At 37.9% G+C, this 60,948-nt stretch overlaps 1 protein-coding gene and 1 long non-coding RNA gene across 2 annotated transcripts in view; both read left to right on the plus strand.

Moving 5' to 3' along the window:
• LOC127968706 (uncharacterized) overlaps positions 1-654 on the plus strand; it is a 2,164-nt gene extending 1,510 nt beyond the window's left edge. Inside the window, exon 3 of the long non-coding RNA XR_008156058.1 lies at positions 217-654. This is a non-coding gene — a long non-coding RNA (uncharacterized LOC127968706). The remainder of the gene's footprint in view (positions 1-216) is intronic.
• A 34,458-nt stretch (positions 655-35,112) lies between these two features.
• LOC127967875 (tripartite motif-containing protein 16-like) lies at positions 35,113-59,758 on the plus strand. The gene is made up of 6 exons (XM_052568636.1): positions 35,113-35,700; positions 37,893-37,979; positions 38,082-38,315; positions 58,724-58,874; positions 59,000-59,047; positions 59,134-59,758. The coding sequence occupies exons 1-6, from the start codon at positions 35,113-35,115 to the stop codon at positions 59,655-59,657; spliced, it is 1,632 nt and encodes a 543-aa protein (XP_052424596.1). The 3' UTR covers positions 59,658-59,758.
• Positions 59,759-60,948: the final 1,190 nt, after the last annotated feature.

Genomic DNA, 60,948 nt, shown 5'->3' on the forward strand with positions numbered 1-60,948 from the left:
TCATTGGCTGTGTGCGAATGTGTAATTTGACCTACTCTCAAACAAAGGTAGCACCAACAACAGACTGGGACATCTGACCAATCAGAACAGAGTCGAGCCTCGATAAAGGAGGGTTTAGAGAGAGTTCGAATCCTTGAATGAATTCAGGATTCAGAACTTCAGATTTGAATTCCAGCATACACTCTTAATCATTTCTTATTTTCTGATCACTTTAAGGTAAAAGTAGCCAGAAGAAAGCTCCCTGGCAGCAGGCAGAGGTGCAGGCGGTGGAAAGGCACCTGAAGTCATTCATCATATCTGGCACTGTACCAGCAAAGAGTGACTGTGAGAAATGCTTGAAAGCTGAACCACAAGCTCTGAGGAACCGCGATTGGAAGACAGTAAAATTTTATGTTTATAATCGCATTACAGCTTACAAAAAGAAATCGCAGTGCAGATAATACTGTAAAGATGCAACTATCTGGCATGGCAAGTTTTGTTCAAGTTAAAGCCACAGCAGCACTTAAAGAAATAGAATAACTTAAACCGTTAAACCAGTGCAAGGCCACACGCTGAAAGCATTGGTCTAACAAAAGTTGAAATCCATGTTTGTGAAAGGAAGCATGTGAGAAAGTTTATATATATATATATTTTTTTACATTTAGTATAACAGGACTTTTGAGGGGTTTTTTTGAGGTTTGACTTAGAGTTATGTGAAATTTAACTCAATAAAAGTTGAATTCAGTCATTTTAATCTGAATTATTGTCTTGAAGTTCAAGTAGTAGTAGGTTTATTGTATTGATAAGTATCCAGTGAGTAGTAGCTGATGTGGGGTGGTTGGCTGGGGCTAAACACTACTTTAAAATAATTTAAAGAAAGAATAGTTCGAAGTGGAAAGGGTTAAATGTTTGACTTGTGGGTATGATATGAGTTGGAACATATACAGGCAATCATTCACTACGTAAAATCCTTTGTATTCACATGTGCAAAATGCAACTTAGAGTCGTCCTAACTGAAGATAACTTGCACTGAAGGATTTGTAAAACATGTCAGTGCCATTGTTTTGTCTCAAAATGCAAACCAGTAATGTTTTTTTTCTACGGCATTTTAATAGAAGCTGTTTCTATACCCAGAGGTGGGTAGTAACAAGTTACATTTATTTTGTTACATTTACTTGTGTAATTTTTTGGGGTAACTAATACTTTTCGGAGTATATTTAAAGACTTTATACTCTTGCTTGAGTAAATTTTTTTGGGAAAAATCTGTGCTTTTACTTCATTACTGTGGGTGACGCTCCTCTCGTTACTTTATCTTAATGCAATAAATGTTATAAATGCTTCAGTTTATTCCAAACGCGCCGTCTACTTTTCTCTGGGCAATGAGCGATGCCCATTCGCGAATGATTCATTCTTTTGAGTCAATTCTGTTCAAAGGCTTGATCAAACCAGTTGGCAAATGAGTGAATTGGTTCATGAATCATTTTGAATGAGTCGTTCAGTTCGCTGCCGCACGCGCTGAGCGTCTGAAGCAGTTCACTCAGAGTTGTAACGTTTGTGGCTTATAACAGAGGGGAGTCCAGTTGAATGCAGCTTCAAAAAGACAAAAAATAGCCGATTAAGATTTTATTAATTTTAATACAATCACACCAGTGCGAGTACATTCAGCGAGACATATCATCATCAGCTGCTAAATTCAGATCTGTGATCGCTTGCTGGCGCTGAGCCAGAGACAGACTCGTTTTTACAGCGCTGCGCATTATAACCAATCAGACACGATTCTGTTGAGCTTTTGAATGCAATGGCCAATCAGAGGTGTTCCAATGAGTCATCGCTGAAATACAGGTGCTTCCTTCACTTGCTCACTGACTGAATACCTCTTTCTGGCGAATTCTCTCGTCAGAAACAACAAAGTGCAGATGTGTGTACGAATCTATAATTAAGATAATGATTTCACAGTGTTAACAGTTTAAGTGATTTTAATGTGTGATTGAACTCTAGACTGTCAGTGAAAATGATCTTTAATAATGTAAATGTTATTTGCTCTCTTTCTGAACAAAGAAAGATTAGTAGCAATATTTATATCACATTAACTTTCAATATTAAATTCAAATTTAATATAAAGTCAATCGTATTAAAAATATGTTATGGCATGACACCTATATTTGTTACTTAAGTAAACAGAGTTTTATAATAAATTACATAAATTGGAGTAAAGGCTGATGAAATATATACATTTATACACATACATTTTATCTATATATCTTAATAAAAATAGGCTCCGTATATGACCCAAAGTAAATAGTAACTAACTACTTGAGTAGATTTTTTATCCGATACTCTTACTCAAGTAACTATTCAAGACTAGTACTTTGACTTTTACTTGAATACAGTTTTTGGGTACTCTACCCACCTCTGTCTATACCCTAATGGGCTTTTGTGCGAGAATGAAGCTTTGCATCACTAGAACCGTTTGCAGGACTCACTACAGTATAGATCCACATAAAATAAAGTGAAATTTCAAAATTTTAACTTTTGTACTAATAATAAACATTTAAATTTTATTTAAATTTTACATTTCTACAACACATCTATACATTTGCTTGTATAAAATATTGTTTACGCCAATAAAAATAGACATACAGTACTCAAATACAGGTCTATCACAAAAATGACTGTACACAAAAATAGACAAAATATAGAAAATACAAAATCACTTTTAGCATTGCTATAAAACAAACTTCACATTAATAGGCTAGTGACAAATGGACAAAAAGTGCTTTAGTTTTCGAGATACCCCTACCGGAGGTAGAACTAAACCCAACAATGTTTTTCCTCATCTCTAAGGTCTCCCATATATGAAATGGATTCTTGGCTAAAAATATTTTACTGCTAAGATTGTTAAATTAACAGATATTGTTGTACACCACAAAACCAATAAAGGACTAAAATATAGCCTGTCCGTATGGGAGTTAAGGCATATAAACTAATGCAGATCAATCACACAAGCTCTGAGAGCTTTGAAACTTGACATGTTTGTAGTCAGGAAGTTGATTTAACTACTAGAAAAGACTGGATGTGAATATCTTGATGTATGGAATAAATAGACACATGTAAACGCATATCTAAAATAAGCGGACATGCACAAATTTAATATATATGCAGAATGTTTTCATTTACTTTGTGCTTGCTTTGCCTGGCATTATCATAGAAACATATATGATGGCTTGTTGGAAAGGTGGGGTTGTACTGAATCCAGCAATACCAGATTTGTAAATATATGATAAAAGAAAAGTGTTCTGTCACTCAATGTATGAGGTGTCCAAAATGAAAGAACGCTGGACAAAATAGCCTCAAGTCCAAATCACATTATCAGTGGTGAGAAGAATGTTGACAAAAACATTGTTACTGCAAAGTAACTTACATTAGGTAAGTGCTGATCTATATTTATGATATACATTTAATAATGATTCATTTCATAAGGCACAGTATACTATACAATTCATATGAACCACAGATCCAATTGAATCAGGTTAACATTGGAATGGAACACCTTTATTAAAATATCGTCACTGTCGGGCAGAATCCTCGAATGTCCAAATGTTGTCTGTTTCATATTTTTTCACAATTCAATGCTATTGGTCAAACCCCACGTGGTAAACAATCTAAAGTGTTGAAAATAGATTGAGAGCAAATCTCTTAACTCCATTGGGCACTTCAACTGTCTGAGAATCCTCGTAACTCCACCTCTTCTTCACTCCGCGGCAGGAACTTCCATGGCATTTTGTGTCCTCAGGATTTAAAGTCGCAACGATTGAGAAATTCTCATCGAGCAACACATAAAGCAAGCCTTAACTCAGATTTTATCTATTTTAAACTATGATATCAGTTGTTGATGTATTTTAAATGTCTACTTATTACTAGGCAAGGCAAGGCAAGTTTATTTATATAGCACATTTCATACACAATGGTAATTCAAAGTGCTTTACATAAAATAAAGTAAAATAATCATGAAGAAAAATAATAAAAATAAAGACAAGCAATTTTTAAACTTTTAAAATTATGAAAAAATCTACTTAACTAAAATGAATTTAAAAACAGTTAGAAAATGATTTTACATAAAAAACAGTGAAAATATAGTGCAATCAGTTCGGACATAGCACAGTGCTCATTCAATAAATGCACAGCTAAACAGACGGGTTTTGAGTCTAGATTTAAATGTGACTAGTGTTTTAGCACATCTGATCTCTTCTGGAAGCTGATTCCAACTGCGGGCAGCATAGTAACTAAAGACGGACTCCCCTTGTTTTGTGTGAACCCTTGGTATTTCTAACTGACTCGATCCTAGTGATCTGAGTGCTCTGTTCGGTTTATATTCAGTGAACATATCTGCAATATATTTCGGTCCTAGGTCATTTAGTGACTTATATACGAGTAAAAGTACTTTAAAATCAATCCTATATTTAACTGGAAGCCAGTGTAAGGACCTGAGGACTGGTGTGATATGCTCAGATTTTCTGGTTCTAGTCAGAATCCTGGCAGCAGTGTTCTGGATGAGCTGCAGCTGTCTAATGGTCTTTTTGGGAAGGCCGGTGAGGAGCCCATTACAATAGTCCACCCTGCTGGTGATAAAGGCATGAACAAGTTTCTCCAAGTCTTGACTGGAAACAAAACATCTAATTCTTTCGATGTTTTTTAAATGATAGTATGCTGATTTAGTTACTGCTTTGACATGACTACTGAAACTAAGGTCTGTCTCCAAAATCACACCAAGATTCCTGACTTGATTTTTAGTTGTTTGACCCCTAGAGTCAAGGTATGCATTCACCTTGAACACTTCATCTTTGTTTCCAAATGCAATGACTTCAGTTTTTTCCTTGTTTAGCTGAAGAAAGCTCTGGCACATCCAACTATTAATTTTATTAATGCATTGGCAGAGGGAGTCAATAGGCGGATCTTTTGTGACGTCATTGTTTATGTTTGTCGCGTTGCATCATGGGAATCGTGTGGCAGGAAACACCGCTAGATACCTGTAATTTGATTGTTTTGCACGTTTGGAGGAGGATTTAGAGAAGAGGATGGTTCACTCTTGCTGTGTGGTCGATTGTATGGTTAGTAGGGGGCCTGATAAAAAGTTTTTTCGAATTCCCTCCGAAAAGGATAGCGAAAAATGAAAGAAATGGTTGCGTGCAATTAGGCGATTGAACCTGGACGTTCCGAAGAAAGCCTGCAGCTTTTGATTGAGTTTGTGAGGCACATTTTGTTCATGGTAAGTCTTAGTGACTATGTATTTATAGAAGATTGAATAAAAATAAATAAAACTGAGTCAAATCAACCGAGTCATATGTTTTCGCTTTCTGATTCAGGTGTCCCAAACCGCAATCCACAGCACCCAGACTTTGTTCCTCACATCATTCTGTAGCTGTGCTTTGCTGCAAGCCTCACTAGTACATGCAGCATTTGTAAGTCCTATCCTGACAGCTGCTTCTACTTTAAACATTAAAGCTGCTACACGACTGCATGTTTCTCCAAGACTGGATTTGAAAGAAGGAGAAATGTGTAAGCTGTGATATACAATTTTTCACCATTAGTACAGACGCCATTGAAAGTCTCACACTGAAAACAATTGAATTGGTACAACAGTCACTACATTTTCAGTAAATAAATAAGTAAATAAGAACACTGATCAATGAAGACTTACCCGGCTTTGCAGTCGCAGTGAGCACTGATTATTTCGCCTTCTCTTTGGCGATCACCCACGGGAGATGCGAATCATGCTGTGACTCTGCTTGGCCAGGTCTAACCTCTGCTTTTAGCACGATCACTGCTTTCTGCTTGGCAGAAAAGATTGGCCCAACTTTTCGAGAAACAAAATAATCATAGGCCTTCAGACTTTTGAAAGCCTTTAATCTTTCATGAGTGAAGGGTCCAGGGGTTTCTATTAAATAAGAATAAATGTCTCCCCAGCAGATTGGTGGCCAAGACACGGGCGAGTCGGACCAACGTTTTTTGTCATTCCAGATCTCATAAGGGCTTTGAATAGCTTCGATTTTGTCACCAATACAAATTTTGAGCTTCTCTCCAAACCTCCTCCGGTCTTCAGATGTTAAAGTGCTTATATATTGAGGATTTTGCCCGCTAAAGGCCCGTTCACACAAATCAGAATCAGAATCAGAATGAGCTTTATTGCCAGGTATGTTTACACATACGAGGAATTTGTTTTCGTGACAGAAGCTCCGCAGTACAACAGAATGACAGCGACAGAACATAAAACACATAATAAAAGAATAAAAAATACAAATAAGTAGATAGTGAATGACAATATACAAATGACAATTGTAGGCAGGTATATTACAAAGTGAAGTTATGTATGTACATATATATTGTGTGCAAAATTTAAGTGTATACTAAGTATGTGTGTTAGATAAATAAAGTGTGTGTATATAAATATAAAGTGTAGTGTGTTCGCCATTGTTGTCAGCTGTTCATAAGATGGATTGCCTGAGGGAAGAAACTGGTCCTGTGTCTGGTTGTTCTGGTGCTCAGTGCTCTGTAGCGTCGACCAGATGGCAACAGTTCAAAGAGGGAGTGTGCTGGATGTGAGGGGTCCAGAGTGATTTTGACAGCCCTTTTTCTCACTCTGGATAAGTACAGTTCTTGAATAGAAGGGAGGGTTGTACTGATGATTCGCTCAGCAGTCCGGACTACTCTCTGTAGTCTTCTGAGGTCAGATTTAGAAGCTGAGCTGAACCAGACAGTTACTGAAGTGCAGAGGATGGATTCAATGATGGTGGAGTAGAACTGTTTCAGCAGCTCCTGTGGCAGGTTAAACTTCCTCAGCTGGAGAAGGAAGTACAATCTCTGCTGGGCCTTTTTTACGATGGAGTCAATGTGAATGTCCCACTTCAGGTCCTGAGAGATGGTGGTGCCCAGGAACCTGAATGACTCCACTGCAGTCACAGTGCTGTTTATGATGGTGAGTGGGGGGAGTGCAGGGGGGTTTCTCCTGAAGTCCACGATCATCTCCACTGTTTTGAGGGTGTTAAGCTCCAGGTTGTTGAGACTGCACTAGACAGCCAGCTCTTTTACCTCCTGTCTGTAAGCAGACTCGTCACCGTCCTGAATGAGGCCGATGAGTGTGGTGTCGTCTGCAAACTTCAGGAGCTTGACAGAGGGGTCCTTAGACGTGCAATCATTAGTGTACAGGGAGAAGAGCAGTGGGGAGAGAACGCAGCCCTGGGAAGCTCCGGTGCTGATTGTACGGGTGCTGGATGTGTATTTTCCCAGCCTCACTAGCTGCTGCCTGTCTGTCAGGAAGCTGTTGATCCACTGACAGACGGAGGTGGGCACGGAGAGCTGATTTAGTTTGGGCAGGAGGAGGTTTGGGATGATCGTGTTGAAGGCCGAGCTGAAGTCCACAAACAGGATCCTCACATAAGTCCCCGGTCTGTCTAGGTGTTGCAGAACATAATGCAGTCCAATGTTAACTGCATCGTCCACAGACCTGTTTGCTCTGTAGGCAAACTGAAGAGGATCCAGCAAGGGCCCAGTGATGTCCTTCAGGTGGGCCAGCACCAGTTTTTCAAATGACTTCATGACTACAGACGTTAGAGCCACAGGCCTGTAGTCATTTAGTCCTGTAATTTTGGGTTTCTTAGGGATGGGGATGATGGTGGAACGTTTGAGGCATGAAGGGACTTCGCACAGCTCCAGCGATCTGTTGAAGATCTGTGTGAAGATGGGGGCCAGCTGGTCAGCACAGGATTTCAGACAGGCTGGTGTAACACAATCTGGGCCTGGTGCTTTTTTCCTTTTCTGCTTCCGGAAGACCTGGCGCACCGCATCCTCGCTGATCTGAATTGCAGGTGTGGGGGAGAGGGGGGATGCAGGAGGTGTGAATGGTGAGAGTGCTTGATTGGAGAGGTGTTCAGGATGGGTTGCAGGAGCTGTTAATGGTGTGAACGGTTGTTTGGGGAGGCATTTGGGTCTGGTTGCAGGAGTTGTGATGGGTGTGAATGGTTGTGTGGGGAGGCATTCAGGCCAGGTGATGGGTGTTCTTTCAAACCTGCAGTAAAACTCGTTCAGATCGTCTGCCAGTCGTTGATTCTCTACGGTGCTGGGGGGTGGTGTCTTGTAATTGGTGAACTTCTTTCAGAGATGTATAGTAACGAAGTAGAACTACTTCACTACTCTACTTAAGTACTAAAAGGCGGTATCTGTACTTTACTAGAGTATTATTTTTTTCTCCTACTTCCACTTTTACTTTGGTACATATTTTCGCTGAGTTTAATACTTTTACTCCCATATTTTTTTATGTGCTGCATCGTTACTCGTTAGAATTATAATAATGTTACGAATCATTCCATTACAAACCACTGCCAGAACTGTAGATGGCAGGTTTGATGAAGCTGGCACATCATTGAGCGAATCAAGCGAGACTGCGCGTGCTGACTGAACTGCTGTGAAGAGAAAAATGAACACCGAGCCGAGCCAGATAATGACTCGTTCACGAGTCAAGAACCGGTTGCATCGGTTTTCGGATGACCAGTAACGTTAGTTCTTTCTGACAGTTCGATTCAATAAACCAGTTGAAGAAAACAGTTCACCGATTCTTTTGCGCTCGATGCAATGGCGTCATTGGCGTTGACTGCACATGGGCTCATAACATTAACACATAATCAGTTCAGAATCAATCACCAAAAGAATCAGTTCGGTTCCAGACGCTCTGTGTGTCGGTTTGCTTCACGCTAAATCACACTTGTGCAGTATCATCAGCTCCTCGGTTCACGAATCGGACGCGTCTGACAGAAACGGTTCTTGACTCGTGAATGAGTCATTATCTGGCTCGGCTCGGTGTTCATCTTCAGTTCTCTCTTCACAGCAGTTCAGTCAATGTACTGTTTGAGTCAATGAATTACTCCGGGATATTGGTTTGTTTTAACTCAGAGGGAGTGTCAGACACATTAAACAAGTTAACAGCTTAATTCATCTGTGGATTAATGCGTATTGGAGATGCGAACTGTTTAAAACGATTCAGTTCGATTTGGTGGACTGTTTCAAAAAGATCCGGTTACATCGAATGATTCGTTCGCGAACCAGATATCACAAACTGCTTTGTTTTACAACAGACACGGAAGAGAAGACAATGCTGAATAAAGTCGTAGTTTTTGCTATTTTTGGACCAAAATGTATTTTCGATGCTTCAAAAAATTCTAAATGACCCTCTGAGGTCTTACAACATGAGGGTAAGTTATCAATGACATCATTTTGCAAATTGGGCTAACTAACCCTAGTAACAGTTTTTTGTTTACAAGAAGTTACAGTCAAAGGAATTGTGATTGTCCTTTAGGTTAATCATTTGAAATAGTAAAAACAATGTTCAAACTTTTGACTACTTTCTTTAATAGCTACATAACACAATACTTCTACTTTTACTTTCAGTACTTGAGTAGTAAATTTTAAAATAGACTACTTGCAATACTTAAGTACAAAAAATGTTGAATACTTTAGTACTTCTACTTAAGTGTGGTGCTTAAAGAGCACTTCTACTTCTACTCAAGTCACTTTTTTGATAGAGCACTTTTACTTTTACTCAAGTATGGTTCTCTAGTACTTTATACATCTCTGTCTTCTTTAGACTTTTCCACACTGATGCGGAGTCGTTGGAAGTGAACTGAGTCCTTATTTTTTCAGAATAATTCCTCTTTGCCACTTTGATCTCCTTTTCCAATGTGTATTTAGCCTGTTTATACAAGACATTGTCCCCCTTCATGTAAGCATCTTCTTTGGCCTGACGGAGCTGTCTGAGTTTTGCAGTGAACCACGGTTTGTCATTATTGTAAATTAGTTGAGTCTTTGTAGGAATACACATATCCTCACAGAAACTGATATATGATGTTACGGTCTCTGTGAGTTCATCCAGATCGGTGGCAGCAGCTTCAAAAACACTCCAATCAGTGAGGTCAAAACAAGATTGTAAATCCTGCTCTGCTTCATTAGTCCATCTTTTTACAGTCCTTGATACAGGTTTAGCTGATTTTAGTTTCTGCCTGTAGGACGGTATAAGATGAACCAGAAGGTGATCAGAACGTCCCAAAGCTGCTCGTGGAACAGAGTGAAATGCATCCTTTATTGTGGTGTAACAGTGATCCAATATATTACTGTCTCTTGTGGGACATGTAACATGCTGTCTGTATTTTGGCAGTTCACGGGACAGATTGGCTTTATTAAAGTCCCCGAGAATGATTAAAACAGAGTCAGGGTGTTGTTGTTCTGTCTCTGTGATCTGATCAGCGAGTTTCTGTAAAGCTGAGCTCACATGCGCTTGAGGATGGATGTAAACACTGACCAGAATGAACGAGTGAAACTCCCGCGGCGAATAGAACGGCTTGCAGTTAATGAAGAGTGTTTCGAGATTTGAGCAGCACGTCTTCTTTAACACAGTTACATCTGTACACCACCGTTCATTGATGTAAAAGCATGTCCCGCCGCCGCGCGATTTCCCAGTGGATTCTGATTCGCGATCCGCTCTAAACAGCTGAAAGCCCGGCAGATGGAGCGCGCTGTCCGGTATGGTGTCATTCAGCCAGGTTTCCGTGAAACACAGAGCAGCAGAGTGTGTGAAATCCTTATTAGTCCGAGAAAGCAGAAGGAGTTCGTCCGTTTTGTTGGGTAGAGAGCGGAGATTTGCCAGATGGATGCTAGGCAACGGCGTTCGAAATCCGCGCTTCCTGAGTCTGACGAGCGCTCCTGCTCGCTAACCCCCTTTCTGCGCGTCCTGAAGCGCTTGATCAGCGCCGCCGCTCCTCCGATAACAACGTTTACTAAAACATCTGAATAATTGAAATCCGGAAAAACATCTTGTGGTGCGTTCTGCCGAATGTTCAGCAGTTCTTCCCTGGTGAAACTGATGGCAGGAATATAACTAAAGACAGGACAAACTAACAAAAACACAAAAACATATGCGGAGCTCGTCACGGAGGCAGCCATCCTGTATCGGCGCCAGCGTCAGACGAAGCACGATAACTATAAAGATAACGATAAAGATATAGTTCTAAAAATCATTCTTAATATTAAAGAATAGCAGAGTCCACACCATAACTATAACGATAAAGGAACAGAGAAACGATATCGTTGGAATCACTTTCAGAACGATTTTTTCCCCCCTGATTAACGATAAAACATTGCCAACCAATCAGAATCAATCCTGCTGTAATGAGCTCGAGAATTTAAAGCAGCAGACGTGCCGCGTCCACTTAAAATACACAGACAATATCGTTCGCTGGTGTGGATGCTAATATCGTTATCTTTATAGTTATCTTTATAGTTATCGTGCTGATAACTAGTTTTTGGTGTGAACGGGCCTTAACTCACTTGAAAGTGCTCGTTGCGTCTTTACAGCCCGCCATACTGTTTGTTTTGTTGCCACACAACCACTCGCTTATGCGTACAAAGATGTCATCAAAGATCCTCCTATTGGGCTGTAGTAAATTGGAGATAAGGCTAGGTAAATCTGGGTGTCATCAGCATAGCTGTGATTGGCAATTTGGTTCTTTCTGATTATTTGTCTTAGTGGAAGCATATACAGGCTAAACAAGAGCGGTGCAAGAATTGACCCTTGTGGCACTCCGCATGTCATGGACGTCCACTTAGACTTATGCTCTCCTATACTCACATAATAGCCTCTCCCTTCTAAGTATGACCTGAACCATTTGAGTACCATCCCAGAAAGCCCAACCCAGTTTTCCAGTCTCTGTAGAAGTATGTTATGATCGATAGTACTAGGGTTATTATTACTAGGCTTATTATACATGTGCATTGAAGTTTTAAAATGTATCTAATTTCTAATTCTACTTGTATTGAATTAAATGTTTTGGATACCAGCATTAAATTATTGTTTTTATTATTATTTTACTGACTCAAAGTTGGCACTGTGCATGTAAAATGCCCCAAGTAGGGTAACAGGTTTTATTTATGGGAGAAAAAAGGTCTGTCTACTGGCGCCAAGTAAGCCTATCTTTGCATAACTCTGTTTTTTTTTTTTTTTTTTTTTCTTACAATAACGAATGAAAATCGTTAGGTTAGATACATTTGAGTAGGCTTGTTTTGTTAAAAATCCATAGCTGTAATGCTTCGGTAATGCTCCACACAGCTGTAATGCTCCACACAGCTCATGCTGAAAAGCGACGCAGTGCATTACTCGGAGACTGGCCCCATTCTCTCTTGCACGGCTGCTTCGCTATCATCATCGGATGCCTATCAGAATCCGGGAGTTAAGACCGCAGTTTGAGCCAGTGGCTTGAATTGATATGGCTCAGGCCCTGGCCCTGTGTCCTCAGACACCTCGACATCCTCCACTTCAGGTGAAGGTGGGGGAGAAAAGTCCTCTTCTTCAAATGAACGCTCTGTTGCAAAACTACTTGTGTCACTAGAGTCACTCTCCATTTTAGCGACTCTAACAGCAGCTGTCAATTAATCTGTCACTAAGGGTCTCAGGTTCACGGCCCACCGGCTCAGCCCTGCCCTTGGTTTGTCCCCTCTATCTCCGCTGTGCTCTGCTCACTTTTCATCATTTTTCAAATATTGCCAGTGGGTGAAGTCAGGGTCTGACCAGGGGTTTAGTTACCCCTTAAAGCCTTATCTCTTGTCAAAAGGCTCGACACGACCGCAGACTTTGATGAACTCTGCTGGCAGCAGCGACGTCTGTGTCTGTATCATTCTTATCAATGAGTGCATAACCTCGTATCTCCCCGCTTCCAAGTCATAAAAATCTTGTATCTCAGATTTAACATGATTTTGTCCCACCCTCTTTGTTTTTTGATGATGGAAGCATAAAGAAGACAACTGCAGCTGCCAAGTGTAAAAGAACCATCAGCATATATCATTGATGGCATGGATCTTCTTCAAATGCTCAATGATTCAGCCTTTCAAACATACAATGACCTGGGTGAGTGTGTCTGGAAAAAGATCGCAACTTTAATGGGAAAGGAAGGTAACAGCTGTGTCGTTATAGTTTTTGATAGATATGACCACCAACACTCAATCAAAGATCTTGAAAGACAAAGAAGAGGCACCAAGATGGGCATCCTAGCACCAACCTGGATGAGCTGAGGTGTCAGCAGCAAATCTACCCCCAACAGAAGATGGCTTCCAGCAACATGTGCTGAGAGCAGTGTACCAAACAGCAGTGTGGTATCACAGCCACCTGGCCAAACCTCTTCTGTGGAACCCAGTTGGTAGAGGATGGAGGCTCAGAGAAGGTGGCTGCATTTAATCTGTGATGTTCCAGAAGGCACCAGCACCTAAAGGAGTTAGAGACCTCACCCACCTCTACTGTAAAGACGAAAACTGTGCCGATGCCACCAAATGCCAGTGTCTTTCTGTGGGCTTGACCTGCACAGGGTTTTGCTCTTGCCCTGACTGTCCAAATATGACCCACTTTGTCACTGATGACAATGTGGATGAGTGGTGTGTTGCAGTTGTAACATCATGGGGGGTTGACCCCAAAATGTTTCAAGAGAGTCTGGCAGCAGGCTTGTACTTGCACTCTCAGACTTGCACACTCAGACATTTGCACTTCCGCTAGTGACATCACTTGCAGTCTTTATTTTTTATTTTGTTGAATTGTTTTATTACTTTTCGTTTTAATTTCCCAACATTTAGGTGGTGAAGACAAGAAAAAATAAACTAAATTACAATGTCACTTGCAATTGCTACTTGAACTCTCCGCTACCTGTGACGTCACTTGCAATCAACACAAATCGTACATGTTGCCAATAGAGACAAGACGCTGTGGTGGTGATTAAATTATTAAAACTAATTTAGTACTATAACGTACAGGGTCCTGCAAGAAAAAGACAAGATCGGCAAATCCATGGCCAGAACACCAGAATATGAACATTTGCACAAAGTCTCTAGCTAAGCGTAGAAAAAAAAACACTTAACATGGCTTAATATATTAAGATGCTATTAAAATATCAAATTAAATGTACAGTTCATTAATATAAGGAATATGTATATAGTATTTTCCTCACATACCGCAAAATGTGGCATAATGCACATAGATGAGAAAGGCCAAACTCATGCTTCTCTACTTTATTAAAATACATAACTAATATGTACAGGCAAGCAGGTGAGCCCAGAATAAACGCAACACACAAAGTTTCACATTAAGCATTTTTCCATATAGAATAAACTGTCTACAACTTGTTTATATCACTGTCTTTGTCCATTAACCTACATTATGTGTTTTATTTATAATGATTTTCTATAGGAGGAAAATTTTAATGTACAATTTAACGCACTGCGTTCTTTACTCGTCTGCTTGCCTGTATGGAGTTGATCCTTTTAAAATCACTTAATGCATAATGCCCGTTCATATTTGCTGGTCTGTAGATACTTAGTCAACAAAAGACATATAGCCTAGGCCTACAAAATTGTCTTTATCATCTTAGTCTGTTATTAGGCCACATTAAGCGTTTTGTTGTATGGGAGGACAAAGTTTGCACATTGTGTTCATAGCCATCTGCTTGCCTTGTAGTACACTGAATAATAACTATATATCGAATTTGATCTTTTAATTGAACATAATGTGTCTGAATACATTATGCCACATTAAGTGTTTGTTTTTTTCTACAGGAGGAAAACGCTTAGCGAAAGACTTTGTGCATTGCGTTCATATTCTGCTGTTCTGTGGCCAAGGTCTGTGCTTGTCTTTTTCTTGCAGGACCCTATACGTTATAGTACTAAATTAGTTTTAATCGTTTAATCACCACCACAGCGTCTTGTCTCCAGTGGCAACATGCACGATTTGTGTTGATTGCAAGTGATGTCACAGGTAGCGGAGAGTGCAAGTAGCGATTGCAATTGACATTGTAATTTAGTTTATTTTTTCTTGTCTTCGCCACATGGCAACTGTTATAAAATGTTGGGAAATTCAAACAAAAAGTTATAAATAAATAGAACAAAATAAAAAATAAAGACTGCAAGTGACGTCGCTAGCAGAAGCAGTGTCTGAGAGTGCAAGTGCAAGTCTGCAGCCAGACCCTTCTCCAATGGTGACCAAAAGCAGTTGATGTTCCAAATGGTTGCTGCTAGAAATAATCTAAAGAGCCTGAGAAGACAGGGCTCATTTTCCCGAAGAGTGTTTGTTTCTTTAGTTAGATTGCCATTTGTTTTAAGACAGTAATTAAAGTTGTATTGTGTGAAGTTAAGTTATAGTTTTATTAAAAAGCTCATTAAGTTAAAACTCATGGTCTCCTGTTTGTGCCATGGTAAGGTGTTAACTTTCGATTTCAATCTTTGTTTCCATCACCTTTATTTATATAGTGCTTTAAACAAAATACATTGCGTCAAAGCACTGAACAACATTCATTTGGAAAACAGTGTCTCAATAATGCAAAATGATAGTTAAAGGCAGTTCATCATTGAATTCAGTTATGTCATCTCTGTTCAGTTGAAATAGTGTCTGTTTTTATTTGCAATCAAGTCAATGATATCGCTGTAGATGAAGTGACCCCAACTAAGCAAGCCAGAGGCGACAGCGGCAAGGAACCGAAACTCCATCGCCGACAGAATGGAGAAAAAAACCTTGGGAGAAACCAGGCTCAGTTGGGGGGTCAGTTCTCCTCTGACCAGACGAAAACCAGTAGTTCAATTCCAGGCTGCAGCAAAGTCAGATTGTGCAGAAGAATCATCTGTTTCCTGTGGTCTTGTCCTGGTGCTCCTCTGAGACAAGGTCTTTACAGGGGATCTGTATCTGGGGCTCTAGTTGTCCTGGTCTCTGCTGTCTTTCAGGGCAGTTCTGGTCCTTTCTAGGTGCTGGTCCACCATCTGGTCTGGACACGTACTGGATCTGGGTAACTGCAGTGACCCTCTGATCTGGACACAGACTGGATCTCGTGGCCACGGTGACCTCGGAACAAGAGAGAAACAGACAAATATTAGTGTTATGTGAAGTCCGCAGTTGATTTTGATATTCTAGGTATTATCAAATTGCCTGAGTTTTGAGAACGTAGCGGACGTAGAGGAGTATAATGTAAAAGGAGCTCATTCAAATACTGAGGTGCTAAACCATTCAGGGCTTTCTAAGTAATAAGCAATATTTTAAAATCTATACGATGTTTGATAGGGAGCCAGTGCAGTGTGGACAGGACCGGGCTAATATGGTCATACTTCCTGGTTCTAGTAAGAACTCTTGCTGCTGCATTTTGGACTAGCTGTAGTTTGTTTACCAAGCGTGCAGAACAACCACCCAATAAAGCATTACAATAATCTAACCTTGAAGTCATAAATGCATGGATTAACATTTCTGCATTTGACATTGAGAGCATAGGCCGTAATTTAGATATATTTTTGAGATGGAAAAATGCAGTTTTACAAATGCTAGAAACGTGGCTTTCTAAGGAAAGATTGCGATCAAGTAGCACACCTAGGTTCCTAACTGATGACGAAGAATTGACAGAGCAACCATCAAGTCTTAGACAGTGTTCTAGTTTATTATAAGCAGAGTTTTTAGGCCCTATGATTAACACCTCTGTTTTTTCTGAATTTAGCAGTAAGAAATTACTCGTCATCCAATTTTTTATATCGACTATGCATTCCATTAGTTTTTCAAATTGGTGTGTTTCACCAGGCTGCGAGGAAATATAGAGCTGCGTATTATCAGCATAACAGTGAAAACTAACACCATGTTTCCTGATGATATCTCCCAAGGGTAACATATAAAGCGTGAAGAGTAGCGGCCCTAGTACTGAGCCTTGAGGTACTCCATACTGCACTTGTGATCGATATGATACATCTTCATTCACTGCTACGAACTGATGGCGGTCATATAAGTACGATTTAAACCATGCTAACGCACTTCCACTGATGCCAACAAAGTGTTCAAGTCTATGCAAAAGAATGTTGTGGTCAATTGTGTCAAACGCAGCACTAAGATCCAATAAAACTAATAGAGAGATACACCCACGATCAGATGATAAGAGCAGATCATTTGTAACTCTAAGGAGAGCAGTCTCAGTACTATGATACGAAAGGAATATAATTGTGAGGATACCACCTTTTCTAGTATCTTGGACAGAAAAGGGAGATTCGAGATTGGTCTATAATTAACAAGTTCTCTGGGGTCAAGTTCTGGCTTTTTTATGAGAGGCTTAATAACAGCCAGTTTGAAGGTTTTGGGGACATATCCTAATGACAATGAGGAATTAATAATAGTCAGAAGAGGACCTATGACTTCTGGAAGCACCTCTTTTAGGAGCTTAGATGGTATAGGGTCTAACATACATGTTGTTGGTTTAGATGATTTAACAAGTTTATACAATTCTTCCTCTCCTATAGTAGAGAATGAGTGGAACTGTTCCTCAGGGGGTCTATAGTGCACTGTCTGATATGATACAGTAGCTGACGGCTGAATGGTTGCAATTTTATCTCTAATAGTATCGATTTTAGAAGTAAAGTAGTTCATAAAGTCATTACTGTTGTGGTGTTGGGAAATGTCAACACTTGTTGAGGCTTTATTTTTCGTTAATTTAGCCACTGTATTGAATAAATACCTGGGGTTATGTTTGTTTTATTCTAAAAGAGAAGAAAAGTAATCAGATCTAGCAGTTTTTAATGCTTTTCTATAGGATATGCTACTTTCCCGCCAAGCAATACGAAATACCTCTAGTTTTGTTTTCCTCCAGCTGCGCTCCATTTTTCGGGCTGCTCTCTTTAGGGTGCGAGTATGCTCATTATACCATGGTGTCAAACAGTTTTCCTTAACCTTCCTTAAGCGTAAAGGAGCAACTGTATTTAAAGTGCTAGAAAAGAGAGAGTCCATAGTTTCTGTTACATCATCAAGTTGTTCTGAGGTTTTGGATATGCTAAGGAATTCGGATACATCAGGAAGATAACTTAAAAAGCAGTCTTTTGTGGTAGAAGTGATGGTTCTTCGATACTTGTAACAAGAAGTAGAATTTACAATTTTGGCTATATGAAGTTTACACAGAACTAAATAATGATCTGAGATATCATCACTTGGCTGAATAATTTCAACACTATCAACATCAATTCCATGTGACAGTATTAAATCTAGAGTATGATTTCGACAATGAGTAGGTCCTGAAACATGTTGTCTAACACCAATAGAGTTCAGAATGTCTATAAATGCTGATCCCAATACATCTTTTTCATTATCGACATGGATATTAAAATCACCAACTATTAAGACTTTATCTCCAGCCAGAACTAACTCGGATGTAAAATCACCAAACTCTTTAATAAAGTCTGTATGGTGCCCTGGTGGCCTGTATACAGTAGCCAGTACAAACATAACAGAGGATTTATCATTAACATTGGTTTCTCTGGATAATGTTATATGAAGCACCATTACTTCAAACGAGTTATACTTGAAGCCTGCCCTCTGAGAAATCCTGAAAACGTTGTTATAAATTGAAGCAACTCCTCCCCCTTTGCCTTTTAGACGCGGCTCGTGTTTATAACAATAATCTTGGGGGGTGGACTCATTTAAAATAATGTAATCATCAGGTTTTAGCCAAGTTTCTGTCAAACAGAGCACATCTATATTATGATCAGTTATCATATTATTTACTAAAAGTGTTTTCGTAGAAATGGATCTGATATTCAATAAGCCAATCGTTATCATTTGTTTATCCATATTGCATTTGTTTTTTATTTGTTGAACCTCAATTAAATTGTTAACCTTAACTTGGTTTGGACGTTTTTTGTATTTTCTAGTTCGGGGAACAGACACAGTCTCTATAGTGTGATATCTAGGTGAAAGAGTCTCTATGTGCTGAGAATTAACTGACCTCTGTGACGGGAGGCAGCTAGCAGACGGTCGGTTTAGCCAGTCTGTCTGCTTCCTGACCTGGGCCCCAGTTAGTCAAGTATAAACACTAAGACTATGTGCCATATTTCTAGACAGAAGAGCAGCACCACCCCAGGAGGGATGAAGACCATCTCTTTTAAACAGGTCAGGTCTGCCCCAAAAGCTCGTCCAATTGTCTATGAAACCCATGTTATTCTGTGGGCACCACTTAGACATCCAGCCATTGAGTGATGACAATCTGCTATGCATCTCGTCACCACGGTAAGCAGGCAGGGGACCAGAGCATATTACAGTTTCCATATAGTACAAGGTGTCATATTAAATATTTTTTGGTGTCTCTTATATTTGAATTTCTCAACATTCTTCTCACCACTGAAAATGAATGGGTTTGGACTCAATTATGTCAGTGTTCCATTTTCATTCATTTTGGACACCTCATACATTGAGTGACAGAACACTTCTCTTTTATTATATATTTACATATTTGGTATAGCTGAATTCAGCACAACCCCACCTTTCCAACAAGCCATCATATGTGTTTCTATGATAATGCCAGGCAAAGCAAGCACAAAGTAAATGAAAACATTCTGCATATATATTAAATTTGTGCATGTCCGCTTATTTTAGATATGCGTTTACATGTGTCTATTTATTCCATACATCAAGATATTCACATCCAGTCTTTTCTAGTAGTTAAATCAACTTCCTGACTACAAACATGTCAAGTTTCAAAGCTCTCAGAGCTTGTGTGATTGATCTGCATTAGTTTATATGCCTTAACTCCCATACGGACAGGCTATATTTTAGTCCTTTATTGGTTTTGTGGTGTATAACAATATCTGTTAATTTAACAATCTTAGCAGTAAAATATTTTTAGCCAAGAATCCATTTCATATATGGGAGACCTTAGAGATGAGGAAAAACATTGTTGGGTTTAGTTCTACCTCAGGTAGGGGTATCTCAGAAATTCAGGGGCATTGTCACTAGCCTATAAGACCTATGTGGTATATAGATTATACATGATTTAGAAAAAGTATTTTTTTTAGTAAACTGTAAACTTATGTCCCAGTGCCCTTAAAGCTATTCCCCCATCCACATATTATGTAAGAGGCGAGGGAGGACTCAGCTCACACGACCAAGGTAGGTAATTGCAAAACTCTTTTGTACTCTTGTCTAATAAATCTAGTAGGCTAATTTTGTGTTTATCTTTCCTTTGCTAGCTTGTATCTTGCCAATGGTGACAGTGACTCAAAAAGTCCCTGTGAAGTCCCCAGCATTACAATCACCTGGAAAAGCATTCATTTTCATTTCCATCAATGATAATATTTCTAAACTCTGATCTTTTTTCAATATTCAGCTTTTAACCACCTTTTTTTGGCTTTGCAGTGAAAATAACAGTACTCAAAAATTACAGAATATATATATATTATCATCATGATTAACCAACATATATATAATTATTTGAACTATGCTGGTGTGATTGTACTAAGATGTAACCCAAGTGTCTTAACGTGTGCCAGCTGATTGTTTCTAAAAGCTCAGGTATCCATGGGTTTGTTTTCTTATAACCCAAGGGCGTTATGACATGCACCAGCCATTGGTTGCATGCTAAACATGCCAGCAGCTGTGAACTCCAGAGGTCATGAACCTCATAAACAGTGGATACTGGCCAACTTCCACCTGCTCTTCTACCTTGTATTCCCTCAATCTTTTCAGCAGTATAAAAGAACTGAAAATAATCACACCTGCACTGTCCAGACAAGCCTTTGCAAAGCTTCTGGAGCTACTGGAGTACTTGTGGGCAGGTAAGTGTTCACCATATTATAGAATGGTTTACCATATGTAGACATCTCCAAAGTAACATTTAATATAATGCATCTTTCATAGTGTGGGGACACACTGCAGCGCAGCTTCCTGGAGTTTTTCTATTGTGCTTTTGAGGAAGATAACTTGATAACCTTCCTGATCTCCAGGGGCTAACATCAATCAGGCCTTTCCTAAGTGTCATGCACGCTAAAGCACATTCCACTTAGTGTGAGGTATGTTCAGTGTTTAGTATGTTTAACTGTATCATCGGAAAATAAGTCCCTGTGCTGCCCGTTAAGCCGCCTTTCCACTGTCTCCGACGAACGACAAGCGACAGACCGGAAGTCATTCATTTCCAATGGAAAGTAATGCGGGAGTTGCGTGGAGTTCCGATTACATGCGTATTCGGAAATTTCGGATCCGATTTGAGCCTCGGATACTTTCAAATATTTGAACTTCTGTGACTAGACCGTATGCGAACGCCCAACCGGATGTGATCTATTCTAATCAAAACTCAAAACCAAAATCAGAATTACCCATATTTTGTTAACATTAACATTATACTTTAAACACTATTTATGTAAAATAGTGATTTATAATACTTATGGCAGAAATTATTATTTAATAATTATGAAACCATTATTTACGTTTATTTGCCCCATAAAACCTACTGTTTTTATTTTGGGGGTCACCTGATTTGTGACAATGCATTCATACATTAACTATGTTCATTAAAATTATTAATTTTACCATGGTGAATATGTCAAAATAACAGTTGCTGCACGACCAGTTTGAAAGTTCAGCGCGACTGCCGCTAGAGGGAGAAATGCGACAATCGTGTCCGAATGTCGTGTGCAGTGGAAAGGGGGCTTCAGGGTCCTGTTCACCTTGTCGTTACTAGGGATGGCATGGTTGGCTGAAAAAAAAAAAAAACGTTCAGTTCACCACACATGGTTTGACATGCGCTGGGACCGTGGTTCAATTTAAATCTGACAAAGCATCTGTTATATGATTTGCTATAACTAACACGTAAAACAAACAGGGTTCAGCAAATATATGTTTCTGTTGATGCATGTGCATTCTGGATTCCCAGACATAAAGAAACGTGGACAAACCATTCACTCTTGATCAATGTGAATTAGGATTTTTTTGTTTAATTGCCAAGTTTATAAATGATGTCACTGATTTAGGGAAAAAAACACAAAATCACATATTTTCAATAAAAAATGGACTGAATTTTTTTTTACCTTTTATCACAGTCATGGGCATGTCAAAGATTAGTAACAACATTGGATTTAATGCATTGTTAGTTTTTGTACAGCATTAGATTTTAATTTTTTCTCCCTCATTTGTTGTTTGTGGCAGTTTTTGCCCCATTGACTTCCATTATAACGACATTTTTTGATTGCAAAGCCATGACACCATATAATTATGCATTCTTGTTTGTTGGTGGTGTTACCTGTTGGGAAGAGGTAAAAGTTTTAATTTTTACTGTTGATCATAAGGTGCCACCATTAACCCTTTAGATAGGCCTGTGCAAAAAAGCTTTGTTTCTGGCTTTTATATGGAGTTAAATGCAGTATAACAGTATATTATAGTGTTTGTTTATGTGTGTGTGTGTGTGCATGTGTGTGAGAGAGAGACCTTTGTGCACTTACTTTGATATGTCTGAGAAAATCAAAATATGCACCTAAAAAAGAAAATAAAAATATCTGTTTATTTTATTTGTATCTTTACTCTATTGTATTTATTTTTGCTCTTGCTCGTAGTTAGATAGATTTTTTTAAAGTATAGTTTCTCCATAAACATAGCACATATCCAACCATACCGAAAACCGTAACTCTAAAACGGTGAAACAAACCGAACCATGAAAAAGTTGAACCTTGTCGTTACCCTCTAGTCGTTACCCATAATCCGATAATGACCGGCAGACATTACATTATCCCTTACATGTCTTTTTACTTCTAGATAACATGGAGTGACAAAAACCAAGAAGGAGCAGGGTCAACTGCAGGGGAGGAAGTTGAACAGGTGAACAGCTTCCTCTCCCAATGTGCCTTAACAACTGTCGATAGGAGGTGATTGTAGTATTTCTCTTCTAAAGTAATTGTTTTACTGATTATTGCATGTCATTCACTCAACATTTACTCTCAACAGCACATGTGGATATGATTACAATCCATGTTATGGCCTGAAACTACAAAAAAATCACAACATTACATAGTGCATTGTCTGCAAGATATGTGAAGGTGTGTTCTCTGTAAATGGTTTCAATTTGTGGTGATTTGTTTAACTGTCACATTAGACTTGCCAGAGGCTTCAGGAGGACACTGCAAGTCTAGCGGAGCTTAAAGAAAGCTTGACTTGCACCGATGAAGCATTGTGGGTGTCTGATGAGAGGGAATGAGTTTGAACCAATAACATGTTTCACTTTGTGCTTCCTCATTGGGGGCGATCATTTAGATCATGATATTTAAGCTGCCTACTGCTTACAATACTGCATGCCACTATCTCTGTAAGCCTTTTTGGCACCTACCCCCTCCCAACCCGTCCTTCTTTACACTACTGTGTTTTTGTGATGTGTTTCCAGACACAACAGGTACTTCCCTAGAGCAGTCCATTTGAGGGATGTTACCTTAATGTGAGGCAGCGGAAGCAGGCTCTATACAGCCAAAATGGTATAATTACATTGTCTATAGATAATTGCTTACTGTATTTTTGGTGTCTTTACAGATTGTTTTTAAAGATTGTGGCAAGTTCCGTCACCACCTGCAGAGGAAAACTGCTGAGAGCAAGAGACTGCTATTGAAAGACATAGAGACCTATAACAGTCATGAGCCTTCCATGCCAATTGATGTAAATGAAGTGGAGCAGTCGCTATCAGGAGACAAACCGTCCCCAACATGGCCGTGGGAGGTACATGGCAGTGGTAAGCGGAGTTTCCTGAGGCCTCTGATTCATTCTGTAAAGAATCAAGACAAAATTGTTATTTATACATTTTCTTTGCCGATGTTGGAGCACAAATCAAAGACAAGTTACATTTTTTTAACAAAGCCATGCTGTAAATGAGACTGGAGGAGGAAAGGATGATACTTGTTCGGGAGATGGCCCAGCAATGCTTATGGTTGAAGGAAGTTGTAGGCAACTCTTAAAAGAAAAACTTCAGAGGAAGGCAAGTTTCATCTTTGTAACCATACCAATCAAACAAGGAAGTGATGGTGATAATGATACCATACTTTAACTTTACCTAACAAGAGACATATCTTACTAGAAAGCAGTTGAAAAACATTACACTGACCATCTAATTTTGGTGAGATATAACAAATATTACAAAGCAATGGCTATGTCATGGTAATTTGGATTTGTTTTTCACTTTTCACTTACAGACAAGCGAAACAAGGGCCTTTGCTGTCTCTGTCTGAAGTTTTGGATACATTGAAAGAGGTGCTCCTTCAATACAAGGCTGTTTTAGACCCTCAGGGTTCTGCTGTAGAACTGGAAGATACACAGGAGAATGAAAGTGATTTCAGCAGTTCAGACACCAGCGAAAATGAAGAGGTAATGAATATGTGAAAAGTGTCTTTTTTTTAAATCGAAACACATCACATAACTGCTCATTTACCGTGTAAACCAGAGCGCAAGCCCAACCTGAGCTCGCGTAAGATGATATAAATTAAGCCCGAACCCGACCGAGCCTGTCGGGTCCCGTCGGGTCCCATCGGGTCCTCTCTGGTTCTGGCACAGATCTTCAGCTCTACTCCGCTGAGGGCGAGATGCAGTAGTAGGGGTCGTTGATGATGTAGGACTCCGGAGCAGACCGAGATCCCGCAGATGTTCCGCGTGCGCTGAGTTTAACTCTAAAAATGTGGTTTTGCCGACATCCAGAAGAACCTCACGACTATTTGCAAGCTTAAAGACAGGTAGACGCGATGACAACTTACAAAAACACTGCGACTCACAAGACAAAAAAACACGAAAACACCGTTCTGACGGGACAGAGAAAAGCCGCTGCGTGTGGATGCACTACCATCCTGTTAGGAGAATCAGCAATGCAGTACGAGTAAAGTAACGAAAGGGAACCACAATGTTTCATTGATCAGTGATGTTTCTCTTGCACCTGAAATCCAAGATATCTCGTCAAAATAGCCCTAGTATGAGTTTTTATATTTATAACATGATATTTAGTAATATTTTCAGCGCAGCTGCCAACAGTTAAATTTAAGCCCCAGGTAAAGAGTAATGCACATCTCTAAGCAACACACCGAATAATACTGAAAGAATCCAGGTATTTGAACAAATCGGTTGAATAATTTAATGGTCCATTCTTGCTCATTTATGAACAAATCAACTATTTTGAATGAATCAGTTCAATGAAAGCTTCTGAGATAAAGGAGTGATTTGTCACCACTTACTGGTGTCATAGAGTAGATCTATCATTTCATTTCATATTGATATATTCAATTTTTTTTCATATTTTAAGTTCCAACATAACAAACAGAAAACAAAAACAAAACACAAAACTTAGGCAGACTTTAAATGCACAGCTTCCAATTTAGTTCTTATAAAGATAAAATCAAAGAAATAAATGTTACAGTAGAAGATACATAAACATTAAGAGCAATAGTTTTCAAGAACAAGGTAGGCAAAGTGAAAGAAACAGTCCAAATTGGGTGCCCATATTTTTATATATTTTATATCAATTTTTTTCTGATATATATTGCCTATATTCATATAAATATAATTTAAAATGTGTAAGAAAGTTTTTTTTAGTTTTTCATTAATAAGGTTGGGTGGCAAAAATATGTTATTTAATGTTTGATACTGTGACTTGACTTGATCCTGAGCAGGACTCAACATGAATTCCTTGAGTTGAGCAGCTGACTTGACTTGACTTGACTTGCTTAATTTGTTGGTACTGTGACTTGAGACTTGCTCGACACTTGAACATGTGTGTCTCTGTTAATAACAGCCAAATGTGTTGAAACTAAACTCAAAAGGAATCTGGCTCTACAGGAGCAGGAAAGTTGAACCTGCTATACAGACTTCGAGACAAACCTGTTTTGCACACGTCACACGTCACACAAATCCAGGAAACTATTTCAACTCATCAGTTCACAGAAAGAGAAACTGAATTGTATTTGAGCTGTTGTGTGTCTGTGTGTCCTGTCTGGTGTGTCTCTTATTTTTTTCCCCTTATTTTCTTAAAGAATAAACACTTATTTTCTATAACAATTAACATGGTAACATATTATCAATTCATAGAAATAATTTAAGCATTTAAAACCTTTTTTTAAGCTTGAATTGAAATACTATTAAACTCACTTTAAAATCTCAAGGAGTTTATGTTTAAAAGGGTAAAATGTCACAGGGCATGTTAAATAGCCTAAATGAACTTGTTTTAACAATAGAATTAGTATTAAAATATAATAAAAAAATTTTAAACTAACAATTCCTGTATAAAATGGGACAGCAACCTTTATATCAAACATTTTAAATCGTCCACAGCTGAGCAACGTGAGGCAGATCTGCAAAGAGCACACAAAGTGAATGTCGTTTTCAGATGCAATGAAAAAAAAAAAAAAACCTGGATAGCCTAGATTAGGCCAAGGCTCTGTTCCGATGTATATAATAATTAGAATTACTGTTAACCCAGAGTAACACATTTTAATGAATTAATCGCCTATTTTCATTTGCTGCATTTTTTTTAAAACACGTAAAAAAAAATATATAAGTCATGTATAAGTTGCATTTTATTACAGTAAGAAATAATAATGGCTGGCCTAATAATGCTACAGACGAATGTACCAACAGGATATCCCTTCACTTTACAACAAATCCTTTAAATTTAATAAATGAATCTGAACAAAACAAGAATTAAAAATATATAATTCTAATGGATAAATATTATTGTGGTATATAATAATATAGGCTTAGCTATAAACAAAATAATAATAATAATAATTTAAAGCTAAGCATAAGGTAAGGTTGGGCTCTCTCATTCTCTCACTCGGGAGAAATCCAAACGTTTCCATATTCGTGATGTTGCCCATTTGAAGCTTAACTATTATTCATGAGGTAAAATAGCCTTTTCAGTATCTACAAAAAAAAAAAAATCATAAATAGCAATATTCCAAAGTGGACTGCTGCTCGTGCCGAGTGTCACGGTGAATGGCTGCTGTTTCTAATGAATATGTGCGTGATGCACCAGCGTGATCCAACAGCTGAAACAGAAAATACTAAATTTTTGCTCACACATAAGGCATAATTAAAAAATGCAAAGTGTTAGCTGTTTGAAAAATCAAGAATAATAACAGAGTTAATAATAATTATTGCTAAATGACGGACCATTCTCATTTTTGCTCTGCATATGGAATCTGAAGATTTTTTTCAAACCAAGAATGAACCGAAATTAAAACCGAAATGAAAATGAAATGAAAACATTTCGCTTTTTATCTGTGCATGTATGTATGTATGTATGTATATATATATATATATATATATATATATATATATATATATATATATATATATATATATATATAGGCCTTATATGTTTTACTGTTTAATAACAATAGCATGCATATGATCCTTTTTGTAAAGGTCTTCTTTTAATTTTTGATAAGTAGAGTGTAGCCTTAGACTAACCTATGTTTTGAAATTAACTCACTGTAAATTTTGTAATGTTTTTTTTAAGATGTTACAATATTATATTGTAATGTTATTTTTGTTTTACTTCCTCCTTTTATCTCATTTTACAATTATATTCATTTTGCAATCCGTACCTTTGCACCACCAGGTGGTAGTTTCGCGAATGTTTTTATTACGCGACTTACTTGCAGTTAACACCGTGGTGGTGGTAATGCCCATTTAGGTTGTCCACCTACTGTATGTTGGCCCTGGCTGTTCTCAGGCCCACCTCATCTCGAGCTCTGAATGTAGCGTTCCATGTCTCCAGGAGTCGCCCGTTTCACATATAATCCGTCTGCAGTGCGTCTGCAGTCTGAGTGCGTAACGTTACGTATGTTGTGCTGAAGCAGCACGGATTCATTGTGCTTTCACACAGGCACGTTTGCAGTCCGCTACTGATCAGCAGCTGTTTAAGCCACAAAACACAACATTTGTCCATTATTTTGATATGAAATCATGTAAAACCCATTACGCACCCTAAGGTCACAAAACGCTGGACTTTTGGTCGTTCCTAGGACAGCAAAGTCCACTAAAGGAGGTAGAGCTTTCTCACATTTGGCTCCCAAACTCTGGAATAGCCTTCCTGATAATGTTCGGGGTTCAGACACACTCTCTCTGTTTAAATCTAGATTAAAAACACATCTCTTTCGCCAACATTCGAATAATGTATCTCTTAAATTGTGAGTGTAGTTGCATCTGTTCAAAGGTGCATTTTTATTCATTAGCTTGGGTTAAACTAATTTTACTTTGTTGGATCAGCAGCTATGCTAATGATGTCTGTATTTTGTTTCTATGTTTCGCCACGGGATTTACATCCAGTGGTAACTAGGATTTTACACAAGCTCCAGTCTGGATCCAGAACACCTGAGAAGAGATGATGCTGACCCTCAGAGCACCTCAGATGATGCTAACCCTGAATCAACAAACAGAACTAACAATTATTGCTAAATGTGTGACTGAATCATATAATAACTTAATAATATTGATAGTTCATCGTCTAGCTGACTACGTCTTGTATTATTATTATTATTTTTATTTTTTCTAAAATCCTGTCAAATGTGCACAAACTACCAGCTACTACTAAATATTGTAGAAACATAATTTTTTATTATTCATTTTTTATTAAAAGTTGCTGAAACAAGCTGCAACACATTTAACCCCTTTCTAGGTACCTCCTTTTTTGGCATGGAGACAGAAATGACATACCCAAAATAAAAAGGTTTCTGCTCATGATTCTTTCTGACTAGATAAATAATCAACCTTTGTTCACAAAGCTGACACTTCAAAGTTTACTGTTCAGGAATCAGAATCACTCAGACTGTTATGATAATAGAGATATATAAGCTCAAACATAAAAACAAAAATAAAAATATTAAAAACATATTTTTTAAATGTTTTTAAAAATGTGTTGATGTAAGATATGAGTTTAGAAATAGAGTGTAGCTAAAGCCACAAGTCTTTCAAAACTTCATTAGAAATTTCATAATCTAATCTGTAAAACTGTGAGTTTTATGAAATATTTTCTAAGGCCATGTCATGTGTGTTTTTAGAGAAGGCTAATCAGATTGATTTATGGCCCTTGTCATCTCTGTAAGATCTCACATGTAAACACTGCTGTGCTCTTTGTGTGTTTAGCTGTGAAAGCTGCCCGATTCATTATTCTATTGTTCTCACCAAACGGTTCTTTCACACCTCCGCCAAGTATGACACATTATCCGCATTATTCTTTTATCATTATTCATTTGTTTTTATTCCACCTTTATTAGCATTGATTGTGGTTTTTCAGGCTTTACAAAGCAACAAAGCAGCGATCTCACTTCAGTCTCTCTTTTGCATTTAGCCCTTATTTATCAAAAGTCTTACTATAAAAATACAACAAAACATTTTCTTACGACCTTGACGTGAATTATTGAGACAAAAATGCATTATGAAGAAGAAAAGCACCTGCTATTAGTAGCATTAGAGCTACATTAGCATCAAGCTACATCTGACAATTTATGAAATTATTAGTACACTTTTACTCAAAACTCACTTTAAACCCCGATCGAGTGTTTATAATAACTTCTTTTAGCGATCAGGGGTGGAATTTGGTCGTTTACTGTTGTAAAAATATGTTATTTGTAGCCTTTTTCATAGCTGCACAAGTTAGCATTTCCGATGTACATTTTTTTTCTAAATTTTATAAAATGCCTCAGATCTCAAGAAAATCTCATACCAAGCTTTTCTATCGTAATCGCGGGTTTATTATTCGGATATTTCGTGTATACAGAGGTGTTTCAGTGTTGTTGTGAGCAGATATGAACCAGGAACTGTTCACGAACCATGTGACACGATCTGACGCTGTCTGTTTTTGGGACTGTCAGATTGACAAGCCGAAGGTCCAATCAGAGTCTGTCTGGGTCACAGCTCGAGTACACGAAAGCAAACACACAGAGACGGCTCTGGGAGAGGCTGTTTATCATCAGATCACGTAAATCAGTGGAAAATGAATAGAAAGGACGATTCTGTGTGAAGAAATATGAAGTAAACATCAGTAAATATATCCATATATCTCCGCAGATATGCATCTATGCTCTATAAATCCTTATTGACGCTGTTCAGTGAGTCTATGTGAACACAAATAAACCGCTGCAGATGTGAGTGAATATGAGTGAGTGGTGAATTTCTATTCAAAATGTGGCATAATACAGATTTATTATTTGCACTCCTGACATAAATCACTAAATATCTGTCACTGCAACAATGTTGTATCAAAATATTGGTCAAATATCGAAGCTAGAGTCTTTAAACTTTCAATTGATTCACAGTTTGTCCAGATGAAGTAAGACAGTGATGTTTAATGTGCTGTGAAAGTGAAACAATAATAAACTGGGGCCGTCGATGTTTGCACTTATAAACACAACATTAGCCTACTTTTCTTGTTAGGATATCACAAACATTTAAAATTAAAACTCAACACTGACAGAAACAGTCGACTCTTGTGCCTTTTAAATCTTTATTACACGCAATCCAACGGGTCTTAAATAACTTTGTTTTTCTGCCTCTATAAAAGTTGCTTATATAATAAAGTTGCTCTTTTTCTTGTTTTAAATCAAGCCAAAACTCATGTGTTGCGTGTGAAACACAATAGGCTTTAATTAGTATACATTTATTGTGAAATGACTGCATTTCCGTGTCAATCCATGTTCATTTTTACCGCGAACAATGCACTGTCACTTTAATTCAGCGCATGCAGCACAGCAAAAATAGACTCGGTACGTAAACGATCGCTGCACTGTTGCAGACGCACTGCTCCTGGAACGCATTGACAGACCGCAACCGTGTGCAGTGTGAACGCTGGAATCCGTTAACATGGGTGTGTAAAAAAAATACGCAACGCATACGCACTGCAGACAAATTATATGTGAAACAGACGTCATCCACTACTTCTGGTTGGCCCAGACAGTGAGGTTTTTGTGACTGTTAGATCATCAATACACTTGTTGATGTAGGCTGTGACAGTCTCTGATTACTTCTGGATATCAGTGGTGTATTGAACAGATTTGTTGACTTTAATGAGTGGTCTGTATGCAGGCATTAGCATGACAGTGATGTGGTCTGAGGCTCCGAGGTGGGGGAGCGGAGGGCTTTGTAAGCTCCTCTCTGTGTAGTGTAAACAAATTCTAAACTCTAGGTACGACTACGGAGCCTGAAATAGTAAAAGGTCAGCAGAGAACAGACAACACAAGACAGGTAAATTTGAGAAATGTATTAAACAAAATGAATGGTAGTTATTTACATTCCATGCCTACCTAAGCCGGCTTCCTGAGTGCACAGCGCACAATAAACCCAAAATAAATAACCTCAAATAAAAAAAATAGAGTCCATAAAAGTTCTTGGTGTGTGTGTGTGTGTTTCTTTGAGTATGTTCTTTTCACTACCCGGGTAGGTTTACGTGTGTTCTTATCTGTATTTTAAATGAAGGCACAGGATGAGGATAGTTCCAAAGATGCCACGGCTGGCCACACCAGGCTCTTGGTCCGTTCACTTCTGCGGTTGGCTCCCCACTGACCACCAGGGTCAGATTCAGATGGTCTATCCCTTTCTTAAACCAATCGGAGGTATCTTGAGAAGCTCGCTGTCATGCGGCTTAACTCTCTCTCACACAGCTTTCAACCAGTCCTTGTTGCTTTCTAGCAGCGTCTTCACTGGAAGAAAGGCGTGTTTTTTATTTAATAGTAAATCTCCTGGGGTTTACGCGCCACCCACAGGTAGAGTAAAGAGTCGCACTCCAGTAACCTTGTGCGGGTTACATCAGCATGGTTGAAATCCCCACCTATGATGAGAAAAGCATCGGGCTGTGCTGTCTGCTGCTCACTGATGTGCTGGTGCAGTTCATTTAGTGCGTCATTCCTGTTGCTGATGATGTTGTTTTGGGGCAATGTAAACCCAAACGAGCAGTATGGCAGTATATCGACAGATAGAATGGCCGGCACTTAATAAACATAAACTCAACTTGGAGGGTGAGAAGTGTTTGCAGTTCACAACAGCATCGCGGCTGCACGCTTTATTTATAAAAACACAGCCCGCCAGCTCTGTCCGCTCGATAGCACATCAGCTGGTCAAACTCAATAGTCTGAAACACTTTTGCTTAGCCATGTTTCCGTGAACACATAAAAACTTCTGCTTCCTCTCATGCAGCTTGTGGCGCCTCTGCTGTAGAGCTGTAATCGGGCCATAAAAGTTATGCCCGACAGGACCCGAGCCCGACAGGTTTTGAAATAACGAAATTAAGATAGAGGCTCCGCTGGATTTGCTTCGCCACAAGCAGCTGACATTTAATAAAAAAATTATGCCAACATTATCCTATATACTCTGTCCACATTATGCATTTAAGATTCAATGAATATTTAGTTATCATTTAAAAAACATTTACTCACAGAGATTAGGCTAGGTCTACATGTTTTTGTGTGGAGGAAAATGATTGAATCCACTGTAGATGTCTTAAGCACGTTTCTGCGCTCACTGATGGTGTGTCATTATTCACTCATTATTCTCATTATAAACATGGTCAAAACTTTTCCACACCTCAGACTTTGCTTTAGTTGCTGGTGCAACCAAAACGTAATCGCCAGAGGCAAGCCTCCGTTACACCTACTCAGCATCTATTTTCGCATCTTTCTCGCGCTAATCGAAACACATCACATAACCGCTCATTTACAGTGCAAACTAGGGCTGAACGATATGGACAAAATTTTATATCTCTATTTTCATACCAGATATCTCGATATCGATACGATATGACTACGTGTTCTTTTGCTAAGCACGACCTGCACAACACATCACTCTGGTTTACATCGTCTTTTCTGAATCCAAAATACTTCCAAATTATGGAAGATGATTTATGTTTTGGCACCAAGTCAGATTCTGCACTGCCCCCGGCCACGTTATCTCCCGCACTCATTTCTTTCTTTCTAATTTATCCGCTGTCTCTGTACAGTGTGCATAGACGTTGGAACAGGGGGGGGCTGGGGGGGTGGCCAGAGACAGGCGCACTCAGTCAGAGCTGTCATATATCACAACTTTTCAGTGTTTTCAACCACATACTTTTTATTTTAGTTTTCAAACAAATAAATTCACATAAGTACTAAAAAAACAATACATTTAGACTTTTTAAAATACACATTTGTGAATATTCTGAATAAAAAAGGAAAAATGACATAAAAGCAGATCATCATTCATTCAGCGCTGTTGCTGCTGCAGTGTGTCACGTGACAAGCAATGACGCGTCACTTTGGAAACGCCGCCCCTCCCCTCCCCCCTCCCAATATAGTTCCCACGTCCCTGGTGTGTGCGCGCTGGCTTTAGCAGTGCAGTCAAGGGCACTCGTAAAACTGATGTTTGTTGTGACTGCCAGAGTTTTATGCAGGGCGAGCGTGGAGAAGGGAAATCTATATCGTCTATATCGTTGCTTTTTACAATATTAATATCTTGAAAGTTTCAAATCTAGATATAGATACGATAACGATATATCGTTCAGCCCTAGTGCAAACCAGAGCGCAAGCCCAACCTGAGCTCGCGTAAGATGATATAAATTAAGCCCGAACCCGACCGAGCCTGTCGGGTCCCGTCGGGTCCCATCGGGTCCTCTCTGGTTCTGGCACAGATCTTCAGCTCTACTCCGCTGAGGGCGAGATGCAGTAGTAGGGGTCGTTGATGATGTAGGACTCCAGAGCAGACCGAGATCCCGCAGATGTTCCGCGTGCGCTGAGTTTAACTCTAAAAATGTGGTTTTGCCGACATCCAGAAGAACCTCACGACTATTTGCAAGCTTAAAGACAGGTAGACGCGATGACAACTTACAAAAACACTGCGACTCACAAGACAAAAAAACACGAAAACACCGTTCTGACGGGACAGAGAAAAGCCGCTGCGTGTGGATGCACTACCATCCTGTTAGGAGAATCAGCAATGCAGTACGAGTAAAGTAACGAAAGGGAACCACAATGTTTCATTGATCAGTGATGTTTCTCTTGCACCTGAAATCCAAGATATCTCGTCAAAATTGCCCTAGTATGAGTTTTTATATTTATAACATGATATTTAGTAATATTTTCAGCGCAGCTGCCAACAGTTAAATTTAAGCCCCAGGTAAAGAGTAATGCACATCTCTAAGCAACACACCGAATAATACTGAAAGAATCCAGGTATTTGAACAAATCGGTTGAATAATTCAATGGTCCATTCTTGCTCATTTATGAACAAATCAACTATTTTGAATGAATCAGTTCAATGAAAGCTTCTGAGATAAAGGAGTGATTTGTCACCACTTACTGGTGTCATAGAGTAGATCTATCATTTCATTTCATATTGATATATTCAATTTTTTTTCATATTTTAAGTTCCAACATAACAAACAGAAAACAAAAACAAAACAAAAAACTTAGGCAGACTTTAAATGCACAGCTTCCAATTTAGTTCTTATAAAGATAAAATCAAATAAATAAATGTTACAGTAGAAGATACATAAACATTAAGAGCAATAGTTTTCAAGAACAAGGTAGGCAAAGTGAAAGAAACAGTCCAAATTGGGTGCCCATATTTTTATATATTTTATATCAATTTTTTTCTGATATATAAGGGGTGATTTTAGTGAATCACACAGAATCTCTTTAGCATGCTCCCAGACTGAATCCCAGTCTTTGCTGGAGATACTTAGTGCAAAATCATTTTCAAAAACAGCTGTTAAATATTATCTCCTAGGATGATCAAACTCAATATAACATAAATATGAGATGCATATTTTTAACTTGTATTTTTAGCAATATTTTTTACTTGCAGACTTATTGGTATACAAAGTAGTAATTTGCCTATATTCATATAAATATAATTTAAAATGTGTAAGAAAGTTTTTTTTAGTTTTTCATTAATAAGGTTGGGTGGCAAAAATATGTTATTTAATGTTTGATACTGTGACTTGACTTGATCCTGAGCAGGACTCAACATGAATTCCTTGAGTTGAGCAGCTGACTTGACTTGACTTGACTTGCTTAATTTGTTGGTACTGTGACTTGAGACTTGCTCGACACTTGAACATGTGTGTCTCTGTTAATAACAGCCAAATGTGTTGAAACTAAACTCAAAAGGAATCTGGCTCTACAGGAGCAGGAAAGTTGAACCTGCTATACAGACTTCGAGACAAACCTGTTTTGCACACGTCACACGTCACACAAATCCAGGAAACTATTTCAACTCATCAGTTCACAGAAAGAGAAACTGAATTGTATTTGAGCTGTTGTGTGTTTGATTCTCTGTATTCATGCAGTAAAATGGCAGAAGCCAGAATTTCAGTGGATCAGAATGAGTCTAGATGTCCATTGTGTATGAAGGATCTTGAACTAATCCTGAATGATCCAGTGGCTCTTCCCTGTGGACACCATTTCTGTAAGAGCTGTATTACAGGCCACTGGGATCAAGAGGATCAGAAGAAAGCCTACAGCTGCCCTCAGTGTACAAAGACCTTCAGTCCAGGACCTGTTTTAGGTAAATACACCATTTTGGCTGAAGTGGTGGAAAAACTGAAGGAGACTAAACTTCCTGCTGACTGTGACGCTGGAGCTGGAGATGTGCAGTGTGACGCCTGCACTGGAAGAAAATACAAAGCTGTCAAGTCCTGTCTGGTGTGTCGGATCTCTTACTGTCAGAATCACCTTGAACCACATGAAAATTTGTTTAAAGGAAAGGGACACAGAGTGACTGATGCCACTGGACGACTGCAAGAGATGATCTGTCTGAAACATGAGAAGCTCCTTGAGCTTTTCTGTCGCACTGACCAGAAATGCATATGTGTGCTGTGTGTGGATGAACATAAAAACCACGACACTGTATCAGCTGCGGAACAGAGGATAGAAAAACAGGTATTTAAACTAGGCACTGATTAAATATTGCTGATACTTGGATCCATTTAATATCTATTTATATTTGCACCCATATTAACAGGTTACAGTATTCACACTGCACGTCAGTAGAAACGTAGAGTAGCTGCAAGTCAACTTTTGGTCAAAATGCACAATAAACATTTATTAGCACTTCACATTCTTTTGTGAAACAGGCAATTGATTAAGCATCATAAGATAATGTAATGAACTATTCACTCATTGTTTGACAATATATACTTCCATCAAACAGACAATTACTGTCAATTATAGCTTCACTTCGGCTTCTGTTCTGTTTAGATTAATGATCATTTAGAGTTATGTAAATCAGAATTTATGACAAAATAAAAAAACTTGACTGTTCACAGACAGTAGTTTTATCCCAGCTGGCATTTCAACTTTGATTCAATGTTGAAACAATGTCAGGGAGCGAGGTTGAATTTACCTTTCGATTTTTGCAAATTGGATCAACGTTGATATTGTGACGTTGTTTCACCGACTTACCTTCATCATGGGTGAATTATGGTCATTCTGTAGATGTTGGATTAACATTGAATTAGGTGTTGATTTTGCAAAGTGAATCAACATTATTAACGCAATGTTGTTTTACCGTCGTATCTTTCACCATGGGTAAATACATAACTGTACGTTCAATTAGAGCCTGCAATTAGAGTTGGTATACTATACAATTTATGTTGAATTAAAAGAAAGGTATTAAAATGGTGTATAACACAAACTATTTTAACAACATTGTAGAACAAGGATTTTTTGTCAAAGAATAACCAATCAAAATTAAGAGGTTTACCAAATCTTCCATGTTCAATGACCTCCTTATGTTGCGCTCTATTGATATAAGTGCCAGTCCTCTCAGTCTTTCTTGGCTCATGGATGATCTGATGTAAGACTTTATCAGTTTCAAAGCTTTATACATGGCAAAAAATCTCATGCGATCGTAATCTGGGCTCATGCATCAAGAGGATTTAGCTCAAAGGACGTTTTCGAATGCTGTAGCTACAACAGTGAAGAGTCGAGAAGTTGTCTAATGTGTGAGCTTAAATTCTGCAAACAGCACAAAGTTGTGTATGACTATTAGTTTTTCACAGAGATATTCGCAGAGATGTGAAAACATGTCAGACAGTTGTATTTGGAGATAATAATGGTTTACTTACCACTTTGTCTTTGGTGTTTTTTCCTATTCTTCTTTCTTTCTCTGTCTTTTGGGAAATCCTGAAGGGTATGAATGCTTCATTGTGACATTTTTAAATTTAAATGCTTGCGTAAAGCTGGGTGTGGGAACAACAGTTTCTCTTCCCCTGACAGCTAGTGGGGGACCTGATGGGGGGTGCACGATGGTGGATGGCACTTCAGCATTACAGTGATTAGGGCACTCATAGTGTTTGTCGTTGCATAGGGGGAATCCCTCTAGTTTGGGGGGCCCCTCTCACAGACGAGTACTGGTGAGTGATAGCGCTGTCTCACTGTGGTCATTTGTTTACGGTGGTTGATAATGTTTGACGAGGGCAGATACACAACCTAAACGACTGTGTGGCCATAGGGGGCCCCCTTCAGCATTGTCCAGTTTCCTGGATGACAGCCAGATTAACAAATCATAATAAAAGCCATAAAGTAAAACAACCAATAGAAGTTGTTTCAGCCTGATAACCCAGCGAAGTGTATTTAGTTTTATTGTTGTTAATGATGATCATATTCAACATATAACTTTAGATTTTAGAATAGGTATCATTATTAAAATATTGTAAAATGCTATTAAAATAATAATAATGATCTTAAACAATTTCATATAAATAATTTAAAAAGCAGACATTTATTTTGTATGCTGTTGAAGACATTAAGTTGTTTCAACATACAGATCTTATTTTTAAAAAAAATGTTGATTTACAAGTGTTTTTGTAAACCTTTTCAACCATTTAGCACTAAACATTTTTCAAAGTTGTTTCAATGTTAAAACAACAACTGTCATTATTTCAACCATATTTCAACATTGAAGGTTGGTCATGTGCCTGCTGTTTTTCAACCGTTTAGCTTTAAACGTTGTATCCATGTAATTTCAATGTTAAAACATCAACTGACCTTATTTCAACCAAATTTCCATGTTGAAGGTTTGCATGTGCCTGCTGAGATGTGACATGTAGTATCATTAATTTGTCCTCCAGCACCAGTTGCAGAGGGAGTTCCAACAGAGAATCCAGCAGAGAGAGAAAGATCTTCAGCAGCTGAGAAAAGCTGTGGAGTCTCAGAAGGTGAGCTTGGAGAATAAGAGACGTTTTTCTCAGTCTAAGTTAGGACTCTTCTCTTTCAGTCCCAATGAAGCTCAATGGGTGATTATCTGGTGTGTCTAACAGTGCTCTGCACAGACAGCAGTGGAGGACAGTGAGAGGATCTTTACTGAGCTCATTCGCTCCATTGAGAGAAGATGCTCTGAGGTGACACAGTGGATCAGAGATCAGGAAAAGACTGCAGTGAGCCAAGCTGAAGGACAACTCGAGCGACTGGAGCAGGAGATCAATGATCTTAGGAGGAGAGGCGCTGAGCTGGAACAGCTTTCACAAACACAGGATCACATCCAGTTCCTGCAGGTAACAAAGATTTCTTTCTTCTAGAATAGTGTTTCTCTAGGGGGCATTAGCCACAAGATTTTTGAAAGGGGGGCATTCGCGAGTTTACACCAAAGATCCAGCCAAGACGAGAATAATCTTGTAATTACTTGCAAAATAATATTGTCTACATAGTTATAAATCTGCATGTTTACACCAATGACACTAGACATGTATCTTTTCCTCTGCTCCGACTCAAAAATGTTTTCCAGTTATAGGCCAGCACTGATTAGAATCCATTGGTGGATCTAAACTCTAAATAATCTTATGCAGTGAAGGAATGAAAAGTCGACCAATACAGTTTGGTTCCAACGCGCAATAAACAGCATTAAAAAAAAAGAATAATAATTTTAGCCGAAATCAGTATTGTTTCTGGTCAGTATTGAAAAGTCAATTTTACACAAAATGTGATGTTCGCAGTTATTAGGTCATATTTTCTCCCTTTTTTTCCAAAATGCGCAAGTGCCAGTCTGCCCAGAGCCATAGAAAGAGAGAGTTGCGTCAACCAAAGTCCCAAATGCTCGATCCTCACGTGATTCATGTAGACCTCATTTAGTTCCAGGAAGTTCATAGCAGGCAATTGAAATACATTGAGTTAGAGAGACAAAACTGTAATTTTTGGTATTTAGTAGACAATAAAATACTTACATAATTTATAAAATAATGTATACATGTATACATATGTAGTTGTATCAGTGTTGATTTTTAATCCAACACACAGGGTAAATCCACACTTGGGAGGAAAGGAATACACATACACAACTAGTAGACCTAACAAACATAGAATGGGGCTTAAATACACCAGATAACAAGGGAATTGTGAGGAACACAGGTGAACAGAAAGACTAATTAGACAGGGGAGAAACTGGGGAGGGAAAACACAACAAAGACAGTCCAGGGGTGTGACAATAACTAAAAGTGTCAGAAATTGATCAGATTACTACAAGCTAGACAGGAGTGAATTAAAGAAAATGAAAGTGAATGTTCTTTTTATTAAATTAGGATGCAGTCAAAATGTTGACAAAAGATATGAGTTTTTCTCATCACTTGAAATAGTCAGAGATTCAGCATTACAGTTGGGAAGATCATTTCACCAGTCAAGAACGATGAGCAAAAATGTTCTGGAAAGTGATTTTGTGCCTCTCTGTGATGGAACCACGAGGCCTTGCTCATTTACAGATCTCAGGCTTCTGGAAGGGATGTAGATTCATAAGAGTCAGTGGAAGTAGAAGGCTGTGGCTGTTATATAAGCAAATATTATTGACTTGATGCAAGCTGCAACCGGTATCCAGTGCAGGGAGATCAAGAGAGGTGTGACTTGAAAATCAGATGTGCTGCTGCATTCTGAATAATTTGAAGTCAGAAGAGCATTGCAGTTACATCCCAACCTGACCAACATGTTAGATTACCAACATGGCAGCAGCAACAACATCAGGTGCAAAGGGCTGTGACTTGTTACAGCAAACAAACATTAAATACGGGACAATTTGGGCATCTGCAGGTCTGAAATTTGTCAAGATTGCTGTGATATGGATATTTTATTGGCTCCAACTATGTCTCGTGGCTATCCACCACAGCCATTTTATATGGACAACAAACAAACAAAAGACTAGTCCAAGATCCTTAATATCTTCATGCACATCAACGCATACTTTACCAAAGTCTGGATTATCTCTTACTATCTCGGTTGTTTTTTTTTCTGTGTGCTTATTCAGGGTTTCTGCAGGGTTTAATCAGTCAATTTTAAGACTTTTTAAGGCCTTTTTATGACTATTAGGATTTGAATTTATGAGCTACACGAATTACGATAAATAACTTCAGTCATCAAAATTCCTTTAAAAAGTATTTTTTTTATTATTGTTGGTGTTTGGTCACAGTATTGAACACCCACAGTCAGAGCCGTAGCTGGGGTCAGCGGGGCCCCGGTGAAGGTTGTACCAGTGAGCCCTGTTTGAAATTGTTTAATTTGTATGTTCTGTCATTTTTATTTATCTTTGCTATTTACACAATGTTTAAGTTTTTTTCAAGTTTGTAGGTGTCCAGGTACAGAAACCGAATAATTAAATGTAAAATAGCACTGGATAGTCTTCAATGTAAAAATTTAATATACAATCAAACCAAAATTTATTCAGACACCTTGAACATTTCTCACATTATTACAGTTTATTTGCTATTGCTTCTAAAATGGTTATAAAATATAACAAGAATTTAGAGTTAAACTCTGTCAGAACAAATTAATCTCGATAATGTCATAACTTTGATATATTGCACGTAATGGATTACAATCAACCAAAACTACAGACAACTGTTATTATGACAATATTTACACAACTATCAATACTTTGTTGACCAATTACCAACCAATGCTTCATTTTGTTCAGACTGAGGTGTGAAAAGTTTCATTAGCAATTCAGAAAAAAAACAGATAAGCAATGCATGGTTCTTTATAAGGTGCTGAATAATTTTTGGTCCATATTTAATAGATAGATAGATAAAACATTTATATCTATCTATTTCACTAGTAGTTCACTGTATGAAGAATCTTTGGATATAATATGTCACAGTTTGCTTATACTCACTTACATAAATGTGTCCTGTACCTACTAGTAAAATATGTATATAAAAAATTATATCTGGAGTCTGGATAATTTTTGGTTTGACTGTGCATAAATTATTGTTAAAACTACAAAGTAATGCAGTCAAGAGCAGTGAGTGATTTTCTTTCATTTTCTTGGATTAACATTACAGCAGTTAGTAGCTAAATTAGGCGCGGTCACTTAATAACTGACAAATAACTGAAAAAAAAAAAAAAATTTCGAGCATACTTTCCAAGGCGGGTATCTTCACATATTTTGTATGTATTTGTCGGCACAAGAGCAAAAGGAAGCAAATTCGGTGTACAAGCGTTTTGAGACGCCTTTCTCTACGTGAGCCCTGGACACCTGAACACCATGGTACTGAATTGGGCTCTTATTTGTTGATTCATGTGCAGGATGGACTGTCCGTGATACGCGGCTCTCTCTCCGCACCGAACACAGCGCTCGAGTAACCAGCTACTCAGTTCAGCTTTTTTCCGCGTCTTGTGTCTGGATGCTTGATACCGATTGATAGCGACAGGTTTGAGCTCAGAACCACCCAGATTCCTCATACAGAACTACAACAGGCGAAACAAATGAATGCCATTGCCGCTGCGAGCGCATTTTGATGGAAGAACAAATGAATAGACTAGCATATCAATTTAAGACGTGGCTAAATGTTTTTTTATGACCTTGTATGGAAAATCCGGACGTTTTTATGACTTTATGACTTAAATTCTTATTGTTAAATTTATTACTATTTATGGCCCCGCGGAAACCCTGTTATTGCTTTTATGGTTGGCCTGCATGCTGTCAGAATCCCTGCCCCTGCTTCCGATCAGGTTGCACTGCATGAGTGCATTCGGCTTCCTCCTACCCAGCCGTCGGCAGAGTTTTCCACAGTTTGGGGGTTTGTACTCAAACATTCCGGCCGACCAAATTTTCATCAGAAGTTTTTTTTTTTCACTCAAAGTATTATTTTGCACCGGATGGGTAACTGATGTTAAATCAAAAGACTCTGATGAAAATAAGTCTAAAGGTGTTTTAAAAACATCAATACTCTTAATTATTATCCTCATATTTATTGGAAATGTTGAGCTTAATCCTGGACCTGATTCAGATATTTTCTTGATAAGTTTAGGTATATTGCATTTATGGGGACTTTATGCACATGCAAACTGCATCAAACTTTATATTGGTGTATTGCAACATCCGTGTATGTTCTTACCTATAACTCAAAATTATTTACCCTATTATTTCAGAATTCCAGCTCCGACTCCTGTTCCGCATTTTTTCCAACTCTGTTTTGATTATCGGAGAAGCAAAAGACGTTTCAAAAGGCAATTAAAGCACAAAATATTTTAATCCAAGAAAAAGTGTGGAAGATTTTTATTGGTCAATATGTAAACTAATCAGGCATAATCAATGTGAATCTAGCCATTTATGTATCAAGTTATTCTACTGTTATAATCATGCATTTGACTGTATGTAGAATGCGTGAGAATGGAATGTGCAGAGAGTGCAGGGGTATAGTATATGGTGCATCTGCACACTCTATTTGGACATAAAATATATGATGAGACCTCCTTGGTGCAGACATTACCAAAATACAGCATATAGTAAAGTTGGATGTCCTGTTTTGACATAAGACAAAATATATGATTAGGCTTCCTCGTTTCACTTAAAATAAATTGTACATCCTAAAAGCAAGCTGGAGACACAGCCATAAAAGGTAAAAGAGTTAATAAACAGAACCATATGTATGAAATGTATTGAACATGGGCACGCCTTCAGAAGCAATGTATAAAATAGAGAACCGACACAGACTCGTCAGACTGTTCTGCAGAGCTTTCTCGGTTTTATTTTCTCTTGAAAATAAAATCTTTCTTATGGAAACAAAATCCTGAGATAGTGTGATTCCTCAGATCCATGGAAGACGAAAATACACTACAAAAGCCCAATTAACCTAAATCAACTTGATAGCACCAGAGGCTTTAAAATCTGTCACGTAAATATATAAGCCTTGTACCTAAAATAGACTAATTTAAAATCATGCTTGCGCAATCGAAGGCACATGTGATGGCAATCTCAGAATCATGGTTAACTCCTAGTATTCCTGATTCTTTTCCTATCCATAGAAAACTATAAATTGTTTCGTAAAGACTGTACTGTTAAGACTGACGGCGGAGAAAGTCTTTCTTATGTTGATTCTATTATCGTTGCAAATCAAGACCATTACAGACTACAAGCCCCCACCACGGACCTGTGACAATGAGCTAAACACCTTCATGGCTCCTCCCGGCGACCAGGTGATGACGCTGGCCTCAGACAGTGTGAGGAGATCCTTCAGCAGGATCAATCCTGACAACATCCCTGGGCGTGTACTGAAAGACTGTGCAGCAGAACTCACTGATGTCTTCACAGACATTTTCAACATCTCACTGAGTCAGACTGTTGTTCCCACATGTTTCAAAACTACCACTATCAACCCTGTCCCGAAGAAGCCATCTCCATCCTGCTTCAATGACTACCGTCCTGTTGCACTTACCCCCATCCTCATGAAGTGCTTTGAACGGCTAGTCATGCACCACATCAAGTCTGCCCTCCCCCCCTCCTTTGGACCCCTTTTAGTTTGCATATAGGTCCAACCGGTCGACCGATGATGCCATCTCCACTGTTGTCCACTCAGCACTCACCCATCTGGACAAAAAGGACTCATATGTCAGAATGTTGTTCATAGACTTCAGTTCAGCATTCAACACAATCATCCCTCAACAGCTCATCTACAAGCTGAGTCAGCTGGGGCTCAACACTTCGCTGTGCAACTGGCTGTTGGACTTTCTGACTGGAAGACCTCAGGCAGCACAGGTCGGCAGCAACACATCCAGCACCATCACACTGAACACTGGAGCCCCCCAAGGATGTGTGCTGAGCCCCTTCCTCTTCCCTCTGCTGACCCATGACTGCACACCATCACACAGCTCCAACCTCTTCATTAAGTTTGCAGATGACACGACTGTGGTGGGGTCTCATTAGCAAAAAAGATGAGACAAACTACAGGAGTGAGGTGAGCCGCCTTTTTAGTCCAACCAAGCAATAACATTGTAAAATGGATGATAATTCCTTTGTTTATGTCTTATTTCTTCGGGGACAGTATTGTTTGCATCCATTATGGAATAACCTAAGCTCAAAAATTACTGCGTCTTGATAGTAAAAAAACAGCATGGTTTTGTAGCATACAGTGTCACAAGCAGAATTAGTCCATGCACTAAAAAAAGTCGAAGATACGCGGAATATTGTATATTTGAATTCTGGCACTCTCTCATGATGGCTCGTGATGCACGTCATCTTATGGAGGTGTAACTTAGCAATTGGCATTTTGCACAAATAATTCTTTCTTTTTTTCTTCTTTAACATTTTTCATATGTGTGTGTGTGTTTTTTATTGGAAATGTGGCTGTATCTGCATGATTACCATCTCTATGGCTGATAATCACCATGTGATAGACAGCTATCAGTGTGAATGTGGTCTATATGAATAGAGTGTGATTATTAAATATATGGTGCATCTGTATGATTACAATCTGATTTAAGGCCATCAATATGTGATTACCAACTGTTTGAGTCTCTATGAGTGTGCTGTATTTCTAGCAATCTCAGAATGTACTGTAATTGCCATACATAGTTCATTCTTATTGTATTAGTTATTTTTTATTGTTTTATTTTCCTTTATAATGCATGACTTACATATATATATATATATATATATATATATATATATATATATATATATATATATATATACACACACACACACACACACACACAGAATATTACAAACTTCCTTTTTACTTATACAAAACAGAAAACAAAGCACCCCCCCAAAAAAATACAAAAAGGCAATTTGCAGTAAGAGAAGGTTAATGCTCAAAAAAGGAGCCCCAGAAAAGGAGCCCTCAAAAGTCCTCTGAGATTTCCTAATATTGAAAAGGATTTTCTCAGGGGTGCAGTATGAAAGGAGTTCATTGATCCATTGTTGTCTGGATGGGGGGTGAATCGACTTCCAGTTAACTAATATACATTTTTTTCCGGCAGTTCCTGCTAATAGGGAAAAATTATTTTTATGGTGAGAGGAGTCTAATAAATCAATATTCCCTAATATCCAAATTCTAGGATTTTTACTAATAGGGGTGCCTATAATCTTTGAAGTGTTATCAATTATATATTCCCAAAAGTCATTCAGTACAGGACAATTCCAAAGCATGTGAAGTAAATTGTCTTCAGATGTTTTACACCTTTCCATAACATATTACCATTCATCCAGGTCATATTTACAGTTAAGATCTATTTCCCATCTCTGCTTCAAGTTTACATTGTCAAATGGCTTAAAATGATTTGTTATTGTGCTGTACCCTACAGAAAAATGCCTCTTGTATTTGAGACAGGCGTCTATAAGAGACAGGCCTTTAATTTAGTGTTGAGATGTTCAAGCATGACAGTAGGAGGTTACCACATTATATTACGTTTTATTTATAATTAATTTGAATGTGTTTAACAAATCATTTAATGTAAGAAATGTCTTTGGCTATTGGCAGCTTACAAAAAAATAATAATCATAAAAAACGAAACTATGTGACCGCGATGGGAGGAACAATACAAGTTAACTTATCCCTAAACGAATGTGTTTAACAAATAATTTATTGTAAGAAATGTCTTATATTATTGGCAGCATAATGTGACAGCTCGATGTGACAGCAAGGGTCAGAACAATATTACCGCTAAAATCCATCGAGCATATGAACTTGTTGCCCAAAACATATCAACAAGAAAGAATGAAAGCTACCCTGTAAAACAACTGCAATCATGTGATAGAAAATTACTCTATTCATCACTATCATCATCCCCGCGATCCTCAATTACAAGTTCATTGGCGAATTCCTCCTCCACGTCGCTCTCCTCCACTTCTCCCTCTCCAGCCTCCGCTAACTCTGCCTGCCTTGCTTGCACTAAACACAGCTCTCGCCCAGATACGCACGGCTCTCCCTCTTTGAAACAATGGATAAGGTGATCCTCACTTCCATCAGAAGCTACTGTCAGGCCACATACCTAAGGTTAACACCCCGAAGTTAATGAAATATATTACCTCCTCTTTCTCCCTCGAACACACACGCGCCCGCGCAAGCATACCTTAAGGAGTTTTTCAGCCGCTCCGTATCCAGCTCTCTTTGTATCAACCGAGAAATGTCGCTGCTTCTCCTGAATTTTGTTCAGCAAATTTGAAAACTGTCAGCTTAAAATGTCAAATCATATTTATTTTTGTCTCCATATAGGTATTGAGAGAATTAAGAAAAACTGAAGACTAAAAGAAAGTTCGTTAACCTCTTTATTATGTTGCCATAGTGAGTCGTTCATGAACTGTTGTTGTGTCTGTCACGTGAAATCTAATCAAAACATAGAACCGACGATCTGACGGGTTTGAGAAGATCAAATACAACCCACTACTAAAAAAAACAGACCAGGCCTCTATTTGAGACCGGCCTTTATTTACCCAAACCTGTCGTCACACCAGGCGTTTAAAAGAGACAGGCATCTATTTGGGACTTTTTTGAAGTTTTACGGTATTTAAAGAAGCTGTGTTTTGGAATTTTGTATGTCTTGGATAGTAATTCAAAGCTCATTAAAGAATCATTGTCATACAAGTCCTTCAATGTCTTTATACCATTATTCACCAATGCTTTTAAAGAATTATCAACCATGCAACTTAAGCGATTCTAACCATGCAGAAAATGTATGCCGTATTAATAGATTTTTAGTAAAAGTAGATAAACCACTTTTTGACCCCAGAAAAGGAATAACTTTTAGGGGAATAAAGCTCATCTACCACTGTTCTATTCCTGTCCAGCTACTATCAACTTTGTCAGGATGTAACCAGATTCATATAGGCTGAAACTGTGAAGTTAAATAATCATGTCTGAAATTGGGAAGATTCAGACCACCTTTCTTATACGGTGCCTGGAGTTTCAGAAGTTTTACTCTAGGGATTTTGCCTTTCCACAGAAATCCAGAAATCACTCTATTTAGTTCCTTAAAGTAAGATTTGGGACTGTTCAAGGGGAGACATTGAAATTTATATAGACATTTAGGTAGAATGTTCATTTTTATAACATTGAATTAATGATAAGGGTAAATCTTTCAATTTTTGCATGTAATTTTTCACTCTCTCCATAAGTGTGGACATTTTTTTTTTAAATATGTCATCATGGGTTAGATCAATATGAATACCTAAATATTTAAACCCATTAGCACACAGTGTCAATGGTTTCTATATATTTTAACTAATCTCTTATATTAATAGGGAAAGCTTCACTCTTGTTATAATTTAATTTATAAACAGATATGTCACTGTATTCCTTAAATACGTGTAGTAAAGGGGGAATAGAGAATTGTGGATTGGTCAGGTATATTAAAAAATCATCAGCATATAGGGATAATTTGTGTTCATTGGTTCCAATTTTAATACCCTTTATTACACTATTGGATCTTATCGCAATAGCTATGGAATTACATTTGCTTCAATAAAAATGAAGGAAACTTTATTAAAACTGAATGCAACTTTTTCAGAAACTATCAAAAATATGGCATTACAAAAGAAAAAAAACAATGAAAATGAAAAAATTAACACAGTTGCACAAATGTAACAGGCTCTTCAAATATGCTTCATTTTTGTAAATGTTTTTCAAAGATTTATTTTCGCTGATCATGGATTCTGAATTCATTGCCACAGATTACGCTTTTGCTTCGCAGTTTTTCGTTTGGAGTTTTGACACAAACTTCTCGTGGGGGCGGGGTTAATAGTGATATACTTGGATAGTGAGCTTTTGATGGACAGGTGCTCTCTGACCGGCAAGTACAGACGTCACTCAGTCAGTGGCGCCAGAGAGTGGCGTGCATATTGGAAAGCTCTCGCGGTGATTTGAATTACTAAATATGTAAATAATATTTGACCTTCGATCGTCTCAGTCTGTAAAGATGAGCTCTTGTCCTTCAAGGCAGCTTGAAGTAAGCTTGTGTTACTGAATGACAATAATTACCCGCTACAACTGTTGCACACTAACATGAAAAACTTGTATCGATGTTATTGGTTACTTCAGTAACACAAGCTTACTTCAAGCTGCCTTGAAGAACAAGAGGAGGAGGGGGATGATGCCGCTCCGTGTCTCTACTGAGAGCTCATCTTTACAGACTGAGACGATCGAGGGTCAAATATTATTTACATGTTTAGTAATACAGGGCATGACAGTTGCATACAAATCACCGCAAGAGCTTTTTTTTTCTTTTTCTTTTTTTAATAATGCAGAGAACAAAAACATACGAAACAAAAGTATAAACATACATCACATAATATCAACCATAAAAAATTCAATAAATTAAAATAGAACTAAAATGACAAAATCTAAACAAAATCACACATGACACACAAGGTCCTTTCTTATTAGATACTGAGATTACATTCAAATAGTTTTCCATTTCTTTTAGAAAAACAGAGAAGACAGGTTTACAGTTGGAGAAACTGCATTTGTGAATGTGAAATTTGTTTAGGAAAATTTTTAAATTAATAGCAAAACTGATATTTTCGTTTGTGGGGTCATAATACCCAAATATAATGTTTTTCATATGTACTGAGAAGTCTGGCAAAATCGTACACTTGACAAACACACCAATATCATCCCAAAGTTTCTGAGTGAAGTGACATGACCAAAATAAGTGTACCATTTCTTCAGAACTCAAATAAAAAGAGCGTGTAAGATCAATGTCAGATTTAAATCTTTGTATAAACTTCTTTACAGGGTAGAACCTGTGTATGAGCTTAAAATACATTTCTTTCACTTTGTCTGTAAAAACATTTCGGTAGAGACCAGATTTAATCACCACGAGAGCTTTCAGTATGCGCGCCGCGTGCCACTGAGTGGCGTCTGTACTTCCCGGTCAGAGAGCTCCTGTCCATCAAAAGCTCACTATCCAATCAGAGTAGATCACTGTTAACCCCGCCCCCATGAGAAGTTTGTCAAAACTCCAAATGAAAAACTGCAAAGCAAAAGCGAAGTCTGTGGCAATGCATTCAGAATCCACGATTAGCGAAAACGAATCTTTGAAAAACATTAACAAAAATGAAGCATATTTGAAGAGCCTATTACATTTTTGCGACTGAGTTAATTTTTTTCATTTTCATTGTGTTTTTTTTTCTTTTGAAATGGCATATGTTTGATAGTTTCTGAAAAAGTTACTTTCAGATTAATAAAGTTATGTTCATTATTATTTAACTAAATGTAATTCCATAAATAGCGAGAGGTTCAACAGCCAGCGCAAATAATAATGGCGATATAGGGCATCCTTGTCTACAGCCTCTAGGTGGTGTAAAGATGTCTGATATAATGCCATTGGTACATGTCTGTGCTTTAGGGGAATTAAAGATAGTTTTTAAATGATCAATAAATTTAGACCCGAAGCTCATGTGGCTTCTAGCGTAGCGAAAAGAAAAGTGGGCTCGATTCTGTCAAAAGCCTTTTCAGCGTAGATAGACAGAATAAACATTGATAATTTCTGCTTTTGTGCAATATTGATAATATGTAATAGTCTTCTGATATTATCAGAGCCTTGTCTATTCTTAACAAATTCTGTCTGATCTGGATGTATTAATTTGAGTATAACAGTTTCTAGTCTTAGAGCAAGCAATTTAGTTAGCACTTTATAGTCAACATTGAGTAGACTTAGCAGTCTATAGACCCAAATTTTTGCCTGTCTTTCACTTGCTTAGGGAGTAAAGTTATTGTGGCAAATTCAAGGGAGTGTGGAAGTGAGCCTCTCTCAAGTGATTCTTTAATCATGTTTGTTAAGGGAGTTAATAATATATTTGAGAACGACTTAAAATATTTGATTGGGAAACCATCTGGTCCAGGAGCCTTGTTATTTCCTAAAGCATTAATAGCTTTTAGTACTTCATTCTCAGTTATATCAGAGTTCAATAGGTTGTTATCTTCATCATAAATTTTTGGTAGTTGTATTTTCTTTATACATTTGTTAGCATCAGCATTTCCTTGACTATGGTCAGTTTTATATAAAGTTTCATAATAATCCTTGAATAAAATATAAATTTCTTTTATGTATCTACCATTATCTAATAATACTGAGTGAATATATCGCTCTGATTCTTCTTTTTTAATTTGCCAAGCTAGTAATCTGCTAGTCTTATTTCCAAATTCGTAATAATGATATTTTGTTCTTGCATAATAGATTCTGCCTTCTGAGTGCACAGATTATTATATAAGACCCGTTTTTTATTAAGTTGTGATAAAGATTTATCATTATTGGTCAAAGAATGTTTTAATTCCAATCATCTTATTTATTTTTCTATATCATTTAAAGCATCTCTCCTTTATTTCTGTTTATAAGCCCCATATGAGAGAATATGTCCTCACATGAAAGCTTTAAGTGCCTCCCATATAGTTGAATGTCAGGCTGAATTAGTATTTACTTCAAGAAATATCTGAATATGAGTAGTCATGAATTTGATAAAATCTGGGTCTTTCAGCGTATACATTTTAAATCTCAATTTTTGGAGTAAGGTAATGCCATTGTTGGTTCCCATGTAAGCTTAAAGGGGTTGTGATCAGAAATGGATGCAGAAAGATGAGTACAGTCTTTTACTTGGTAGGCTAATGACTGAGATGCTGAGAAGAAATCTATTCTTGAGTAGACATTATATACATTTGAATAAAATGAGTAGTCAACTTGGTCTGGATAGAGATTGCACCATACATCATACAACCCCAAATCATTCATCCCTTGAATCAGAATGGTTGCTGCTTTTGATTTAACAGGGTTTTTTGATGATTGATCCATGGAAGGGTCTAAAACTAGATTAAAATCATCACAAAAAATGCCCCTCAATAGTAGCTAACCGTAATAGTAATTTGCTAAAAAAGACGGGATCATCATGGTTTGGACCATAGACATTTACCAAGGTTAAATGTTCCCAATTCAACTCACATTCAACAGTTACATATCTACCAGCAGTATCAGAGTACAGTAGGTAAACGGGACGAAGGCTGACGACGAGGGGTCCAGGCAGGTCTGGGTGGTGTAGAGTGGGAAGTGATCCTGGGAGAAACAGTGCAGGGTTGGACCGTGACGGGGGTGCAGCAGGCAACTGTGAAGTGGGAAATGGTCCGGGGCTCGCATCAACAGACCCGGAATCAGAGCCTCCATCCGAATCCACACTCATCTCTGCACCGGCGTGGACAGAAACTGGCTCTGGAAAGGAGCTCACTGCTGCTGGCTCGGGGACAGCGCTCACTGCTGCTGGCTCGGGGTCAGCGCTCACTGCTGCGGCGGGTTGGAGGGGCATTGCGGACTCAGGGGGAGACAGGGACGGAGGACCGAAAGAACCCTTCTTCCTCCTCCTTCTCCTTGGTCGTGGTGCAGAGACAATAGCCGGGTCTGTGACTGGTTGGGGAAGTTCAGTCTCAAGCAGGGTTGACTCTGATGCAGAGGACTCAGAGGCAGATTCCCACGAGAGCAGTCTCCCTCACTTCTTGCGAAGACTGATTGCTGTGGGAGGTACCTCGGGATTCGGGGAGGGATGAGCCTGATCCCCCAGTGTTGCAACGGCCAGGAGACGACCCTCAGAGATCACTGGCAGCTTGGCAGAAGGTGGGGGTCTCGAGGGGGAAACCTGCGGCTCCTCCTGGGAGAAACTCTCCCATAGCCGGGCATAGTTCTGCAGGATCCACTCACCCTGGGACGAGATTGGGAGGGTGACACTCCTCTTGTCAGTGGGGGATGACAACCAGCATTGCCTACGGAACTCCAATTGTCGCTGATGTTCGGAGGGCATCCTGTTGGGCGGTTCATTCTGTCACGTGGAGGGTGCGAGGATGAACTCAGGTGCAGACAGAATGCACTACACAGGGTTTATTTGTGACAAAAAGGGAAAACAAAACCCACGAGGGGGAAAACAACGACTGGGGGAAAAGGCAAATAACTTAACAAAACTATGACTGGGAAAAACAATAAAACAAGAGATTCTTCGATCTGGTATTCACACAACAGGAAAAACTATCGACAGGTCTCACAACATTAAGTCAAGGTGTAACAATGTACCGCACTAGACAGTGAACACAAGGGGATAGAAATAGGGAGACTAATGAAGACATAACAGGTGACAGGTAAAGCAATAATGACTAAACTAGGATAACAAAGGGGCGGGACAAGGAAACGAGACAACACAAGCACATGGCCCAAAGACAAGGCCATGTGCTTGCACACAAAACACGGGCCTGTCATGAGCCTGCCTCAAGACTAGAGAAAAATCAAGGACACGAGGGCAGAATCATGACAGAGTGAGAGAATGAGAAAGCCCAACCTTACCTTATGGTTAGCTTTAAATTATTATTATTATTTTGTTTGTTTATATCTAAGCCTATATTATTATATACTGCAATTATATTTATCCATTAGAATTCTATATTTGTAATTCTTGTTTTGTTCTGATATATTTGTTAAATTTAAAGGATTTGTTGTAAAGTGAAGGGAACTAAATATATCTTGTTTGTACATGATAACATTATTAGGCCAGCCGTTATTATTTCTAAATGTAATAAAATGCAATTTATACATTAATTATATAAAAAAAAATGCAGCAAACGAAAATAGGTGATTAATCCGTTAAAATGAAACCTATACACGACTCAGATATTTTTTTTTTCTCTCACAAACGTAATTAATTTTTTAGCATGTTTAAAAATAAATAAAGAAATAAAGAAAACATGCAGCAAATGAAAAAAGGCGATTAATCCGTTAAAATTTGTTACTCTGGGTTAACAGTAATTATAAGTATTCTATACTTCAGAGCAGAACCTGCATGGGCCTAATCTAGGCTATTTTTTTGTTTGTTTTTTTCATTGTATCTGAAAGTGACTTCATTCATCGCATTCACTTCACGCGCTCTGGAGCAGATCCGCCTCCCGAAATGCTCAGCTGTGGACGATTTAAAAATGTTTGATATAAAAGTTGCTGTCCCATTTTATACAGGAGTTTTTCATGTAAAAAAATCTAATTATATTGTTAGTTCTAATTATATTATTAACACAAGTTCATTTAGGCTATTTACCATGCACTGTGACATTTTATCCTTTTTCATTTATAAACTCCTTGAGATTTTAAAGTTAGTTGAATAGTATTTGAATTCAAGTTTAAAAATAGGTTTAAACTGCTAAATACCAACAGCCATACTGCATGTGAATAAATAAAATGCATACTTTTCATAACATTTCATTGTTCATAAAATGCACTTCTGGTGTTTGGATTTGTACTTTTAACATAATGAGCTCCAAGTTTAAGAATAGCCCTAGACTGGTTCTCTCTCTCTCTCTCTCTCTCCCTCTCCCTCTCTCTCTCTCTCTATTTAACAGCATTAGCTCAATGTTGGTCTCATGATCAATAATTTGTATTCACCTCAATCTGATTTAGTGCTGTGAGGCGGGAACAGAGGATTCCGCTTGGTCTTAAAGCCTTCCGCAAACATCCACGATAACAAATAACGATTTTCGTAAAATAATGATTCATTATTAATTGATGATTTGTTATTATCATTATGGTCTTGTGAAAATAATAATATGGGCTGCGAGAAAAGAGTAATACTGCTGAGTGCAGGCATGTTTCAGCCGAGTAACACGCCATTACTCGGAGCCAAAACACAGACCGAATTCTGTTCAGCTGGAGGGGGTTGGGTTTTTGGGGGTAGTTATGTATGACTTATGGGGGTCGAGATAAAGGTGTGAATCTCTTGCTCTTTCATATGGACAGTGTCTTATGAGGCTTTCACTTGCTGAACAGGTTTATGTAGGACTGTTGTTTTGGTTATAGACTAAAAAATGGTCTGTCCCCACGTAAGATTTTTCTAGTTCTAGTAGTTCGTTTGTTATATTCAACTAATCAGAGGTTTATATTAAATTTACATAATCAAATCTTAATATATTCCACGCTCAAGCACATGCATTAAGTTCACCACAAAGTACATGCAGAAGTAGCCTAATAATTGTGAAAAATTAGACAATTCAATATTTATTAATAAACAAATGTTTTCTTGTCTGCTGCAAGATGAAATTCACAGTGCTGGCTCTCTCCGACAGAGAAATGCAACATTCACAGATTGTTGAATGTTGAATATTAATGCGCCCTGTCATTAATGTGAATTAATAATTTTTGCACAAATACTTGCATATGAATATTAATTCACATTTTGCATTAGAACGTAAATTATTTTTACATGCAATTATCCAAAATGAAACCAAAAAAGATTTGTAATGAAGATAAAATAATAATAAAAGCTGCACAACTACCATCACACGTGCAGTGCAAATCTTGCACATATTTTACACACCTGCATTTAAATGCAGCTGCATTTTTTTTTTTTTTTTATTAAAGAACATGAAAGCAAGTAGGGCTGGGTGATAAATCGATTTTATGAATTAACTCGAATTTGTAATTTACATCGGTTTGTTTGAATGAAAATCGGTTTTCTTTTTAACATCCACTGACGCACCACTCAGGCTCCCCTAGTTCAGAGTGGCTCAACCCTCCACCGTGAGTCTGACAGAGACACGGCGCCGAGCAAAGGATGAGCGGAGCGGTGTGATTCTGACTGGAGCCTCCATCATGAGTACAATTCATGCCAACAGCCCGTAATATAACTGCATATTCAGCAAGAATTCATGTTAAACATATTACCTATGGCTTGATCAGGTTATAATGACTGCAATAGTCGAGCGGGATGTTAAAGGCTATGTGAGTTTGTCTGTTTCTTTTACTGATTATTTTCTGGTTAAAGAATGATTTAAACAGATAAAGCACATTCACACGCAATCGCTTTAGCAATAATGCATTCAAACAAATGTGATCTTACAGTGCTACTATATTATCAGTAGGCTATTTGATTTTGAAATCTTGAAGAAATTAATTGATCCGTTTAGATAAAATAACTGACAAAAATGTAGTTATTTTCCTCACAAACAAAATTTGCACAGCTGATGAGCTAATAATCACAAAAAATAAATAATAATAAAAAGTAATATATAATAAAAAATAATAATAAAATAAAAAAAGTTCTTTCCAGCATTAAGGTAATAACATTACAGTTTTTTTATCATCTTGTCTCAGTTATAAGTTTATAACTATATTAAAACTTGTTTTGAAAAATTTCTTTGTCATTTGAATATTGATTTTAAAATCGATTTAAATCATAAATCTGATTTTCTTTTTAGGCCATATGTTATCGCCCAGCACTAAAAGCAAGTAAAGAAGGCTCCCTTTAAAATCACTTATGTTGTCAGTTAATGAAGCTCTTTTTTACATTGTGTGCAATTTGTTGATTATAATGAGAGAACTTGAGTTTAATCGTGAGGACGGTTTATTAATCCGTCCATTCTTTAGAGTTTCAAAGATTTAGCTAAATCATGAAGGTTTAATTTATTAGTTTCTTGTTTTAGGCTAATTAGGCATAATTAATGTGAACGAAATTATACAGCGCTTCACGTTTAAACATGTAACAATTTCTTAATCAGTTTACAGACAAATGTCTTTTTCCCAAGAAATTATCTGTCCAAATAAAGGACAGGTAACGAATAACAAAAATGCATGTTGTTCTATTAAAGGAATTTTAAAATATAAATTAAAATATACGCATAAGATATGAAAATATTGACATTGCATATTAATCCATGAAGCCAACCCCCCTAAAATAGGATACCACTTTTAATTCTCAGATGCAAAGTAAACCACAATTTCTTTTGAATAATATAATGCATAATTCATATAATATAAATATTACTGCACACTTTTTAAATGTGTCAAATCTAAAATATGGTTTAATACCATGTAGCTTAGAGAAAATATAAGCACAGGCTCAGGCACAGGCTTGACATTTATCCTGCTTGAATTCATTCTAAGAAATGCACATAACTTCATAAGTACCAAACTTTCATCTGTGAATATTGCATATTAAGTATATTAAATATTTTAATTATAGTGCTTTTCTTGCATTTTCCTTAAATGAAGCCGTCAAATGTAACACATCAGCAAGGCGAAACTGACGTCTATTTGCGAAAAACGTGCTGTGATGCATTTGTCTTTGCGTTGGGCCTTTAGGCTGTCTACTTACTGTATGAACTGATTGTTAAATTGTAGTTTTTTTGTAGATTAATATTGCTACCCTTCGACCACTGGAAGAAAATGAGTAATAGACCTGACCAACCCATTCTCTCTTGAGTTTTCTATGTTCCTGATCCGTAAGATGGATCTCCTGAATAAAAGCTATATCCGTGTTAACCCTTTTCAAATATGAGAGTATTTTCTTTCTTTTTACCGGATTATTTATACCCCTGACATTCCATGATACACAAGTTATCTTAGCCAGTTATCATGATCTTAAAAATAACTGAAAAATCTCCACTACAGAAATAATAATAGCCATAGCCTTATACAAATAGCTAGTATCCTACATGGCAAGATAAAACTCCCTATTTTAGAACTAAATAAATAAATAAAAACCAAATTAAATTATATTGGTCAGATAGTCATATGTTCTATTAACATTGTAATTAGGTGCAGACATTGAACAAATGGTGAAGCTAATAAATCAAGTATTAGACTATATTGCGAACTAGCGGAACAATTCAAATAGTATTACTAGTATAATGTACATTAGAGGAACTTTCACCAGTGGCTAAATTGTAATCTGGCAACAATAGAAAATATTTATTGTTATAACCTTTGGTCACGTATATAAAAAGAAATAAGTTTACAGTCTTTCATGAAAACATTATAGTCTTAACTCACAGGATATCCTTTGTGTGAAAGCCTTGGAGTTGACTCTCTTATCAGTTCTCAATCCGTAATAGAGGCCTCAATAGAATCAATAAAGTTCTTAACCTCAAGTGGAGTGGAGAAAAACTTTGTTTTACCCATGTACATAATCAGAAGCTTGGAAAGATATACAAAGGAGTATTCAATTTCCCGATCTATCAACATTCGCTTCACCTCCGTGTAAGCTTTGCCAGCATTCTGGAGCTCCACGCTGAAATCAGGAAAAAAGTGGATGTGCCGGTTGTCGAAGAAAACCACCTTTCTCTCGCACACGTGTTGAAGGATTTTCTGCTGATCTCTGAAGTTCAGGAGTTTTGCCACAATTATCCTTGGGGTCGCCCTATACGACAAAGTATTTCCCGTTCTGTGGGCCCTCTCAATTGTTGGAGGAAAGTTCTCGACGCCAAGGATCTCCGGGATGATGACAGAAACTAAACCATATCGCTTCCCTCGGATTTTTCAGGCAAGTTTACAATCCGAATATTCAATCTCCTACTTCTGTTATCCAGGTTTTGCCCTTGATCTTTAAGGTAGATGACGTCCTTCTCCAAGCGAGTAACTGTCGAACGAGTATCTCTGAGGTCATCTTCTGTGGCGCTTACTCTAGTTTCAACCTCGACCATTTGTTAAAGTTGAAGTTGACATAGAGGTTTCGATGCGGGTCAATTTAGCCTGAATATCATTGGTCATCCTGTCCATTTGTTTGCTAGTTTCCTCTTTACTGGTTTTGATCTCCTTCCACAGAGTCTGTAAAGATATTTCGCCTTCCACCTCTTCGGCCATATTGGATAACGTGTCAGGATCATTAGCTTCGGGAGTGTTGTTAATTGGTCATGTTTTACGTCCTTTTCGGCGCAAATTGTGTTCTGCCATAAACAATATTTCCTGTCCAATTCCTTAATGGGCTTGAAAATCCACCAACTAGGGAGATTAATATAGGATTCTTGATTAATAATATAGCTAGTCAGAGGAGCTCACTAGAGCATGTCTTTCCTCATCGCCTGCATCACGTGACCCCCCTTCTTATATTAGTTCTTATCATTACTCATTATTCATTGTATTTTTCTAGTGCTTAAATCACTTATACGATGTCTAAGATTCTGTCTATTGTTTTATCATTTACAAATTATGCAGTGGTATGTTTAATGAGTAAAATATAACCCTTCAATACATTTGGTTAATTTTTTGTCATGTATTTTTATATGAAATAAAAAGAAATTCAGTGTTAATAAAATTTTCAAGGCACTTCAGCATCTATTACTTTAATCTTTTTGAGCATTATCAAGTCCAGATGGTGGACAGTAAAGCCCTAAGGATCTTGTGTGTGTAGCACACTGAAGTCCATATCTATTACAATTTTAGGTTAGGTATGTCATTTTCAGCGGTGAGTCCCATAATGAGGGGTGCTGGTTAACAGGTTAAGCCCAAACAATACTTTGGCCGTCTGCATTCTAAGACAGTCCACACACTGTCCAAGTAATGCAATTTTTATTATTAGGAGTGTCCGCTAACATCCATGCACCCAAGTGTGTACAACAGTGCAGCCATGAGGTGAAAAAAATCCACTAGCACCTATCCACAAATCAACTGAAAGCTGTGCAGACACAACAGTGCACTGAACATGAAAACAGAAGTATACCTGTGCCTTTAGATGGACATTTATATTCTTATTTAATCTTATATCATCCAAACAATTTGACATATAATGTAAGTGGAAAATACTAGAATTATTGGTCTAATATGATATGAAAATAATTTAGCTGCTGCTGTGAAACTGCTTGATAGGGTGTATCACTAAAGATTATTCAGAGTCAAACAAATCTGACAGTAGTGAAGGTCATTGGCTGAACTGCGTATGTGATTAGCTTTTGTTTGTTTACTGTCGATTTTCCAGTCTCCCTCAGAACTTCCTGAATCCACAGACATGAAAGACAACCCCTTCATTTCTCTCTTCTCTTTCGATGTCCTGCGAGAAATTGTCCATCAGCTGCTAGACAAACTGAAGGATTTCTGCAAAGAGGACATCATAAGGATCTCAGACAGAGGTAAAGAACCAGAGATTCATATGCTCTTAGAAATGAATCCACCATCATTTAATATCATGGTAGAACATTATATTATAAATGTCTTCGGAATGAATGCAGGATCATTTGTCTGTTGATTTCCACAGTCACATTTACCAATATTGTTCCCAAGACCAGGAATGACTTCCTACAGTGTAAGTCACAAAAAAACAAGCCCCACCCCATAAAAAGATCAGACATACTCATAAATCCTGATTCTTATGTGTTTCCCCCCCATTAGATTCTCATCAGTTCACTCTGGATCCAAACATAGTTAATAAAAACCTCTCTCTGTCTGAGAGCAACAGTGTGGTTACTTACACTGAGGATGAACAGCCGTATCCTGATCATCCAGACAGATTTGATGATGTGTGTCAGGTGTTGTGTAGAGAGAGTGTGTGTGGACGCTGTTACTGGGAGACTGAGTGGAGTGGAGATAATGGTGTGTTAATATCAGTGTCATATAAGAGCATCAGCAGGAAGGGACGGAGTAAAGAGTGTGTGTTTGGATTAAATGATCAGTCTTGGAGTTTGATCTTCTCTTCCTTCACATGTTCATTTCTACACAATAATATAGGGACTAATGTCCCTATAGAGCCCATCAGCTGGAGAATAGGAGTGTTTGTAGATCCCAGAGCAGGAACTCTGTCCTTCTACAGCGTCTCTGACACTATGAGCCTCATCCACTCAGTCCAGACCACATTCACTCAGCCGCTCTATCCTGGGTTTAGGGTTTATTATGGATCAGTGAAACTGTGTCGATGAATCAGAGACTGACGAGAGATTCTACCCATAATGCTTTGAGCTGCATGATAAATCAGTGACAGTAAGATGTTATAGAGTCTCTTCATGACATTAATACTGTAGCTGAATAAGGTCACGGAAATAACATGTCAGAATAAATTTGTAATAAATCCTCATATAGACATTAAGATCAGTGTGTGTGAGTGTGTGTGAGTGACGATGTGTATCTGTGATTTTATCAACATCTGTTGCACTTACAACCTCGATTGTAGAAACAATTGTACATTATACACAATAGTTTGTTGCATAATCTGATTTCCTCTGCTTGTATTGTGCTTGCATTTTGTTTATTTTATGTTTGTTTCCCTTAACATGTAAAATTCTTCTTATACCGCGTAACATAATCATAGTTTTATATGCAAGGCTGAACTACCTCCATGTTTCTGTTAAGAACTGATAAACAAGTACATGGTGCAATCGAGGAACTGGGATATGTGCCAATGCTTGAGCAGGGAGAGACGAAGATTTATGTAGATGTGATTTCTGTGTTCTGGGCCAATTTGCCACTTCTCTGACGCTTGGCTAGTAAACAACATTAATAAAAGACTCTTCATCTCCACCTCGGACTCCCTGTCTCTTCATTCCTCATACCTGTTTCAGTAGATAATGTTTGTGTAATAAGGTTTTTATAGAACATTGATTGAACATTGACTCCTATATCTAAAATTGTATATGCCAAAGATACAGCAAAAGTTTTTTTCCTTCATATTTAAATTGTCATTTAGCAGACGCTCTTATCCAAAGTGACTTACAAATTTCGACAATAAAAGCAGTCAAAACTTACATAAGAGCAACAATATAAAAGTGAAAATGACAAGTCTTGGTTAGCTTAACGCTGTACATGTAGTAGGGTGTGTGCAACACTTTTGTTTTTGCCCCCATTTTTCATGAACTGAACTCAAAGATCTAAGACTTTCTATGTACACAAAAGGCCTATTTCTCTCAAATATTGTTCACAAATCTGTCTAAATCTGTGTTAGTGAGCACTTCTCCTTTGCCCAAAACAATCCATCCACCTCAGAGGTGTGGCATATCAAGATGCTGATTAGACAGCATGATTATTGCACAGGTGTGCCTTAGGCTGGACACAGTAAAAGGCTGCTCTAAAATGTGCAGTTTTACCGTATAGAGGTTCCAGTGTGTATCTGGTGTGAGCACCATTTGCTTCACGCAGTGCAACACATCTCCTTTGCATGGAGTTGATCAGGTTGTTGATTGTTGCCTGTGCGATGTTGGTCCACTCCTCTTCAAT

The sequence above is a fragment of the Carassius gibelio genome, chromosome A4 (genome assembly GCF_023724105.1).
Source record: "Carassius gibelio isolate Cgi1373 ecotype wild population from Czech Republic chromosome A4, carGib1.2-hapl.c, whole genome shotgun sequence".
Classification (NCBI taxonomy): domain Eukaryota; kingdom Metazoa; phylum Chordata; class Actinopteri; order Cypriniformes; family Cyprinidae; genus Carassius; species Carassius gibelio.

Bases quoted from the DNA above. Each gene is read 5' to 3' on its own strand.
- LOC127967875 (XM_052568636.1), top strand. From the start codon at position 35,113: ATGGCAGAAGCCAGAATTTCAGTGGATCAGAATGAGTCTAGATGTCCA. The intron at 35,701-37,892 runs GTATTTAAACTA...TTTGTCCTCCAG, and splicing joins AACAGAGGATAGAAAAACAG to CACCAGTTGCAGAGGGAGTT. The intron at 38,316-58,723 runs GTAACAAAGATT...TCGATTTTCCAG, and splicing joins ATCACATCCAGTTCCTGCAG to TCTCCCTCAGAACTTCCTGA.